Source organism: Agelaius phoeniceus, chromosome 2, assembly GCF_051311805.1.
Source record: "Agelaius phoeniceus isolate bAgePho1 chromosome 2, bAgePho1.hap1, whole genome shotgun sequence".
NCBI lineage: Eukaryota > Metazoa > Chordata > Aves > Passeriformes > Icteridae > Agelaius > Agelaius phoeniceus.
Genome location: NC_135266.1, coordinates 38,321,725 through 38,392,848, shown reverse-complemented (window position 1 = coordinate 38,392,848; position 71,124 = coordinate 38,321,725). Strand labels below are relative to the sequence as shown.

The window sequence follows — 71,124 nt, the reverse complement described above, 5'->3', positions numbered from 1 at the left end:
ACCCTAACCCTAGGCAGAACCCTAAAATGAACCCTAGGCAGGTAAATCAGCCTAGGGTTAGGGATGGTCCCAAGGAAAAAGCTGTGGAGGCAGCCATGTTGTGGCACTTTTGCACTCCCCTTGGGATGCCTTTTGCATCTGCAGTGTGCCTGGAGCTCAGGGCTTTCTGGTTTAAAAAACCCTAACCCTAGGCAGAACCCTAAAATGAACCCTAGGCAGGTCAATCAGCCTAGGGTTAGGGATGGTCCCAAGGAAAAAGCTGTGGAGGCAGCCATGTTGTGGCACTTTTGCACTCCCCTTGGGATGCCATTTCTGGCAGTAGGGTTCCTGGAGTTTAGGACTTTCTGGTTTAAAAAACCCTAACCCTAGGCAGAACCCTAAAATGAACCCTAGGCAGGTAAATCAGCCTAGGGTTAGGGATGGTCCCAAGGAAAAAGCTGTGGAGGCAGCCATGTTGTGGCACTTTTGCACTCCCCTTGGGATGCCATTTCTGGCAGTAGGGTGCCTGGAGCTCAGGGCTTTCTGGTTTAAAAAACCCTAACCCTAGGCAGAACCCTAAAATGAACCCTAGGCAGGTAAATCAGCCTAGGGTTAGGGATGGTCCCAAGGAAAAAGCTGTGGAGGCAGCCATGTTGTGGCACTTTTGCACTCCCCTTGGGATGCCATTTCTGGCAGTAGGGTGCCTGGAGCTCAGGGCTTTTTCGTTTAAAAAACCCTAACCCTAGGCAGAACCCTAAAATGAACCCTAGGCAGGTAAATCAGCCTAGGGTTAGGGATGGTCCCAAGGAAAAAGCTATGGAGGCAGCCATGTTGTGGCACTTTTGCACTCCCCTTGGGATGCCTTTTGCATCTGCAGTGTGCCTGGAGCTCAGGGCTTTCTGGTTTAAAAAACCCTAACCCTAGGCAGAACCCTAAAATGAACCCTAGGCAGGTAAATCAGCCTAGGGTTAGGGATGGTCCCAAGGAAAAAGCTGTGGAGGCAGCCATGTTGTGGCACTTTTGCACTCCCCTTGGGATGCCTTTTGCATCTGCAGTGTGCCTGGAGCTCAGGACTTTCTGGTTTAAAAAACCCTAACCCTAGGCAGAACCCTAAAATGAACCCTAGGCAGGTAAATCAGCCTAGGGTTAGGGATGGTCCCAAGGAAAAAGCTGTGGAGGCAGCCATGTTGTGGCACTTTTGCACTCCCCTTGGGATGCCTTTTGCATCTGCAGTGTGCCTGGAGCTCAGGGCTTTCTGGTTTAAAAAACCCTAACCCTAGGCAGAACCCTAAAATGAACCCTAGGCAGGTAAATCAGCCTAGGGTTAGGGATGGTCCCAAGGAAAAAGCTGTGGAGGCAGCCATGTTGTGGCACTTTTGCACTCCCCTTGGGATGCCTTTTGCATCTGCAGTGTGCTTGGAGCTCAGGGCTTTCTGGTTTAAAAAACCCTAACCCTAGGCAGAACCCTAAAATGAACCCTAGGCAGGTAAATCAGCCTAGGGTTAGGGATGGTCCCAAGGAAAAAGCTGTGGAGGCAGCCATGTTGTGGCACTTTTGCACTCCCCTTGGGATGCCATTTCTGGCAATAGGGGCCCTGGAGCTCAGGGCTTTCTGGTTTAAAAAACCCTAACCCTAGGCAGAACCCTAAAATGAACCCTAGGCAGGTAAATCAGCCTAGGGTTAGGGATGGTCCCAAGGAAAAAGCTGTGGAGGCAGCCATGTTGTGGCACTTTTGCACTCCCCTTGGGATGCCTTTTGCATCTGCAGTGTGCCTGGAGCTCAGGGCTTTCTGGTTTAAAAAACCCTAACCCTAGGCAGAACCCTAAAATGAACCCTAGGCAGGTAAATCAGCCTAGGGTTAGGGATGGTCCCAAGGAAAAAGCTGTGGAGGCAGCCATGTTGTGGCACTTTTGCACTCCCCTTGGGATGCCATTTCTGGCAGTAGGGTGCCTGGAGCTCAGGGCTTTCTGGTTTAAAAAACCCTAACCCTAGGCAGAACCCTAAAATGAACCCTAGGCAGGTAAATCAGCCTAGGGTTAGGGATGGTCCCAAGGAAAAAGCTGTGGAGGCAGCCATGTTGTGGCACTTTTGCACTCCCCTTGGGATGCCTTTTGCATCTGCAGTGTGCCTGGAGCTCAGGGCTTTCTGGTTTAAAAAACCCTAACCCTAGGCAGAACCCTAAAATGAACCCTAGGCAGGTAAATCAGCCTAGGGTTAGGGATGGTCCCAAGGAAAAAGCTGTGGAGGCAGCCATGTTGTGGCACTTTTGCACTCCCCTTGGGATGCCTTTTGCATCTGCAGTGTGCCTGGAGCTCAGGGCTTTCTGGTTTAAAAAACCCTAACCCTAGGCAGAACCCTAAAATGAAGCCTAGGCAGGTAAATCAGCCTAGGGTTAGGGATGGTCCCAAGGAAAAAGCTGTGGAGGCAGCCATGTTGTGGCACTTTTGCACTCCCCTTGGGATGCCTTTTGCATCTGCAGTGTGCTTGGAGCTCAGGGCTTTCTGGTTTAAAAAACCCTAACCCTAGGCAGAACCCTAAAATGAACCCTAGGCAGGTAAATCAGCCTAGGGTTAGGGATGGTCCCAAGGAAAAAGCTGTGGAGGCAGCCATGTTGTGGCACTTTTGCACTCCCCTTGGGCTGCCATTTCTGGCAGTAGGGTGCCTGGAGCTCAGGGCTTTCTGGTTTAAAAAACCCTAACCCTAGGCAGAACCCTAAAATGAAGCCTAGGCAGGTAAATCAGCCTAGGGTTAGGGATGGTCCCAAGGAAAAAGCTGTGGAGGCAGCCATGTTGTGGCACTTTTGCACTCCCCTTGGGATGCCTTTTGCATCTGCAGTGTGCCTGGAGCTCAGGGCTTTCTGGTTTAAAAAACCCTAACCCTAGGCAGAACCCTAAAATGAACCCTAGGCAGGTAAATCAGCCTAGGGTTAGGGATGGTCCCAAGGAAAAAGCTGTGGAGGCAGCCATGTTGTGGCACTTTTGCACTCCCCTTGGGATGCCATTTCTGGCAGTAGGGTGCCTGGAGCTCAGGGCTTTCTGGTTTAAAAAACCCTAACCCTAGGCAGAACCCTAAAATGAACCCTAGGCAGGTAAATCAGCCTAGGGTTAGGGATGGTCCCAAGGAAAAAGCTGTGGAGGCAGCCATGTTGTGGCACTTTTGCACTCCCCTTGGGATGCTTTTTGCATCTGCAGTGTGCCTGGAGCTCAGGGCTTTCTGGTTTAAAAAACCCTAACCCTAGGCAGAACCCTAAAATGAACCCTAGGCAGGTAAATCAGCCTAGGGTTAGGGATGGTCCCAAGGAAAAAGCTGTGGAGGCAGCCATGTTGTGGCACTTTTGCACTCCCCTTGGGATGCCTTTTGCATCTGCAGTGTGCTTGGAGCTCAGGGCTTTCTGGTTTAAAAAACCCTAACCCTAGGCAGAACCCTAAAATGAACCCTAGGCAGGTAAATCAGCCTAGGGTTAGGGATGGTCCCAAGGAAAAAGCTGTGGAGGCAGCCATGTTGTGGCACTTTTGCACTCCCCTTGGGATGCCTTTTGCATCTGCAGTGTGCCTGGAGCTCAGGGCTTTCTGGTTTAAAAAACCCTAACCCTAGGCAGAACCCTAAAATGAACCCTAGGCAGGTAAATCAGCCTAGGGTTAGGGATGGTCCCAAGGAAAAAGCTGTGGAGGCAGCCATGTTGTGGCACTTTTGCACTCCCCTTGGGATGCCTTTTGCATCTGCAGTGTGCCTGGAGCTCAGGGCTTTCTGGTTTAAAAAACCCTAACCCTAGGCAGAACCCTAAAATGAAGCCTAGGCAGGTAAATCAGCCTAGGGTTAGGGATGGTCCCAAGGAAAAAGCTGTGGAGGCAGCCATGTTGTGGCACTTTTGCACTCCCCTTGGGATGCCTTTTGCATCTGCAGTGTGCCTGGAGCTCAGGGCTTTCTGGTTTAAAAAACCCTAACCCTAGGCAGAACCCTAAAATGAACCCTAGGCAGGTAAATCAGCCTAGGGTTAGGGATGGTCCCAAGGAAAAAGCTGTGGAGGCAGCCATGTTGTGGCACTTTTGCACTCCCCTTGGGATGCCATTTCTGGCAGTAGGGTGCCTGGAGCTCAGGGCTTTCTGGTTTAAAAAACCCTAACCCTAGGCAGAACCCTAAAATGAACCCTAGGCAGGTAAATCAGCCTAGGGTTAGGGATGGTCCCAAGGAAAAAGCTGTGGAGGCAGCCATGTTGTGGCACTTTTGCACTCCCCTTGGGATGCCTTTTGCATCTACAGTGTGCCTGGAGCTCAGGGCTTTCTGGTTTAAAAAACCCTAACCCTAGGCAGAACCCTAAAATGAACCCTAGGCAGGTAAATCAGCCTAGGGTTAGGGATGGTCCCAAGGAAAAAGCTGTGGAGGCAGCCATGTTGTGGCACTTTTGCACTCCCCTTGGGATGCCTTTTGCATCTGCAGTGTGCCTGGAGCTCAGGGCTTTCTGGTTTAAAAAACCCTAACCCTAGGCAGAACCCTAAAATGAAGCCTAGGCAGGTAAATCAGCCTAGGGTTAGGGATGGTCCCAAGGAAAAAGCTGTGGAGGCAGCCATGTTGTGGCACTTTTGCACTCCCCTTGGGATGCCTTTTGCATCTGCAGTGTGCCTGGAGCTCAGGGCTTTCTGGTTTAAAAAACCCTAACCCTAGGCAGAACCCTAAAATGAACCCTAGGCAGGTAAATCAGCCTAGGGTTAGGGATGGTCCCAAGGAAAAAGCTGTGGAGGCAGCCATGTTGTGGCACTTTTGCACTCCCCTTGGGATGCCATTTCTGGCAGTAGGGTGCCTGGAGCTCAGGGCTTTCTGGTTTAAAAAACCCTAACCCTAGGCAGAACCCTAAAATGAACCCTAGGCAGGTCAATCAGCCTAGGGTTAGGGATGGTCCCAAGGAAAAAGCTGTGGAGGCAGCCATGTTGTGGCACTTTTGCACTCCCCTTGGGATGCCTTTTGCATCTGCAGTGTGCCTGGAGCTCAGGGCTTTCTGGTTTAAAAAACCCTAACCCTAGGCAGAACCCTAAAATGAACCCTAGGCAGGTCAATCAGCCTAGGGTTAGGGATGGTCCCAAGGAAAAAGCTGTGGAGGCAGCCATGTTGTGGCACTTTTGCACTCCCCTTGGGATGCCTTTTGCATCTGCAGTGTGCCTGGAGCTCAGGGCTTTCTGGTTTAAAAAACCCTAACCCTAGGCAGAACCCTAAAATGAACCCTAGGCAGGTAAATCAGCCTAGGGTTAGGGATGGTCCCAAGGAAAAAGCTGTGGAGGCAGCCATGTTGTGGCACTTTTGCACTCCCCTTGGGATGCCTTTTGCATCTACAGTGTGCCTGGAGCTCAGGGCTTTCTGGTTTAAAAAACCCTAACCCTAGGCAGAACCCTAAAATGAACCCTAGGCAGGTAAATCAGCCTAGGGTTAGGGATGGTCCCAAGGAAAAAGCTGTGGAGGCAGCCATGTTGTGGCACTTTTGCACTCCCCTTGGGATGCCTTTTGCATCTGCAGTGTGCCTGGAGCTCAGGGCTTTCTGGTTTAAAAAACCCTAACCCTAGGCAGAACCCTAAAATGAACCCTAGGCAGGTAAATCAGCCTAGGGTTAGGGATGGTCCCAAGGAAAAAGCTGTGGAGGCAGCCATGTTGTGGCACTTTTGCACTCCCCTTGGGATGCCTTTTGCATCTGCAGTGTGCCTGGAGCTCAGGACTTTCTGGTTTAAAAAACCCTAACCCTAGGCAGAACCCTAAAATGAACCCTAGGCAGGTAAATCAGCCTAGGGTTAGGGATGGTCCCAAGGAAAAAGCTGTGGAGGCAGCCATGTTGTGGCACTTTTGCACTCCCCTTGGGATGCCTTTTGCATCTGCAGTGTGCCTGGAGCTCAGGGCTTTCTGGTTTAAAAAACCCTAACCCTAGGCAGAACCCTAAAATGAACCCTAGGCAGGTAAATCAGCCTAGGGTTAGGGATGGTCCCAAGGAAAAAGCTGTGGAGGCAGCCATGTTGTGGCACTTTTGCACTCCCCTTGGGATGCCTTTTGCATCTACAGTGTGCCTGGAGCTCAGGGCTTTCTGGTTTAAAAAACCCTAACCCTAGGCAGAACCCTAAAATGAACCCTAGGCAGGTAAATCAGCCTAGGGTTAGGGATGGTCCCAAGGAAAAAGCTGTGGAGGCAGCCATGTTGTGGCACTTTTGCACTCCCCTTGGGATGCCATTTCTGGCAGTAGGGTGCCTGGAGCTCAGGGCTTTCTGGTTTAAAAAACCCTAACCCTAGGCAGAACCCTAAAATGAACCCTAGGCAGGTAAATCAGCCTAGGGTTAGGGATGGTCCCAAGGAAAAAGCTGTGGAGGCAGCCATGTTGTGGCACTTTTGCACTCCCCTTGGGATGCCATTTCTGGCAGTAGGGTGACTGGAGCTCAGGACTTTCTGGTTTAAAAAACCCTAACCCTAGGCAGAACCCTAAAATGAACCCTAGGCAGGTAAATCAGCCTAGGGTTAGGGATGGTCCCAAGGAAAAAGCTGTGGAGGCAGCCATGTTGTGGCACTTTTGCACTCCCCTTGGGATGCCTTTTGCATCTGCAGTGTGCCTGGAGCTCAGGGCTTTCTGGTTTAAAAAACCCTAACCCTAGGCAGAACCCTAAAATGAACCCTAGGCAGGTAAATCAGCCTAGGGTTAGGGATGGTCCCAAGGAAAAAGCTGTGGAGGCAGCCATGTTGTGGCACTTTTGCACTCCCCTTGGGATGCCTTTTGCATCTGCAGTGTGCCTGGAGCTCAGGGCTTTCTGGTTTAAAAAACCCTAAGCCTAGGCAGAACCCTAAAATGAACCCTAGGCAGGTAAATCAGCCTAGGGTTAGGGATGGTCCCAAGGAAAAAGCTGTGGAGGCAGCCATGTTGTGGCACTTTTGCACTCCCCTTGGGATGCCATTTCTGGCAGTAGGGTGCCTGGAGCTCAGGGCTTTCTGGTTTAAAAAACCCTAACCCTAGGCAGAACCCTAAAATGAACCCTAGGCAGGTAAATCAGCCTAGGGTTAGGGATGGTCCCAAGGAAAAAGCTGTGGAGGCAGCCATGTTGTGGCACTTTTGCACTCCCCTTGGGATGCCTTTTGCATCTGCAGTGTGCCTGGAGCTCAGGGCTTTCTGGTTTAAAAAACCCTAACCCTAGGCAGAACCCTAAAATGAACCCTAGGCAGGTCAATCAGCCTAGGGTTAGGGATGGTCCCAAGGAAAAAGCTGTGGAGGCAGCCATGTTGTGGCACTTTTGCACTCCCCTTGGGATGCCATTTCTGGCAGTAGGGTTCCTGGAGCTCAGGACTTTCTGGTTTAAAAAACCCTAACCCTAGGCAGAACCCTAAAATGAACCCTAGGCAGGTAAATCAGCCTAGGGTTAGGGATGGTCCCAAGGAAAAAGCTGTGGAGGCAGCCATGTTGTGGCACTTTTGCACTCCCCTTGGGATGCCTTTTGCATCTGCAGTGTGCCTGGAGCTCAGGGCTTTCTGGTTTAGAAAACCCTAACCCTAGGCAGAACCCTAAAATGAACCCTAGGCAGGTCAATCAGCCTAGGGTTAGGGATGGTCCCAAGGAAAAAGCTGTGGAGGCAGCCATGTTGTGGCACTTTTGCACTCCCCTTGGGATGCCATTTCTGGCAGTAGGGTGCCTGGAGCTCAGGGCTTTCTGGTTTAAAAAACCCTAACCCTAGGCAGAACCCTAAAATGAACCCTAGGCAGGTAAATCAGCCTAGGGTTAGGGATGGTCCCAAGGAAAAAGCTGTGGAGGCAGCCATGTTGTGGCACTTTTGCACTCCCCTTGGGATGCCTTTTGCATCTGCACTGTGCCTGGAGGTCAGGGCTTTCTGGTTTAAAAAACCCTAACCCTAGGCAGAACCCTAAAATGAACCCTAGGCAGGTAAATCAGCCTAGGGTTAGGGATGGTCCCAAGGAAAAAGCTGTGGAGGCAGCCAGGTTGTGGGAGTTTTGCACTCCCCTTGGGATGCCTTTTGCATCTGCAGTGTGCCTGGTTCTCTGGGCTTTGTTTTTCTCAGAACCCTAACCCTAGGCTCAACACTAACCTTTACCCTAGGCAGTCAAAGCATCCTGGGGCTAATGTTTTTTCCAAGGAAAAATCTGTGGAGGCAGCCGTGTCGTGGCAGTCTTGTGTTTCTCTTGGGATGCCATTTGTGCCTGCAATGTGCCTGGAGCTCAGGGCTTTCTGGTTTAAAAAACCCTAACCCTAGGCATCACCCTAACCCTTACCCTAGGCAGGTAAATCAGCCTAGGGTTAGGGATGTTTTCAAGGAAATAGCTGTGGAGGCAGGCATGTCATGGCAGTTTTTCGCTGCCCTTTGTAATGCCTTTTGCAGCTGCAGAGTGCCTGGAGCTCTGGGCTTTGTGCTTTTCAGAATTCTAACCCTAGTTTAATCCTAGCCCTAACACTAGCCCTAACCCTAGCTCCAAATCTACTCGCAACCCTAGCCCTTACACTAGCCTAAGAAGGCTGCGTTTATTGCTTATTTCCAATTATTAAACGCAGCCTTGTCTACAGCTGGCTCCAAGGAAAAAGCTCTGGAGGAAGCCGTGTCGTGGCAGTTTTGCCTTCTCCTTGTGATGCCTTTTGCAGCCTCATTGTGTCTGGAGATCTTGTCTTTGTGCTTTTCAAAACCCTAACCCCTGGCAAATTATCACTGTTGATAACACAAGGAGATATGAATTGCTGCTCAGCGGTGGTTACATAGCGTCACGCCTTTTTTGGGGTGATTGTCCTGTGCAGGGTCAGAAGCTGGACTTGATTGTTGTGGATTCCATCCAACTCAGGAGATTCTGTGAGTCTATAATGCCTTTTCTGCCTCTCACCTCACCAGTGGGCAGCCTGGGGGTGCACAAGAAGCTGGGAGGGGACACAGCCAGGACAGCTGATCCAACCAACCACAGGGATATCCATAGTGTTTGGTGTCTTGCTCTGCATACAAAGCCTGGGAAGAAGGAGGAAGGGGGAGACATTTAGAGTGATGGTGTTTGTTTTCCCAAGTCCTTGTTGTGTGTGATGCCTGCTTTCACCTGCCTGCCCATGGGAAGTGGCAAATGATGCCTTGTTCTGCTTTGCTTGTGTGCATGGCTTTTGTTTTACCTATTAAACTGTTTTTATCTCAACACACAAGTTTTCTCAATTTTACCTCTCTGATTCTTTCCTCTACCCCAGCAGTGAGGAGTGAGAGGGAGTCTGCATATGGCTTAGCTGTCAGCTGGGGTTAAACAACAACATAATATTGTCTTCATAAGTGTATTTGTATGTCATAAATTTAAAAAGAAATGCAGTTGTGGTGTCTTACAAAATCCAAAAAATTAAAAGCCCAAAAACTCCAAAATGACTTTCACACAACAGAATAGCACTTGAAATACCAACTGCTTTGGCAATCACCCTATTAGTACAGTATTCCTGACACTGCAAAAATTTAAAACAACAACAATCAGTGTGAAACCAGCTGGAGGAAGAAGATGCTACCTATATCAAACAAAACCAATCTGGATGGTTTATATTCATTATCTCATAGATTGTTCTCCTGCATTCTTGTGTTAGTTGCACCAAGATGTGTGTGTCTCAGTGGTCTGGCCAACTTCACTTATACATGACACAGGGGCAAGGGACATTACCTATCACCTTCTAATTAAATCTCTGTTATTTTTCTTGCTGACAATGGGGTTTACACATAGTTTTAATTCACTTTGTGACTTAGCCACTATGGCATAAACCTGTGCTTCAGGATCTTGTTTAAAGATTCCTCCATATACTTTTTGGAAGACTGATACTTATGGACTGTGTATCATCATTTGGGCGTTTTTGTGGCTGCAACCTTACTGTCATCCTCCTGTTAGCAGAGTTCGAGTCTTCTACTGAAGTGTTGTCATGCTGTGGCCCCATGAAAACTCAGGCCTTCTGATCTTGCTGTAAACAATGGATTCCTTGTTGTTCACCCCTTTGACTGATGTTAACTGTGTCCTTGGTTATCAGCATATGATGTTCTTAACCTTTGTTTGATATTGTTTCTTTTATATACATACAATGCCATCCATAATTCATTCTACTAATCTTTATATTTCTAACACTAATCTCTGCAAGCTACACAAGGCCAAGTCTGGGAAAAAGATGGAACTCTGTTTTAAACTTCAGAGAAACATGAAAAATGAATATGCATGCTCAGCTCTAGAAATAACAAGTATACATTTATAGTCAGTAATTTCTTTGCTCATTTCTGCAGCACAGTTAAAGGAGTGACTCTGTTCTCATAGAAATATGTTTTTAAAATGCAACCATACTAACAACTTTGCCACAGAAGACCACTAAATATTTGAGGCTCAATTGGTACTGAACTGCAGCTGCAACTTTTTGCTGAGGCCAGAGCTAAATGGATCCTGACTTCTTGAATTTTCAGCACTAATAATTTCTTTGAGCAGCATTATTGAGAAAGTATTTAAAGCAATATATGAACTTATGATTATATCTTCTTATTATATCCTGTCCATATGGATATAATTTCAGACAATTTTAAACAAGTTTGTAAATGAAAGCACACCCTAAATACATTAGCTAGGCCACAAGAGTCTGTGACAGAGAACAATAAGAATTCATTCTGGTAACTGAGAGACATATTTGAAATATGATTATGTTGGAGAGTAACAACAGCTGTTGTTCACTAATGACCTCATAATTTTATATGTATGCAGTGATATTTTTATTTGATATTCATCAAGGGAAGGCCAAATTGACCCAACCAAGTAAATAACTTCCTGAGGACAAAGCTAAAGATACATTGTCCATTAAGGAAGGTTAGATATCAAAACTAAAATATGAGTAAATGTTTTCCTCTCTGTGAAGAAAGAGCATTGAAAGGTTCACTCTGCAAATTTGGTACCCTAGTCCATGCTGAACTGTTCAGTAGTAAATATAGGAAAAAGAACTGGGATGTGGCCTTCTATGAAAATCTTTATTAGATACACACAAAAAAAATTTACACAGGCTTGTTGCTATGCAGGCACTTTGCAGAAGACTCAGTATAGCACCTGGTAAAAAAACCCCCAAAAACCCAAATCCTGTAAACCCAGTTTCCCTGACAGAGTGTGCAGTAGCCAAGTTCCCTCATGTAGTGCCTTAGTTCCATGGTGTGTTTAACTGAGGAGTACTGTGCTGGATCATCTCTACTCTGCACCAGTATAAGCATGGTAGAGGTGGTACAGGAGCCTGCCTCAGGTACCAGCTCCCAACCACTTATGTGGGATAGTTTTCAGCCAGATTTATTCCTTTATTGGTTCCATCAAGAAGCCACAACAGCACAAGTGACTGAGGGAGCAGAAGAACGAGAGTGAATGGCCAAACATCAGGCTGGGAAGGAGTGGAAAACTGCTTTTTCTGGAGGATTTGTGTTGTTTTATGCTTACACAGCAATAGCAAAAGCCAGTGGGAAAGGAAGGGAGACAGAGACAATGGAAGGAATTAAGTCACATCCACCTCATTCAAAGATCATCTATTCCCAATATTCCCTGAAGCCAGTCCTCCCTCATAAAGGGGGAATAAGGAAGAGTCTCTACTGAGCCCCTAATGACCTCACTCAGAACACTGAAGTGCCTGCCTTGCCTAATACAATTTGATCAAACACATCCTCTCACGGTCTAACTGGTAGGATGATTCCTCCTCTCCACATGTTGTAACTAAGGCAGGGCTGAAAGAAGGAGTGGGTGAAATCTAAAACATAGTGACTAAGGTAATTGCTGCAACTGAAATTTAAAGAGTTCGTGCGCAACTCTAATTCATATTTTGAATAGAATAATTTAACATTAATTAGAGAAAGAACAAACAGCCCAGTACTTCTACATTCATGTCAATGCCTGTACTAGAAAGATATTAGGTCATGTTGTTTCGGGTTCACTTTGGGATGTTTCCATGCAAAACAGAACTGCCTGACTCAGAGAGAACCCCGCAGCAGCTGGAGCATTTAATTTACAGAAAGATGCATGCTCAGACAGAAAAGAGATTTGAAGCCCAGAATGGGACTTCTGCGTGTCATCGTCAGGCAGAAGATGTAGCAGGTGTTCTCTGCCTTCTTATCCACAGTGCATTAGGCTGCACATGAAATCAAAGGTGATCTCTGGCAGCTCCACATCCTGACAGGCCTGACACGTGAGCAATATGAGGAACCACTCAGGCTGTCAAGACTGCAAAAGCTTTGTCAGGTTTCAGATGCAGACCTAGAAGCACATCCATATTGGGAGCATTCAGAGCAGAATATGTTGGAGCACAACATGCCCATGCAAATCTAGCTAACTGGTCAAATGTTCATGGAGTCATAGAATGGTTTGGGTTGGAAGAGACCTTGAAAGGCCATCTAGTCCAATCTCCCTGCAATGAGCAGGGACATCTTTAACTAGATCAGGCTGCTCAGAGCCCCATCCAATCTAACCTTCAATGTTTGCACCAGTGGGGCATCCACACCTCTTGTGGGAGAGATGTCACAGTGTTCCCCCACTCTCATTGTAAAACAAACTTTTCCTTATAGCTAGTCTGAACAGACCCTCTTTTAGTTGCCCTGTTGCTACAGGTCCTGACAAAAAGTTTTTCCCCATCTAGAACAGGCTGCCCATGATGGAAGGGATTGAGTCACTATTACTGGAAGTATTTGAATAGATTAAGATGTGGTGCTTAAAGACATGATTTAGTGGAGGACTTGGGAGTGTTAGTCCAACCGTTAACCTAGCACACTAAATATAAGGAACCTGAGAAGAGCAGGATTAAATTTAAATTTCCAAAATTCTCAATATGCTCAGGATCTGCAGAGTCTCAGTAAGATACACAACTTTATTCTTAAGCTCATGTCCTAACACTACAGTTGTAATCATACAATTAACAAAATAGCTACTTTTTGAAGACTGTCACCGAAATTAGGTTTTTTTTCTTTTCGTGGTATCACTTTCAAGTCTGTTAAACGTTGATTGGCACACCTTCCTCAAATCCTGGGTTTTCCTGCAGAACCTGCCCTGCTACTTGGCAGTGCACATAATTTATACACACCTGAACAATATGTACCTGCTAATTAGATGAGTTGTTTGTGGCACTTTGAGACCAAGGCAAACTGAACCGGGAAGAAATTCTCAGGGCTAGTAATAAATGTTTCAAAATTATAACATACAGCTTTTTCATTGAAGGGGATGTGAAATATATTGAGAATTTTTTGTAGCCTAATGTCTCAAAGTATACTAGGAATAGGACATATGAGACTTCTGTTCATGTCAACATGCTGCCAGAAATACAAGCTTCTCCCACTGATATGCACTAGCAATGAAAAACAGAAGGAAAACTAAACTCAAATGAACAGTGAATTAGATATTAAACAAGTGAACAACCATCCTGTCAGAATAATTCTCTCCACTGTAATAAGATCAGTCAAAGTTTTATGTAATTAAAAAAAAATCTGATTATGGCAGTCAGACACCATCAGCATTCTAAAAAAATTAAGCACATGGTATCTAGACATCAAAATGTAAAATTTTGACTTATGATTGAAAACCAAAGTGGGAAGCAGACTGAGTTACATGCTATGTTCATACAGTACAGCTTTCACTTTTTTAATACTGTGTACTTTTAAGGCAGTGCTCTCAGATTTATTTTAGTACTTGCATAAAAATCACATGGATCTCTAAAGCCATTAGTGAGCTGGAAGACAATGCTGATGGTAGCTGAAAAAATGGGGAAAAAAATGAAGTACCCCTATTTGCTAGCAACCCTCTCCCACTTCTTCTAGAGAAGAAACAAATGCCAGCTCCACTTCAATGAAGATTAATGTCTGACAAATGTTCAATAATAATCTCATCAGACCTGTGAAACAAAAAATACACAAACAGAAGAACTCTCAGAAGTCAAAATCTCCATTGCTTTACAGTGAACTCACAAACACCTTTGTCTGCCAAGGTGACTCTAAATAGAAACTTGCCTGAAGAAAGCAAAGTGATACCCCAGAAATCAACCAGGTTTACACTTATTACCAGCTAAAATGGCTGAAGGAGCACATGTCAGACACTACAAACAAGGCATTTTTCCAAAACACATTCTGTGTGTGTTTCTGGTACTCCATAGTTCAGGTTCTTTTGCAAATTTGTTTGTGAGTATAAAAGCTAGAAAAATACCTTTGAAACCTCTGATCTCTGTTCAAAGTTGAGATTTTCCCTTAACAACTTCAGCAAAACTTTTATTTTAGCCTTTAGGTCGTCTTTTCGGTTTGATGGGTTTTTTTCCCCTTTATGTAGTCTTTTGTGTTTGTTTGTTTGTTGTTGTTGTTGGAGTTGTTTGTTTTGTTGGGATTTTTGTGGGTTTCCTTGATTTGTTTGTTTGTTTTTATGTGGTTGGGGGGTTAGTTTGGGGTTTTTTGGTTGGTTGGTTTTTGGTTTTGGGTTTTTTTTCTGCTCTTTGCTAAACAGTTGCACTGGTACTGCCACCGTGGGACCTATTTATGCTGAACAATGAATCAGCAGAAAAAGAAGAAAAAAACCCATCACTAAGTAAATGTTTGCACATCCGGTATTTGAGTAAAGGAGGCTCAGAGGAGACCTCACTGCTCTCTACAACCACCTGACAGGAGGGTGCAGCCAGGTGGGAGTTGGCCTCTTCTCCCAGGCAGCAAGTGACTGCCTGAGAGGAAATGGCCTCAAGACGTGTGCCAGAGGTTCAGTTTGGACACCAGGGAGAAATTCGTCAGAGAAAGCGTGATTAGATATTGGAATGGGCTGCCCGGAGAGATGGTGGAGTCACCGTCCCTGGAGGTGTTTAAGGACAGGCTGGACTTGGCACTCAGTACCATGGTCTGGTTGACACTCAGTTGACACGGCGTTCGGTCACAGCTTGAACCTAATGATTTCAGCTGTCTTTTCCAAGCTAAGTGATTCCGTGATTCCGTTTTCGATTAGGAGGACGCCGGGCACCCTCGCACAGCCGCGGGCAGGGCCCGAGGCCGCAGCCTGCAGCCGGTCGGGAGCCCCGGGGCGGGGCGGGGCGGCGCGGGTCGGGCTCCGCCCGCGGGCCCGGCGACCGAAGGTGCCCTCGGCTCCCGCCGCCGCCGTACGTGGCCGCCACAGCCCCGGCGCGTGGAACGCGTCCCTCCCGTGATTGGCTGCCTGCGCAGCAGACCCCGCCTGCCTCGGCGTCCTATTGGTCAGTTTAGCTCCGGTGCCGCTCGCGCCGCGGGCCGCCAGGGGGTGCGTGTTCCCGCGGGCCGGTGGGGCGGCACCGCGCATGCGCCGCCCTCCCGTGGCCTCTCGCAGCTTGTCCCCACCGGCCCCGCGCCCCGGTCTCGCGCCATGGCGGCCGCCGCCGAGGAGCCGTTCCCGTTCCACGGGCTCCTGCCCAAGAAGGAGACCGGCGCCGCTGCCTTCCTCGCCCGCTTCCCCGACTTCGACGGGCGGGGGGTGCTGCTGGCCGTGCTGGACACCGGCGTGGACCCCGGAGCGCCGGGCATGCAGGTAGAGCAGGGCGGCGGCGGCCCTGAGTCACGGCCGCGGCTCGCAAGGAGCTCCCGGGTCCCACCGGAGCGAACCCGGGAGGACGGGGACGAGTACGGGGCCGGCCATGGCCCGAGGCAGCGTTGGCGAGAGCGGGGGAGGCCCCGGAGGGCTGTCCCGGGGACTGTCCCTGTGGCGGGGACTGTCCCTATCCCGGGGACTCGTGGCTTGTGTTCGCTCTCGGTTCCCGCCCCGCACGCGTGAGCGGGGCTCGGGTGCGGGAGGGCGGGGAGATGCCGTGGCCGGGGATCCGCACCGGTGCTGCTGCTGTGAGGATCCTGCTCCTTCCCCAGCCGTCCGCAGGCGTGTTACGGCACTTAAATCTCTTGGGCTGCCTTCTCTCGCGCAGAGCTCATTATAAAAGAACGCTTTGTGTTTTTGTTAAACCTTAGCGTTACTTCGGCAGTAGGTAGCTCGAGGCTACACACAGCCGCCTAGGTGTTTTACATGAAAAGTGTATTTATGGCACAATTTGCATACCCGTCTTTCTCTTTATATTTCTCGGGCGTTTTATTGCAATAGCAGTCTGTATCGAATTTGATTCTGCCACCTTTGTTTTTTGATCTGCCAACTTTATGTCTCCATGTCGGTTTTGTAAATTTCTGTGTGCGATGTCAGTTTGGGCATTTCCCAGCACTTATTTCTTATAACCTTTGTCTCTTAACATTTCTTTATCTTGTAAGTTTGCATGCGGCTCTTTGTGTCACTGCTGCTTTTGATTTTTTGTCAACATGTTATGTCTGAGTGATGGCATAAGAGTCCGTGGAAGAATGATTCGGAGTTGTGTGCAACTCACTTGGACGCTGAATCCTTTGTTTTGTTTTGTTTTGACTGAGCAGGGCTTGTGTTGGTTTCCATCCTTTCTTTGGTGTGGAATTAACTCCTAAGTGACCTCATTCAAGGACCTGACCCTGGCAGATCATTAGTTCTGTGTTCTGAAATGACTCCTTATGGGATGCGGTTAGACTAGAGGATGAGTTGTGAGGACAGGTTGGATGGAGGGAAGGAGTGGCCAGGTGTAACTTCGATTGATTTAAGCTGAAATGAAGCTGGTGCTTTTGGTAAGAAGTTCTGGGTAAGTGGAAGAGTAATTGGAAATCTTAATGAAAGCTAGTCAAAAGGAAAATATGATAATACCATGGGCAGAGCAGAAAGTAATGGAAGACAATCAGGAAGGTGTGAATATAAATTGAATGATGTGCATGGTTCTGAAGTTTCACATATAAAAGCAAAAACCCCTAAGTTTTTAGAGGTTATGAATGAGTAGTGGTCAACAACAACAACAAAACCCCAGTATGAATTTATTGGCAGTAGTGGGAAGCTTTGTTCTGATATAGGTAACCCAAGGCTCATAAGGGCTATTTATGAAGCAGCATGATCTCTGTGTTGACCATATCATTTTTTTCCAACATACTTTCTTTAGGCACAGGATAAAATTTTGAGTACCACAGTAAAAGATTTGTAGAAGAAGTAAAAGATTTGAAGAGCAGGATGTGTAATTCACATTGCAGTGGGTGAGAGTAAATTTGCAGGGTTGTTAGAAAAACATGTAAAGAAGTTGTGTGATCTTTTCACACTGCCCACTTAGTAGACCTAGCTTAAGGGGCTTGCTAAAGTACAGCCAGGGGAGACTTACTGCACAGGCAGTTATAAAGGAAGCATAGGCAGCACTCAGTCTAGAATAGCTTTGAAGGTGTTTCTTCAGCAAAGGAATGTTCTCACTCTCTGGAGCATTTGCCAGTTTACATTTTGGCTCAGTGCAATGAATCAGTGTCCTGGGCATAGGCAGTGACACAGCATAGCTGTACTGCAAGAAGTAGTTTCTAACCTTGGGACAATTTTTAGAATTTTTTTTTATACCCGTCTTTCCTGCTGCTGCTTTTTCTTACTGTCAGTCTTCTTGTCAGTTCCTGGCCTGGCACAGAGTTAGATCTATAAGATGTTGAATCAGTTGCTAACCTGTAGCAAGGTTAATTGGTATTACAACTTTGAGTTCTGGTTAATGACAATGATTATTACAAGCTAAAATGAGCTACTATGATTTGGATATAGTGGAGTTCTTAGTCAAAACAAAACAGTTAATTTCTTAGCTGCTCCATAGTGTTTCATTCCTGGGTAGGGTTCTTTGCTTGTTGATTCTGTGACTTGGTTTGTAAACATTGATAGCAGTGTTTGTTTTCTTTTTGAGGGACAGAAAGATCTGGGGACAGAGTTTAACAGGGAAATATCATTATGTTTCTGTTCTTTCCTGGACGCTTGCTGCTATAGAGAGAATAGTTAACAAAACCTTCTTAGACAAAACCTTCTTAACAAAACCTGTTGTCTGTTGATTGGCTTTCTTTGATAGATAAAACATTATTCTAGCTTGTACTTACTTTCCTTTTCTTTATGAATCTTGGGAACCAGTGCCTTCTAGGGAATTCCTTTCACCTCCTCTTCCATTGCTTTTCCACCAGTTGACACCAACTGAAAGGTTTAGTTTGTCTGCTTCTTTCATGTGAGTTTTGCCCTCTTTCAGTCCTCTTGGTAGAATGTATTTCCTGCTGTCTGCCAAGTCATTGTTTGTAATTCCTCATTAAGGCACAGTGACTGATGAAATTTTAGGTGCGTTTAATGGCGTGTTGTGGTTGTATAGGTATAGCCTTTGCTCAGCCCCACCCTGTCCTTTTCCTGTTCCTATTGTGGCTTCTTATGTTTCATGATAGGTAAGTCAGTTCATTTTGCTTCTTGCAAATTTATTTTTTTTGTGAAGTGGCATTTGGAATTATTATTTACTAACATTAACTTGTGCTTTTATGTGATAGCTTTTTAGCAGTAGCAGCTAGTTTTGTTTTACTTGCTTTTCAGCACTGAGTTTAAAAAAATTGCTTGGAAATGATTTTGTTTGTGATGATGATGATCAGCTGTCCCATGACCAAAGTGCTGAAGAACTTGTTCATCTCTTGTGGCTGCAGTTGCTGTCAGTTGGAGTCAATGATTGTATGAGCTAGTAAAAACATGCTAAAATACATCTGGCTTTCCTTTTTCTTGTGTTGTGATTGTCAAAGATACTAGTGCTCCTTTACTTCTATTGTAACCTGTATCAGTTGCCAGGATTATGCACACAGATTAATTTTAGTGTTCTCAGTTTACTGCTTTACAAAGAACTAACATGTAAGTCGGATTTTAAAACTTCAAGCAGAAATGTATAAACAGCAAAGTAGTTTTCAGTTTTGAACTACTGATTTGTTTTTTAAATGCCTATAGGCAAGCCATAATAATTAAGGCAGGATTGGGGATTTTTTTTCTAAACACAGTATAAAATATTTTTAATTGTATAAAAATTATTTTTTTTAAATTTTAATGCAAAAGTTACTAGAATGTACCTTCTGTCTGTGATCAATTAATTACTTCAAGACTCTTCTGTTCGCATAAGAGAATTGATCAAGGTCACTTGATTATTTTTATTATAATTTTAAACTCAGAATGACAAGATTTGCAAAAGCCAAGTGAGCTGAACTCTTGAGTTTCACTCTGGCATTGCTGCTGGTGGGCAGTGTGCCGAAGAGCAGCTCATGGTAGCAGGAGCCGCCGTATCAGTTACTTGCACTAAATTACTGTGAACCTGTCTGGATTGCGGCTGATAGGAATTGAGCCTTAGACCAGCTGAAACTCTGAGTTTCTTGTGTCTGACTGAAAGACTCTGATTTCTTGGTTCTGACAGTACAAACTCAAGTGCATGTGTGGGCCTGCTAGGTTTCAGCTAGGAGGCAGAGAGCCATAGAGTGTAGGAGTTGCACCTCGTTTTTCGGGCTAGGAAACAACTCCCAAAACTACCCAAGCTTGCTGCTGCATAAATCTGTGTTCTGGCCACCTGTTGCTGTATAACTTGCCTCCTTCAAGCAAGTCACCTTGGATTACATTTTCATTCTTATTTTCTTGTACTGTGATCATTGAATAGTTGACTTTGAGTAGAGGCATATTGAAAAGTGTGCAGTGCTACTAATGTCAGGATTGGCTTGAAGTTGTTTTAGTATTGGAGCAGCTCTTGACTTTTGTGTGAATTGTGGCCAGCATTGAAGACATTAATTAGAAATGCTTGAAAAGTGTATGGTTTAGTGCCTACACACTGTTCCCCGAATAAATTTTCACTACTGTGTAACTATGGTTTGGTCGATGTTTTACCAGGTTAAGATGCTCTTAAGATTTTCTCTAGTGAAGTTGAATTTCTGTGAACAGAGTAGAGTGTTGGTTTCTGTCATGAAACTTCTTCCCTAGCTAGCCTATTCAAAAGCAGTATTTATTACCTTCTGGGAAATTAAATTGATGCTGTTTTTATGGTTGCTATGGGTTTGGAATATTTGGGGTTGATTATTTTTTTAAGCTGTTTAAGTCCGTTTTCTTTGGTGGTGTTGCTTGTTACTTGTCTGGGTTGGTTTTTGTTGAGTTTCTAAGAGATTGTTTTTTGGATTGTATGAGTTTTGGTTGGGTTTTACTTGTTTTTTTTTAAGCCATGAATTTGAGACCATGGAAGTATCTATCCTTGTTTGCTGACATGTGATAAGAACCTGACTCTTGTCCTTTTGGCAGCAGCAGAGTGACTTTTATGAAACAGTTTGAATGTGTCGGTAGCTTCCAGTAGCTGAATTCACAATTCTAGAGCATTATTGGAACAAAACAACCTTCCATATATTATATCTAACATCAAAATTATTGATAGAGAATAAAGGCAAAAATACCATATATTTAAATGTAGAAAACAACAAATGTTGCTGCTTTTCTAAATATGAAGCTCTTTTCACTTTCAGTGTAGTTAACGTATAGGAAATACTAGGAAGATGATTGATATCTTCTTTTGTGAATCAGTCTTTGATACAGAACTGTAAAAATATGTATGTATGATCAATTCATAGAATCATAGAATGGTTTGGGTTGGAAGGGACCTTGAAAGGCTGTCTAGTCCGACCTCCCTTCAAGGAGCAGGGACATCTTCAACTAGATCAGATTGCTCAGAACCTCATCCAACCTCACCTTGAATGTTTCCAGGGATGGGGCATCCAACACCTCTCTGGGCAACTTGTTCCAGTGTTTCACTGTTCTTACAGTGAAAAATTTCTTCCTTATAACTGGTCCTACAGTCTCCTTTAGTTTAAAGCCATTCTTCCTTGTCCTATCACTGCCTGTGCCATGTAAAAAATTGCTTTCATGTTTCTTATAGGCCCTCCTTAGGTCCTGGGAGGCTGCTATAGCATCTTTCCAAACTCCTTATAGAAGTGTTAGGTGTATATAGCTGTAGCTGCTAACAGTGCAAATGGATTAAAACACAAAGCAGAATCTTTGAAAGAGGAAAAATAAGGTAATAGTAACTTGTGTCCCTTTCAGGTTTCTTTAAGCTCAGTTAAGAGATTCCAGTTTGTGAGAGCTTGTACTTCAGCACCTGTCATTTTCTTACTTGTGCATTCATTACTATAAAATTTGTCCAGAATGAAGGGTCACACGCAACACAGCAAATGATATGAAAACAAATAGTAATTCTTGCAAATAGGTTTTTTGCAAATTTAGGCTTGGTTTTAAATTGAGGCTGCCTGAGCTTTGTTGATAGAGTGTTTTTCCTTTTTTCTCTTCTAAATCCTTATTAGAAATAAGTGGATTTGTATGAACCAGAAATAGGGACATGTTGGTCTTAGTTATTTGAAAATTTATCTTGAGTTCAGGTTGGTTTTATGTCCTTCAATTAAAGGTTGGGTGCCTGAAAAAGCTAGTTGATATTTTTAACAGCAAAACTTTCCTGGTTTGTGTGCTAAAGTACTAATCAAGTACATTTTCCAATTTTTCTGTGCTCATATTTTCAGGTTACAACTGATGGGAAACCGAAGATAATTGATATCATTGACACTACGGGCAGTGGTGATGTAACTACATGTACCATTGCAGAACCTAAAGATGGAGAGATTACTGGTCTTTCTGGAAGAACTTTAAAGGTGAGTATTTGGTGGTACAGAGACGCCACTGGACGTCATCTTCTTTGGTTAACAGCAAATTTAGCACCTGCTTTGGTTTTTACAAAACTTGCTTCCTTTTAACCAGATGTTGTGGTTTAAATCTGGCTTGCAGCTAAGCACTATAGAGCTGCTCACTCAGCCTTCCCCAGGCAATGTGGGGAGAAGAGAATCACAAGGGTGAAATTGAAAAAACTTACGTGTTGAGATAAAAACAAAAGCCTTGCACGCGAGCAAAGGAAAACAAGGGGTCCATTCACCACTTCCCATAGGCAGGCAGGTGTTCAGCCATCTCCAGGAAAACTGGGCTCCACACAAATGGTGACTTGAATATAAATGCCATCACTTGTAATGACTCCCCTTCTTCCTTCTTTTCCTGGCTTTATATGCTGATCATGATGCTGTATCATATGGAATATATCTGTGGTCAAGTTGGGATCAGTTGTCCCAGCTATGTCCCCTCCCAAATCCTTGTGCATCTCCAACCTGCTCACTGTTTGGGATGGGTGAGAGAAAAACCCTTGACTCTGTGCAAGCAGTGTCCAACAGCAGCTAAAACATCCCTGAGTTATTAAGAGTGGTCAGCACAAATCCAAAACAGCCCCATATCAACTACTGTAAAAAAAATCAACCTTAGCCCAGCTGAAACCAGCTAACCAGATCTTACCCAAACCTAATGCTGCATTTGCTCTTCATGTAGATTGCTTAGTGTTTTTTACACTTTTTATATGTCTTTATTTCTAATTTATTCTGTAGCTGAATAGGGGTGTGTACAGGGCTTTTTGTGGGGCCTGATAATAATTTAATTATTTGTTCAAAAGACTATCTGATACAGCTTTGGAAATTGGCTGAAGAAAATGTGCTAATATGTTTTTAAAATATCAGACACAGTAGTGTCTTTAAGAGTGCTACTATTTTCCACATTTGCATGAGCTACAAGAGGAATTATGTTAAGCTCGTGGTGAATAGATTTAGAGACTGAAAAATCTCTGAGGACCTAGTTGTAGACTCACTGAATTCTCACTATGCATAGCAGAAATGCTGTAGGGTTTCCAGAAAGGACACAAAATCTTGTAGAGGTCTTGAGTACACAGAACTGATGTTGCTAACGTTTTCTTGATTTCCTGATTGGATTGATGATGTGATATGGGGGCATCACATCTTTGGATCTCTCCATACTGTCAGCTTTTTTCCTAATTTTGCACAGAAGATGATTGTAAGGCTAAGTCTGTTGCTCTTTTACTTTTGTTACTAGGATGAGCAGATCCTGATATACAGAGTCTAAATTGCATGAAGTTGTGAAATGAGATATTCAGATGTTTGTCATGGCTTCCAACCATACTTGCTCATGTTAGGTTTCACTTATAGTACTGTTATTTCCCCAGACCTCTGCCCAGCAAATTCAGTAAAGCTGGGGCTTTGTGTTTTAAAAGTAGACTATCAGAGCAACTAATGCTTAAAGATGTTCAATGGCAGTGTCACATGAACTGATACTGATTTTTTGGGAGCTGGATTTAAAATTCCATGTCATGTTGTTGGAACGGTGCAGTAGTTACTGTTACGGAGACAGAGAATTAAATTGGCAGTATTTGCAGGCTTGTTCTGCTAAGCTCTCTTACAAAGTGTTGGGCTTTTTTGTTTGAGAAGTTCTTTTAATGCCATTAGTTAACCTATTTCTAAATGTACTTTTCTGTAGATTCCAGCAAACTGGGTAAATCCTTCAGGCAAATATCACATTGGCATAAAAAATGGCTATGATATCTATCCTAAAGCTCTTAAGGAGAGGATTCAGGTAAGGATGAATTATCTTTTCTTTCTGGTATATAGTCATATTTTACAGTTCAGTTTCTTAATTTTGTTAGAACACTACAGCATGTGATTTGCTAACATACTTGTATCGCTAACCAGCACGAAAATGCTATTCTCTCTGATTTTTATTGATTCCATTTCTTCTGTGATTTTTTCAGAGCAACAGGGGGGTGGCATGGAAATCCTCCTCACAGTGGTCCATTGAGGCGAGACGTACAGAAATTACTGATAGCCCCTTTTTTTAAAATTGTATGGCAATTTATGCTTATTTATACTATTGTATGGAAGCTTTTTAGCCATTGTCTCAAATCAGAATTTTCAAATGATCTTTATAGACTTCATACTTTGACATACATTTCTTAGCATGTGGAGGAACCTCTGTTTTTATTTTGCAGAAAGAGCGCAAGGAAAAGCTCTGGGATCCTGTTCACAGGCTGGCTTTAGCAGAGGCCTGTAGGAAACAAGAAGAATTTGATGCAGCTCATAGCTCTCCCTCACAGGTTTGCATGAAACCTAATTTTATGAACTTGTTCTTTGCAACAATTTGTTACTGGTTGACAGGATTAAAATGTTTCATTAGATGAGTGAAAGAAAGATACTTGTGAGTATTTTGGCAGATAATTTGCCAGTGTATCCTCTGATTAATTTTATAAGTCTTTGTATGCGTGGTTGTTCAGTTTGCTTAGTGTTCTTTACTTTTGAGAGTTGGTGTCAAATATGAAAACAGGATTACTTCAAAAAAATTGTTGGATATTTTCAGTAAGTTTTGTTGTTAATCTAATGTGCAATGTTTTGAGGCCACCATCCTTGCTGTGTTCGAAGTTGGAATTTTCTAAACATATTCTTTCTTGTGTAAACTGTGTACTATTTTAATGAAGTACCAGAAATGCCTCAGATGCTACTTTATCATCTAATAGTCTTCAAGAAAATAATGGCTTTAAATGTTACGTTTACAGAAATTAGAAGTAGTTGTACATAATAGGCCAAAAATAAATAGTGCACTGTTGAAAGCCATTGAACTTCCAGATTTTTGTGACTCCTAGGATAGTCTAACATTGCTGGGAAAGTAATGGAAAAAATGTATAGCACTAGAAAAGAATGTAGGATTACCCATCTTGTAATAGTTTTGGAAATATTCTAATTTAATTTTGTTTGCCATATTAGGTAAATAAGCTAATAAAGGAAGAACTTCAAAATCAAGTGGAATTGTTGAATTCTTTTGAGAAAAAATACAGTGATCCTGGCCCAGTGTATGATTGTGTAGTGTGGTATGATGGTGAGACCTGGAGGTAAATGACTAAACTTGTCTAAAATATCTTGTTCTTTACATAAAACAATAGCTTGCATCGAGGACTTGTTATCTTTTATATCTGCCCTCTTTATAGAGGTTTTAAGTATTTTTTGCTTTAAAAATAGTCCTGCTGTACCAGTTGAGTTTCTTGACAAAATTCTGGTCCCAAATGAAGATCGGATAGAATAAAGTCTTATTGAAGACAGTGAGATATGAGTGTAAGCTTATGGGGTTTTTCTTCTGAAGCAGAATAAAACTGTTTTGACTATCCATTGGTGATGTGAAATAAGATGAAACAGGTGTCTGTGCAGAGATGTAACAGGGCACATTTCTTTACTGATAAGGTTCTTCATACAAAACAGTAAAACTTCGAATGTTTGTGTACCAGCACTGAACATCTATCTTTAGTAAAATTTCTTCCTTGAACTTGCCTAAATTTTCATACTCTTGCTTTTCAAATACAGATTTATTTGAATTTAACAGTGTTTTGAAAATCAGTTTATTTAGATAACTTCGTAGTTTCTGAATCTTAAGTATAAACAACCAAGTTTTAAAGTAGTTGCTCAAAGAACTATTTAAAGAAACCATAAACACAGAACCAAACTTCTTGAAATCTTTTTGCTATGCTCAGCTGGAGAGGGTAGGTGACCAAAAGTTTGCAGCAGCTGGGACATTTCCTTCTTTTGTTTGTTTGTTTTTTATCAACAGAGCCTGCATAGATACAAGTGAGAGTGGTGACTTAGCTAACTGTACAGTGCTGAGAACCTACAAAGAGGCTCAGGAATATGGATCTTTTGGAACATCTGAGATGTTGAATTATTCAGTGAATATATATGATGATGGAAACCTCCTTTCTATTGTGACAAGTGGAGGTAAATGAAAATAATCTTAAAAACATTTTGCTGCTAAGTAGGTATGATGAGAAGCAGTAATTTGTATTGGGTCTTGTTTCTGATACTTGGGATGGCTTGAAGCAGCTGTTGTAGTACAGCAGTTGTTATTATGACTTTTAAGATCAATACTCATATTTCCTGAACTAAATTCTATAATGATAGCTCATTACAAAACTTGCCTTCATTTTTGTATGAAATATTGTCAACTTTTATGTACATAAGCATGTATACATAGAACGTGCATACTTAGGTATTCTTTAATGTGTACAGACATCTTAAAAGCTAAACTAAAGAGAACCTTCTGTCAAAAAACCTTTTTTGTTATGTTTGTTAAATATAGAGTGATGATTGATTTTAGTTGCTTCCCTTTGTACTTGTATACTTTAAGAATCTTAAATATAGTACCCATGAACAAAATGGGTATTGATCTTAATTTAGGTTTATGCAAACTTTTTTGTTATGTCAGATGTCACTATAACTGTAGCTCCAACCACTCTGAACCTGTTTTAGAGTATTGTTTAAGTAATCATGGTTTGTTTTGGAAGCAAGCTGAGTGGTTGGGATGGTATGGATGCATTTGCTTTGAAAAATGCTCTTTATTCCCCATGAAACTATCCCATCTCAATAGAGCTACATAAGCAGTTCAGATTTCTAAATAGATGGTAACTTATTTGAGATGTTCCTTTCTGTGTTTCTGTGTAGTTTTGTTTTCTATTCTTAATGCCTGCTACCTGAGTTGTCTCAGATGTAGCATTCATAACTTTGAGTAGGAAGTGTGGAGCCTTCAAAGTAACTTTTGTTAGTGGAATTAAGTTATTACTTTGTTCCTCTCTTCCTGCTGCCTCCTTTCTCTCCTTAAAAAGCTGTTTCCTTTGTTGAACCTCATACAATTAGCCTCAGCCTATTGATCCAGCCTGTCCTTTGTAGAGTCTTCCTATCCTCCCAGCACTCCTGCCCAGCCTGTTGTTGTCTGCATGGTGACTGAGGATACTCTCAATCCCCTTGTCCAGACCATCAAAAATACTGAACAGGGCTGGCTCCACTGCTGAGTCCTGGTGAACACTGTCACCCTTTTGGTACCAGCAACACTGGTGACTGGCCACTGACTGGATTTATGTGCTTACAGCTCAATAAGCGAAAATTAATTGAGCTGTAGCATATTGAATTCCAGCAAATGAATTCCACTAAAAATATGTACTTTTCCTTTGCACAGGAGCACATGGGACACATGTGGCTAGTATTGCAGCTGGATACTTTCCAGAAGAACCAGAGAGGAATGGTGTGGCTCCTGGAGCTCAGATTCTTGCAATCAAGATTGGTGATACGAGACTGAGTACAATGGAAACTGGCACTGGTCTAATAAGAGCTGTGGGTATTTCACTGAATAAATTACTAATCTCAGCAGTGTGATTTAAGTGTAGAATATTGTGGAACTTCATGCCCTACTTGTTTATAGGCTTTGTTTCTGTGGTTCTACAGTATTTCCAACAAAAATACCAAAAATAAAAAAACAACCAAGCCACCCCCACAAAAAAAGCAAACCCTCAAGCAATAAATAACACAGCCAAAACCCCTAAAACCAACTAAACCAACCAGAATGTATTTTAAAGCATATTGTAAGACTAGTTTTTTAATATAAAACAAGACTTCTGTTGCATAGAGCTCTTAGAGTTTCTCCAGGCTAACAGACTTGCAGTGTCTGACTAGCTTGATGCATGAGAGCAGTTACTTGCATACTTAAAAAAGTTCTTTATGTTGTCAGTGTATCTTTTATAGTTACTCAGATCTAGAATAAATCTAGAATAGAGGCAAGTATCTACCTATGTTGCTGTATTTGTGTTAACTCTTTTTCCTAAGAGTGAGGAAAAACAGCATTCCTTTTAGTGATGAAAGATCCAAGAGCTTTTCTGTATAATGAGTTGATAAGGAAAAATTTTACCCAAGGAAAGGATATGAAACGACTATATTGTGGTCCATGGGATATTTTGATATAGCAACACGAACAATAACTTTTTTGCAACTTTTTGTACTTCAATCAAACTGCACAGGAAAGGAGAATTTTATGTTCTTGAGACAACACTAGTGCTGTCTGCAGTTTTCGCTTAGGGTAATGCCTTGATTTATAGCTGGGAACATGGCAAAAATAAGGCTTTTCAGGGTTTAGGTTTTTTAATTTTAATAGGTTTTTTAATTTTCTTAGTTCTTTGGGAAAATAGCACTTATCTGGCTGCAGTAAATTCAAGAGATTCAAGAGATTGATCTTTCTGAGATATGTAGCAAATCAATTTAAGCAGATGTTTTCTGTCGTTCCTGAAGTCACTTTCATTCTTTGACTAGCACATATTTTGACTTCCATTTTTACTTTATCAGATGATAGAAACAATAAAATACAAATGTGATCTTGTCAACTACAGCTATGGAGAAGCAACACACTGGCCAAATTCTGGGTGAGTAGTGCTGTGGTTAAAGCATTTTAATTTCACAGAGGTGGAATTGTATTTGTTGAGTTTTCTGTAAGTCAGCTAGTGGCTTAAGAGTGAACCATCCAAGCTCACGTGATTCATAAGTTAGAAACTTTGCAGTGTAAGTTTTAAACTGGCTTTGAAAGAAGTAAACCCATTGAAAAAGGTTTTCATTTATATATCATACACATACTTATAACACATATACAAATAATATTTTAGCATAATAAAGAACTTTAATAGTTGCAACACCACATGATGTGTGGGGTATTATTTGAAGACCTAGGATCACTACATAATTTTCACTCCTTTTTGAAACCAGAAGATGGTTTTGTGGTCAGCTTCTGTACTGGAACCGCCTCTGCTAGGTGTGGGAAGCAGGCTGCATAAGCTTCCTTGTTTGGTGAATGGTCAAAGGTTGTCCTAGAAATGAGAGCTTTGTCCTGTGGAAGAAAGCAATATTGTTGAGTAAATGATTCATTTCTTTCTCTTACTTTAGGAGAATTTGTGAAGTGATTAATGAAGCAGTGTGGAAACACAATGTAATCTATGTTTCAAGTGCAGGAAATAATGGTCCTTGCCTTTCTACAGTTGGATGTCCTGGTGGAACTACATCTAGTGTAATAGGTAAATAATTAATATAGACAAATTTTTTGACAGTATTCAGCTTCTGTCTTTTCAAACTTTGTACTTTTGTTACATGTTTGATTGCTGAACTAAAATCTAAAAAATTGCCTGCTGTGCTACAAGGTTAATTCTGAGAGAAGCACTTGCTCTATGCTTAGGTATACAAATTTAGATTGTTATCTTCTTAAAATTCAAGACCTTACATATGTAGAAAAGAGATGAGAGGCAAATGATCTTGATTTAATGTGGTTTTGTATAAAATTTGCAAAAGAAATGTTTGGTCTGACTTACTTGAATATTTCAGGATTACTTTTTCAACTGTAACTGTCTAAGCACACCACTTTGCTCCAACCCATAGCTGCTGGTAAATGCAACTTATGAAAATATGATTCTAAGTTGGATTCTAATTAGTCTTCTGCAAAGTATTGCAATGCATTTTGAATTCTAAAAACTACAGTTTTCGATCATGTCTTCATCAGATACTCTAATTTTTATTTTTAGTGGAACAGATGGTTTTAATTTGGATAGAAAATAATCCCATGCTAGGATCTAGACAAGTCCTTGTAGGGGAGGAATTTTTCCAGCTGCAGTGCCACTGCTGTGCTAGTCTATTACTGTCATTAAAATTCTTTTTCTGATAGGCTAATGTATGGTTTTGATACTTTAGGAAAAGATGGAAGTATAGGATTCAGCAAAATGTCTTGCATTCAGGGGTAACTTGCTTAGTCTTAATTTTTAAATAAATCCTTTATTGTCTCACTGCTGCATTACACAAGATGCTTTTTAAGTGTCACAATTCCTGTGCAAGGAGACCAGTATGTAAGGAGACTAGCATGAAGCCTTGGAAGCTGGAGAGCTGCTATTCCAGGGCCGCTAGTAGAATTAATGCTGATTACTTTCTGGAAGTTAATCTGCTATTAATTCTCTACTGAGACTGGGGGTTGGAGCTGGAACTAACAAGCTCTTTTCAGGTCTGCACTGGCTTTGCTCTTACAGTGCATCTACTCTGTCAATTCAGCTTAGTTGTATCACTCCAGAGACAGCATGATAATTCACTCTGCATGCCAAGTAGTTTGCTCCTGTCCTCCATCTGGAGTGAACCAGATAGAGTTTTTGTTTTTTGAGGATAAAGCAAAATACAGCTGACAGGTTGGCTTAGTTCACACAGAGACAGCCTTGCCAAATTTGTCAGCTTGGTATGGTAGTTTTGTACCACCATGGTAGTGCTTGTGCTGTAAACAAAATCATAGTTGCAGTGTGCATCCTTGGCATTCTCTTCTACAATTGCTACTTTATCAGGCTTTGATGTAGTTGTTTACATATTCTCTGTACTTGGAACTGATACCCAGTAGAGACTGTCTCCTGAGTGAGATGTGTGGATATGGCCATTTGCTCCAGGGGGTGTAGCTGGGAGCCACGTGAACATGAACCAATTCACATGGATTGCTCTGACGTGCAGTTGTTGCAGCTTGTGGCAGAGCAGTGTAAACAGAGAAAAGAGAGGCAGGAGAGGGAGAAGAAATGTACAAATTAGCTGTTGAGAAAGAAGTGTAGAAGGTTATATTCCAGCTGAATAAAAGTGAAACTTGGAACTTTGCATGATACTTTACTATTATACAGTGTGCCCATCAGCATTGTTACTGCATAGCATGATGGTTTACACTTGCCTTGCAAAAATATCTGGATTTAATGAGATGGCTAATATATGTTTCCATTTTAAATGTCAAGCAAGAATTCTTCTCATAAAGAACTAAAATCACAGAAGAATTTTAAGAATTTTACTTTTAATTCTTAATAAAAATTTGTATTACATCTAAAACGCTTGAATGTTTTTTTACAGGTGTTGGTGCCTATGTGTCACCTGACATGATGGTTGCTGAATACTCTTTGAGAGAAAAACTGCCAGCAAATCAGTACACTTGGTCATCCAGAGGGCCTAGGTAGGTTATATTCCAAGAACAATTGATTACTTTGGGGTTCAGGTGATATAAGTCAAAATCTAAACTAGGTCACTAATACCAAAATGAAAGTATTTCTTCCCTGTGGAAAGAGCATAACTAGCCTGCTCTTCTGGTAACACTTGTATATTGGGATCTAGAGCTCCTGGAGGAGAGGGAATAGCATGGAACTGCCTCAGCACAGCCTGTATTTTCCAGAAAAGTATTTGGGTGCAGATCTATTCAAGGATAATCAAAGTTACTGAAAGGTTGTTTGGAAATTTGTTTGCATTTTTTAAATTACTTTTTTTCTATAGCATTTATTTCATTAGGTTAGTGTGGTGAAGTTAAATGTACTATAAGTGATGAAGATTAAAATAAATACTGTTACTGCAGTGGTGTTAGTTCTGTGACAGTGACATTGCTGTGATGGCATAATTTACTTAAGGGTTTTGTTTGAGTTCAGTAGAGGTGTGACTAGGCAGAAAAAATTGCTTTCTGCCTTACACTACAGAAAATTTTCTGAAGTGTGTGAAAGAAATTTTAAGGGCAATGTAAACTCCAGTTTTTATTTAATTTCTCAGAAGCATCTGATAGTAATGTGGTAGACAAACAAAAAAAAAATAGTAACATCTTTTCTTGAGTTCTTGCTTGTGTTTAGACTTTGGAATTGTTTCTAGCTGTTCTAGTGTTTATATTTACAGGCAAGTATATTGTTTCAAGAATCTTACTATGAAGGATTGTCATGTTTTGTGTAGGGAAAAGAGAAATGTGCTCTCTGCCTTCAGCTGAGAAAGGGAAATTGATTTGTAATTGATTTTGATAGACACATACACACACACATACACATATAGATCACTTCTTGTGTGCTTAGTCACTGTGCCCTGTAAAACAGTCAGCTGAAAGGCCAAGTCTGGCCAAAGGAGGATTCTCTTTGTTCAGGGTGCAGTATGCAGATGACTGAAGAGTTCCTGAAGTTTGCTAGAGCAGTCTTGATGCAGGGATCAGTCTGTCCCAGTAAGCAGTAGAGGCTTTCAGGCAGATGTGCTGTGCACTGCTTGTCCCAAGGTGTTGGGATGCAGAACCTTTTTATGGGTTTATATACATCTGTCCTAAAATATGTCCAAACGCCACATTGCTGTTTCATACTTGGAATATTCTGATTTCAGATGGATTTTAGACATATGAAGCTGTTAGTGTGGGATATAAGTACCCTAAAATATCCTGCCTCTCTACAGAACTAAATAGCTCAGGCACAGGGCTGTCCTTATTCAAGCAGTGCAATTTTTGTCTATCCAGAGCAAAAAAGATGGAGCATATCTGGCTCACAAAACTAGATGCTATTCTAACTGTGCCATAGGCACACAGTTGCTCTGTTCTTAAATATGCATGTGAAAGAAGAAGTGGTGTTTAGGGATCAGGCCCAGCTGATCCTGACCTATGTCTTGACATTACGTTTTATGTGTTCTCCCCTTGCGCTCTTGTCTCAGGCTTTTAAATTCAAAACTTAACCTGGCAGTGAACTGTCAGCATGCAAAATTAGAAGTCTAAGTTTTGGGTCTTTTCTAGCCTTCCTCCTCCTTCTTTTACTATTTTTCTTTAGAAGTAATAACCATTGAATAGGCTATGTGGAATATGAATTTATTTATTGAAGTGTTTAATAGGTTGGTTAGTGTGCATTTTGTAATTCAAATCCCAGAAAGTATCCTGCTGGCTAAACTCAAGCCTGGTGGAGAATATTGAAGGAGTGGAAAATTTAGAAACCTCTCACTGTGAAACAGGCACAGCTGATGATTAACATGACATTTTAAATTGTTGGTTGGTGGCATGCTTTTTCTTGGGTTTAATGGGTTAATGGATTTAGTGAAGTAAAATGCAGTGAGTATTCTCTAAAGCAAACTTTTTCTTTTAAATGTATTGACAACTTTATCTTAAATTGTGCAAAAAAAAAAATCAGTGTTTTAACCATTGCTTTTTAATGCTAGCACTGATGGAGCCCTTGGAGTAAGCATCAGTGCCCCAGGAGGTGCTATTGCTTCAGTTCCAAACTGGACTCTGCGAGGAACACAGCTCATGAATGGCACATCCATGTCTTCTCCCAATGCATGTGGAGGCATTGCGTTAGTATTGTCAGGTAACGTGCTACAATGTTAAACACAGATGTATCATCTAAAAGTGGTTAGATAGTTTTTCCTCTTAAAAGCATGCTGTCACTTTCAAATATTTTGTTGTATCCAATAACACTCTTATTTTTAATTTCAGGACTCAAAGCTAATAATGTTCATTACACTGTTCATTCTGTCAGAAGAGCATTAGAAAATACTGCAGTGAAAGCTGAAAACATAGAAGTATTTGCACAAGGACATGGTATTATTCAGGTATTTGAAAGCAAAAAAAACCCAGTATAATATAAATAACTGCTGGTGAAAAACTAACCCATAAAACAGCCAGAACAACTTTTGAGGTGATCTCACTCAGTTTGTTCCATGCTACTTGATTCTCAAATCTCACTGGGGGAGAGGAAGGAATGAGAAGGTTCTTCCAGTTTCAGCATGCAGTTACTGTAAAATAAATGTGATAACTGGACACATTCTTAGGCTCATCAAAAAGATACATGGACATAAAAGTGGCATGTAGGTTTTCGTCACCCACATGTGGATTTAGGTGCCACATGGGCACCTAGATTCTGTCCTAATGTCCAAAAATGTTTTTAAGTATTGTCAGAGACAGCTGAACTTGTTCTGTCCAGACAAAAGGTGGGACTGTAAGTTCTGGGCAGTGAAAACAGATACCCACGCTGGTTCACAGAGAAGTACAGCTGCAGTTGTACAGTGACTTTGCTGCAGGCAGTCTGAGTGCTCATCATTTCCTGTGGGCTTCAGAGTAGTTTGGAAATCTGTGATATGATCCTGTGTATGGTAAAGGCATACTGTCTCCCTTTGCAATAGCTTATGTTCTTACAGAGCTAGGCCTGGTTATTGCCTACAGTCACTCCTGTCCTAGTATAATAGAAGTACTAAGATTTTTCTCTTGTGCTTCAAAATGCCAGCTATTAAATGCTTAGTCCAAAATTCAAGTTCAGGAGATGCTAGAACCTAGTAGGTAATGCCTGTTAAGTGCATCTGTAATGCTGAGTTTGATACAGAAGGCAGCAGTGGGGGTAGCCATATCAAATAAAAAATAAAATGCACCAATCATACTTGCTGTTTTAGCAGCCTGTGATTAAATCATGTGTTAAAATGTGACTAGAATTGATCTTGGAGACGAGGTGTTGTATGTCCACTTGTCTCAAAGGAGAGTGCCCTAATCTTCACTGATGAAGGTACCTTGCTGTCAAGTAGAAGAGAACTTAAGATTTTTGTAGTCAGTAAAATAGCAAGTGAGGTGGAAAGGTATCTTTTTAAAACAGGAAGATTAATTTTTTATGTGAGTTGATTGTGACATCTCATGTACTTAAACCCAGAGCTGGATTTCATGACCTGATTCTTTTACTTCATATCAATATATAAGACTTGCATGGGTATTCCATTGTCTTTTTTTTTTAATTGCTCAGCTTCTTATAGTATAAAAGTTTTCAATACTTTAACTAGTGTTGCTCCACCTATGAAAAAGTCACCTATATTAGAATAGTAGGTTTGGGCCTTGAATCCTCTTTTTCAGTGTAATCTCTGAATAGGAATCTTTTTGTGTGTTTGTGGCAGAGGAGACTTGGCCTTGTTTGTTTTTTCAAATGTTCTTGGCTTTCTGGCTCTCTGTGGCCATTGCAGACTGCGAAAATTGCCTCATTTTCTGTACTGGGTATCGTGCAGTCGCACGTTGCTCAGATAGCATGTGAGGTACTTCACTGTTTCTTACTGTGCTTGCTAAACATTTCATATTGTAGAGAATATGCATAAATTGCTATTAAGTTGAAATTTGTTAATTTAGAACTTGCTCTTTCTAACAGGTTGATAAAGCCTATGACTACCTCATTCAGAATTCATCATTCACAAGTAACATCGGCTTCACAGTTACTGTCGGCAGCAACCGTGGAATCTACCTCAGAGATCCAGCCCAGATAGTGGCACCATCTGATCATGGGGTTGGCATAGAACCTGTCTTTCCTGAGAATACAGGTAGGAAAGAGCTTTAGTAGGTGGAGGTGCAGAGAAATACAAATGTCAACTTGACACAAAAAGCCATGATATGATGAGTGATAGGAATCTGTACTGTAAAAGGAGTCAGTGTAACGATAAGTTTCATGGTTAAGGAAGATGTGCAAAATAAACAACTTTTCCTTTTCAATCTCAGACTTACATGCAGGGCTTTCATGTTGTCTGGGGAGACTTGCTTTAATGCTTCCTCTCACTGAAAAAAAGAGATCTCTTTGTTCTGTAGAAACTTAAAGTCAAGTTGGGGAGGCTTTGGAGAAACAGAAAGAGTAACCATAGATCCCTGATGTTTCATGAAATTACAGAACTTCAGGGTTTGTGTTGTAAATCACTTTTGGCAGAGGTTGATGATTGTTCTAAAGATGAAAGCACTTACCCAGAAATTAGTTTCTCAGTTATTTAAAGACTATAAATTCTAGATTTAGAATTTAGAAGGGCAACACGGGAATTTCTATGGATTAGATTTAGAAGGGCAGTACAGGAATTTATATGGTTTTTATTACTAAAAGGGTAAAAATAACTTGTGCAGATGAAAATAAGGTTTAACCTTTTTTTCTGCAAACCCTTTTGCCCTGCTTTATTTAATAAAAATTGGAACTCACTGAGAGACTGAATTATGTTGTATTTGGAAAGGGAGCTGTGTGAGAGCTTGTTAATGAGTTTATTCCTTTAATGAAACCAGTGGTCATCAAGAAGGTTGGCATATGACAAAGAGATGAGTTTATTTAGGGGCAGAAAGGGTATGAATTAGGGCAGGTTACTGACTCTGAATAACTTAATTGCTTGGCAGCTTACATTGCAGTCAGTGCATTTTAAATTTAACGTGGCACAAAATAATTGTTCACTAGACTTCTGCAGGAAATAAGCAATCTAAAAACAGGCATTTACAATGAATGACTGGTAATGGTGCATAGCTGTTGTTTCCCTAGTTTTCCCTGGTACCTGTTTTCCCTAGTTATTTCTGTGATGTGTCTGGTGTCTTCAACAAGACTGAGTTTGAGAAACTGTAAATAAGAGTTTAGGGAGGCTGATGGCTCAGTTTGTCTGTTGAAGCTCTCTTCAAGCTTTTATTGCTTCTGCTGTACTTATAATAGAGTGTTCTTTTCTCTACTTAATCTAGATATGATGAAATGTCTGAAAATTAAGATAAGCTTAATTAGGACTAAAACAGAAAAAAAAATTGCAAAGTGTCATTAATTTTTTGAGCGGGAGGAAGCTCCTAATAACTAAAACATTTCAACATTTCAACTGTTCTGGATGCTTTTCTGGAAGCTGTGCCTTAATGCATAGCGTTTTTGGCATAAAAGCTAATTTGCAGAATCTGCCAGACTGTTTGCAGAATCTGACTAGATTATCATAGTAATTTTAATAGACTTTACCTCTTACTTAGTATGCTTTATAATGTAGTTTGGTAATTAGCATAGCATTCAGAATCAATGTGATTGCTTTTTATTGTATTTCTCTGCATTAGGCAACACTTTATCTGTAGAAGGAAGTTTATACCTGCTTGCAGACTATGTTGTGGGTAACTGAAGCCTTGCTTAGCAGCCTACCTTTGGCTTTGTCAGGGTTCACTGTTTCAGGGGAGAGGAATTTCAAAGCTAGATACCACCTTTCTTTTACTGCCTACTGTTGCTATTCTTTTTTTGTCAAGTTAAAAGAAGTAATATAGAATGCTCGCTTTGTGCAGAATCAGAGATCCAGGGGCTCTAAGGAATTGGTTCCTATTACATTTTACCAATGTGTGTATTTTAATGGCAAATACGGTTACAGTGGACTCTGTGCACATGTTTGTGTTACTGAATTGATTTTATAATTTGTTTCCTGACAGAAAACACAGAAAGAATATCTCTCCAGCTTCATTTAGCTTTAACTTCAAATGCCCCATGGGTCCAGTGTCCTAGTCATTTAGAACTCATGAACCAGTGTCGACACATAAATATTCGTGTGGATCCACGTGGCCTGAGTGGAGGAGTACATTATACAGAGGTATGGAAGTACTGGTGTTCTGAGCAAGACTTTGTGCCCTTGTGTGTCCTTATGGGGTCTCTGTCAACTTTTTATGGAAATAACATTTAAGGAAATAAAATCTTTGAGTTTACAGAACAGAAAGTAGTGCCACAATGTATTTCAGTCTATACAAACTGAAGCCAGGGTTCAGGAATAGTTGGGCTATACAATGTTGTATAGCATATGCCTGTAGAACTTTGAGTATCTGTTTGAAAAATAAGAGCATATAGAAAACATAAGCCAAATAAATAACTATTGCTTAAGGTTTTTCCCTCTGGTGGAATGAGTCAAAATGGGAAAAATCTTTTTTTTCCTCAGTGATTGTTGGTGTTTTACTGTTTCTGGGGTGACAGTGCTCAAATGACATCTTCTCCTCAGTGACAACTACAAAGATTCAAAATACTCTGCAACTGGTTTAAGTTGAATGTTGTCTTCTATAGTTTGATTTTGACCAAAGATTTTGAGTTGCTATATTTTATTTTGTTAGGTGTGTGGATATGATACAGCAATGCCTAATGCAGGCCCTTTGTTCAGAGTTCCAATCACTGTTGTTATACCAACAAGGTGAGTAAATCCAGAACTCTTGAGAGTTCCCTTTCTACAAAAACCTGAAAAGATACTTACAACAGGCTTATGCAGTTGTGACATTTTTTGATAGTTTGGTCATGACAGCAGTGTGTTCTGCTGGGCTGAGCCACAGTGGCAGCAGCTTCCTTTTCTATCAGCATACAGACGCCTTCTGGCTTGTTGACCAAATTATCAATCAATGTACTGTTCATATGTGTAGGTCAGCTGGAGTTTGGTTTTTCATTTCTGCCTGGGAACTAGAGTACATAGAGCCAGAGGGCATTATTTGGCCATTGTATACATTGGGATAGTCTTTGATCATGACTTCAATACAGTGAGTTTAGAGTTACTATTGTGCCCATCATTGGGTTAAAAATAAGACTTAAGTGATGTTGATAAAGAAGGAGAATATTTTATTAAACATGTTTGATTTAATAAACAGGTTTATTTATTAGGGGAAAGACAAAGTAACTGTTTTCTAATTCATTCATGGAAATACTGCTACTTCCATACCTTAGCTCACTTCAGTGGCAATTCACTCAGCCAGGAAAAGCAGATCCACTGAAAATGAGGATTTTGTGATATTTCTGTTTAGTCACTTTAATTTTCAGGAGGGTATTTACATAGTGTGGTGGAGCTGACATTTTAAATCTTTTTGATACATGGTACTGTCAGATTCTGTATTAGTAGGATTAATATAATTGGTGTTAAAGACTAAATATCCTCATTGTACACATTTTTAGAGTATTTTTGCATTTAAAAATCCTACAAAAATTGGCTTCACAGCTTGTTTGACTACTATTTGTGTTTTCCTTTTGACATACAGAGTAGATGAATCATCAAGCTATGACCTGACATACACAGATGTTCATTTTAAACCTGGTCAGATCCGAAGGCACTTCATCGATGTTCCCCAGGGAGCTACATGGGCTGGTAAGGAAAATGACCACATTACCTAAATAAAAAATTGCATTTGTCAGACTTGATAAAGTTGGTTTTAAATAATTTTGAGTTCTGCCTGAATAAATACTGAAGATTTTGGCCCATGAATATGTAAATTTTTGTTTGATTTTTAAGCTCTTAGATGAGTAATTTTGAGTTATTTCATGGTTTTTGGTATAGTAGGATCTTGATTCTAAGTCTTAAAGAAACTGGCCAATAACATTCTAAAGTGGTTGCCTATACCTGGAGGAATGGCCTGTGTTTATGGAAAAGTATCACTGTCTGAGGCTTACCTAATTTTTAAGGTATATGGATGTAGTGTTGAAAGAAGTCATAACTGAAGAAAATGTAATCTTCACAATGGGTAAAAAGCTCACAATTTTGCAAGAAGGAAAGGAAGGGACTGTTTTCCTTGTCTTTCTTTGTGAAATTACTAAACAATAGTCCTTTCAAAAATCTTTCATTTAGACTGAAGTTAGTGATAGGACTCTTATTTTGCAATTCATCAGTCTGTACTATGCAGATGATACATCTGTACTATCTGATTAATTTTCACCATTTAATTAAGACATGTTTCTCTTTAACCATCCTCCAAATTTAGCTGTTTTTTTTTAACCTGAAAGAGCTTTTGAAACTAACTGATGTATAAGTATTTTTCATATGTGGAGCCACTTTGGGTACTGCATAACTTCTTAAATTACAAATTGCTTGTGAAAGTAATGTTTCTATGCTTTTCTTCTGAAATTCTTGTGTCTTCAGACTAAATTTCTTTTTCTTTAATGTAGAAGTGACAGTGTGTTCATGTTCAGCTGATGTGACTGCCAAGTTTGTGCTTCATGCTGTTCAACTTGTGAAGCAGAAAGCATACAGAAGTCATGAGTTCTACAAATTTTCATCCTTACCAGAAAAAGGCTCAGTGATTGAAGCATTTCCTGTCTTAGTAAGTTACCCTAGAGTGGGGTAAATAAAATAATGTACCAGTACAGTATAACATTACTTATTTGGGATTTTTTGTCCTAAGAAAAACTCCAAACCCAAGACTTTGTGTGTTTGTTACAGTAGTCAATGCATCTGATTTTCAGTTTTGAAAAGATCTCTATCAGCTTGCTAATGTTTCTGAGCTATTTAGTAATATAATACATGTTAATCTCTGCAATTTGCTTGTGCTTTTTTATGCAGAGCAGTTTGTTTCCCTTTCAAATAGGAGCTATGCCTTGTTGGATAATTCAGCATATTTTGCCTTTAGTGGTTAATGTGGTAGTCTGGGACGTCTTCATCTTGAAGCCAGGGGTAACTGACTGGCTCACATTCATACATCCTAGTACAGGAGTCTTAGCTTGAATAATGCTAGCTCAAAGAGTCCAAAACAGTCAGGGAATGAGCTAGCAGTTCAGGGGTTTAGGTTTAGTTGTATAGCTCTAATGCCAAAGAGTAGTTACAATTTCTCTGCAGTTCAGTCCCTTACCCTCTGTGGAAATATCAGGTGGAGGACCATAAGCTATGTTGGTCCCATTGACACATTATTTTGTCATGTTATTTAAAAACCGAAACAAGAAAAACCCAGAAGACCCCACCAACCAGGCAAAACCAAAACTAACTCAAACATCTCGAGTTTTGTGTCATCTTACTTAGAGAGTGAGTGAGATTTCTTTTTTTAATGCATGTTTTTTAGGGAACACACATGAAACTGATCTATGAACTAACCTGTCTGCCTAGTTTGAGGGATAAGAATAGAAGACAGAACATTTAAAAGCAGTACCTTCCTCTGTAGGGTGTACCCTGGTACTCCTTGTTTTGAAGCATTTTTCAGTCATGCTGTTTTGTTGGAATTGTCATGTTTTCTGAACAAGTATAATGTCTTGTTACTCTACAAGTCTGTACAATTGGAGTAAACTGGACATAAGAAGTCTTTTTTGAGTTGTACTGTCTTTTTTGTTTTGGTTGGGTTTTGGGAGGCTGGGATCACTAGAAGAGGAAGATGGGAGCTGGAGTCTAACTTTGTGCTTTTGTTACCCAGGCTGGAAAAACCATTGAATTTTGTGTTGCTCGGTGGTGGGCAAGCCTTAGTGATGTTAGCATTAATTACACAATTTCTTTCCATGGTGTGCTTTGTGGTGCTCCTCAGCTAAACATGGTAAGTTTTCCAGAGTGCTTATATTGAATTACTGTGAAATCCTATGGTTTCTCAGAAAAAAAAAACAGCTTTTCTTCTTTCTTGCCTGATTTTAGAAACAGTGAAAGTATTTTTGTACATGAGAATTTCATGTTCTCTCTTAAAAGTTGGTAAGTTGGAGTTCAGTCCCAGAGAAACGCCAGTTACTATTATTTATGATTTTTTCTATGCCTTTTCATTATAAACCACTAGTGGAAAAAGAAAGGAAAAACAAAACCAAACCAAAAATCTAAACTCAACATCAGTACATAAAACATACTAAAAGGTTGAAAATATAAATATGCTTACAGTACCAAGTGTTTTATGTAAATAAACTTTGCTGGGGCTACAGTTCTTGTACATAAATATCTAGACTACCATTGCTAAAACAACAGCACTCTGTATACCATATTCAGAGTAAAATTTCCTTAAAATTTATTTTCTATTCAGTGTTCTGTTGAGATGTGGGGATTGGCTTGAGTCATCATTTAGGGTAGTTGAAGGTACAGTGGGTGGGGCTGTGTCATGATTCTTAATGGTCTGTAATACTAAGGGATTGAAAAAGTTGCTTAAAAAAGTTTGTGTGATATCTACAGTACTTTGTCTTGGTCCTGTGTTCTTTGCTGTCCTATGCAGCTTTGGCTTGGCACTGCCTCCCTCATAGGAGAGAGCTCTTTGAGAGCTGGTACCTGCATGAAGCAGCAGCATGCCAATCTGTCTTGGCTTCTGCCTTTCTTTCAGCTAAAGGCCAGAGCAAATTGTAGCTCTCCTGTGGGTGAATTTGGATGTATTCAGGCTCTAAGAGCTGAATAAACTGAGGAAGAAAGAGTGGGTAGTGTGTTAAGGTATCAGGTCTTGAACTGGTAGAACAGAAAAAGAAAAAGCTGTTGGTGATGGTGTGCACAGAAGCTGCCCCCAGCCCAGCAGGATTGTACCAAAAGAATAATGGACACAGAAAAATAAGAGAATACAAATAGTCTTGCTGTTTCTTTTTGAGCACCAGTAACTTCCATAAAATAAATTTCAATTGTGTTCATATCCTAGTGTCTTTGTCATGGGATACTGCTAGAAATAAACTTTTTGAATTATTTTGCCCATAACCAAGTCTATGTATGCAGTATTGTTTGTCTTTTTCAGAGTTAATCTATTCTGTAATAATAGTCCTAGGAAGCACCACAAAATACTTGTTTTAATATTCTATATTGTATACATTGAATTACATATTTAAGGTAAATCATCCTAAATGCACAAACAATTGCAGTCCTGCCTGTAGTATGACTTACTAGTTCTGTACAAAGTATTTAAATTAGGAAGTGAAAAGATGAGAGCAACTGGAACTTAAGTTTTATTTATATAAGTTTTGCAAGTCCCAGTATTATCTGCTGTTGTAAAATAGAGATGCACTTGTGACGCTTTCAAAATTACACAGTATTACTTGCTAAAGTATAAATAACTACAGCTTATGTTGTATTTTTGAGGATCATAATAGGTGGTCCTCATCTGCTGTTGTAAGTGCACAGAAACATAATTGTTCTGTACTCTTCTTCTAGCACGCTTCAGAAGGCATTGTACGGTTTGATGTTCAGTCCCTGTTGAAATACGAAGATATCGCTCCATGCATAAATCTGAAAAGCTGGGTTCAAACACTCAGGTAGAGTTTCTGGGGAACTGTTTTGGGAGACTGGGAAAACTGCTCATACGTAGAGTTTAGAAAGTAACACATTAGCAGTGAAATTCAGGATTGCAAAAATATTCTTGTCAAATTCAAAGTAGCTTTGGAAGCATCAATTAATTTGTCAGCATCAGATAATTCGTCAGCATTCTCTTCTTTGTGGTGACTTTTTCAAGACAAATTACTTTCCTTAAACAAATTTGAAAGAAGAAAAATTTACAAAAATATTCCACTGCTTCCAGACACTTAGACGTAAAAGGTACTTTAATATCTAAAAAAAAAAATTTGTAGAGGTATTTGAGTTATTATGTGCTACTATTTGTTGTTTTGGTTTTTTCATTTTGTTTTGTTGGGGGTTTTTTTGGCCTGTTGTTTTTTTTTTTTTTTCCTAAACAGCTGCTTGGGATCCTGCCAAATTTTGGCCTGGGAAAACCATCGTCTCTCTCTTGCTTGATTTAAACTATTTTTGTAGAATATGGTGGAGATTTTTTGGGGAAAGCTGTGTTTACCTTGTTAGTTTAACACATGCTGATTTAGGGAAAAAACTTTACTGGAAAATTTCTAGACAGTGCAGCAGTGATTAAAGCTGGTCACTTCAGAAGGATAAAGTGGTACTTTTGAGATAATTTCACAGTGGTCAGTAATCCAAAGTTTTCCATTATTTGGGCCTGTGAGTGGAGACTTTTAGCTCTGTCTGGGGCTTTTGGGTACTTGTAACTGGAATTGACTAATTGGAATTGCCAGGAGTTTAATGAACGTATCACCTAATGTTAGATTCAGAAATAATCCATTTGATGTGCTGTAAATGAGGTAATAAAACAGTGCCTTAATATTTGCCTTATTGTTGGTTGGAAAAATGGACGTGCTCTTTACTCCCTCATCTGACAGTAAATGAACTGCAATTAAGTAAACTATGGATAAATACTTATGTATTTAAATCAAGGCAGGAATAGTATCTCTTGAATGAACTAATGAGTCATGACAGAGAGAATTACTGAATGGCTTTTCATTCTGTCTCTTGTTTCAAATGCTTCGAGGCAGGGTGAATGTTAGGGAGACATATCATGTCATATGTGGTATTACTCAGTTCTTAAGACTTCTGTCAGCAGTCTATCCAGTGTCTGCCAGACTAGGAAACCTGGGTTAAGCAGACTTGTGGTCTGACCCAGCACCATATCTTACTGGGTGACTAGTTTGTGCCCTTCTTGGACAGTGAAAGAGCTGGCAGAACCTTAGAGACAAATTCTCATCATGTAGTTAGAGGTTATCTGATTTAATAAATGAAAGGTAAACTTAAATGATGCCAGACCACCCTGATTCTGCTATTTTTTATCTCTGAAGCTTAGATTTTTCCTATATCATTATTATTTTGTTTACATTTTTTGATGTTTAAGGTCTAAAATGTTTGGCTACCCTGAACTTCGACTGCTTTTCCCAAGTGTGTCTGACTTAATATACACACTCTGTAGTGTACTTTTTTCTGTGTTACTACTCAGGTTACTGTGAGGCTTCTTACATTCTCTGAAGACACAACCTTCTATAAAAAGGAATTATCAATTGTTCTGTCTTCTAATTGCAGTGCCGTTAATCAGTTATGAAGACAAGTATTGATTTCAGCATGGATACTAGAAATGTAACCTGATTTTTTTTCTCTTAAACTTAATGGCCTTTAATTTTGAGCATTTAGACATGCCTACTACATTGTTTTCCTTTTGTTTTTGGCAGTGTCTGTAGTGTCACTAAACCTTGTTTTTTGGACTGACAATAATTTTAACTGAGGAATTAATGCTGCTTGGATAGTTACAATATATGAAATATTATGGCATGTGCTGAATTCAGTTGTATCTCAGAACATGCTTCTACTTAAGCAAGACAAATTTTGATAGAGGATACATGTTTCTCAAGAGAACCTTTTGTTGTTTAACTGCAGACCAGTGAGTGCAAAAATAAAACCTTTGGGATCCAGAGATATTTTACCAAATAATCGTCAACTGTATGAGATGATTTTGACCTATAACTTCCATCAGGTAAGGGTTATGTTAGTTGGGTTTTTTTAAAGTTATTAAACACATCATGTTTTCTTTAATCAGGTCTTAATTTTAACTAGCTTTCTCTCAGAAAGGAGGTCTGGAGTCACACTCTAGGCTCCCTACAGTCAAAATTCTGATTTGGTCCGCTTTAAAAGCTACTGTTGTTTGAAACATGCTACAGTTCATGCTACTGTTGTTTGAAACATGCTACAGTTATCTTTTTGAATATGTATCTAAGGATTGTATTTGTTTTTTTCTGTAGTAGTTTAAATGCTTTTACCTTTCTTTTAATAGCCTAAGAGTGGAGAAGTAACTCCAAGCTGTCCACTTCTTTGTGAATTGTTGTATGAATCTGAATTTGATAGTCAGCTCTGGATTATTTTTGACCAGAACAAAAGACAGATGGGTTCAGGAGATGCCTATCCACACCAGGTACAGAGTAATGTATTTATTTTACCTTCTTTTTGCTGAAGACTCTAAAAAGGTTCATTTTTTTTACCTTCAAGGCCTCCTGTTAGCTCTTTACATTTCCTGATGCATAATTCTAATGTTCTTATGTAGTCACAAGAAGTCATACAAGGTTCAGTGATGATGTATTTGTATCCAAAAAACGTAAGTGTCCATGAAATAGAACATTATTTTTTTCTTTTCTCTCCTGCAGAAGGAGAAAGAGGAAAAGCTGTTAACTTCTGATTTCTTGTGATTTTGTCTGGTGCTTTTCAAGAAATGAGTTCAAAATCATGTTGTTCTTTGTTTTGTTTTTTTACAAAGACAGTACCTTAAACTTTTCTATGCAGGGTGGAAAGGTCTGACTTGTGTGCTGATAGAGCAGGGGCTTCTGTATTCATGAGCACTGTCCTCTGTGCTGTTGATATCTTCAGACAGCCTTTTTAGTACTTCAGCTTTGTTTGCTTCCCGTTGCCATCCTTGAAAGAGAAGTTTTTAGCACAACCCTTGTAGATACTCTACCCTCTGCGGGAATGTCTTTCTGCCTTAACAGACTGTGTGCCTGGATCATGGGAGAAGTAGGGAGAAATAAAAAAAAAAACATTTAAAAAAGGAAAAAAAGTTGTAAAATAAACATTATTCATAATTTTTTGTTTGAAACTACATTTTACCAATATAAAATCACAGTGGAACATCATCAATGTAATGGTAATTTTGATAGATTGATTATTCTGGAAGTGTACAAAAGATAGTTTCAAGAGACATGCCTTACAGTTTATAAATTATTTTTGGAAATTGCATTGTGTAAGCTTCTGTTCCTTAACCTGAATTGTTAAGATAATATAAAATTTAAGCATCACCCTAGTGCTTTGTTATTTAGACCTGGTGGACTATCATGCTGTAAATCTCTGGTGTTGTGCATCATAGGATGATTCTAAAACAACTCTAAATTATTTAATCCAGAAAAAATACCAACAGGAAGCATCACTCCCTAGCCAGGAAGAGGGATATTCTAGGAGCAGGGTAGTTCTGAGTTGTTCCTTTCTACTTGGGGCTGCTTTCTGTTTTAGTGTAGCAGTATCAGAAAGGAGACTTAGCATACTGTTGCTGGAATGTGTGCAGACATGTGTTGCCCTGTCAGCTTGCTAAAAATTAAAGAATGCTTTCAAAACATGACAGTCTTATTTCTGGGGTTTGGAAGCTTTTTTTATTAATGGTAAAATATTGAATCTTGGCATTTATGAGAACTTCTTTCTTTCAGTATTCTGTGAAACTGGAAAAAGGAGATTACACTATTCGGTTACAAATTCGTCATGAGCAGAACAGTGAGCTGGATCGCATCAAAGACCTGCCATTCATTGTTTCTCATAGGCTCTCTAGTACCTTGAGCTTAGATATTTATGAAAACCATAGCCTTGCTCTCTTAGGGAAGAAGAAATCCAACAGTTTGACATTACCACCGAAACACAGTCAGCCATTCTTTGTTACATCCCTGCCTGATGACAAGTAAGTTACAAAGTGTTGATTTTCTCATCTGTATCTAGGCAGCTGCCTCTGCACCTCCCTAAAATGATACTTTAATAGTGTCTGCCTGTCCAGGCTTGGTTATTCCTCGTGTTCCTCTTTCCCTGTTAGGTGTCTTTATTGAGTTTCCATGGAACCTTAGTGAACCTGGTTTTAACACTGGACTTACTTTCTTTGAACAGAATACCTAAAGGAGCAGGACCAGGATGTTATCTTGCAGGAAGTCTTACTCTGTCTAAAACAGAACTTGGAAAGAAAGCTGTGAGTATATGGAATGGATGACGGGGGTTTTTTCTGAATTTTTTTTCTAGCAAGCAAATTGCATGCCAGGAAGTGCTGTAATGTATGGGATTAGTACTTTAAAGAGCATTAGGTTTGGTAACATAATACATTTTAGAAGCAGTTGTTTCATTCTAAAGTCAGCATAACTTCTAAGTAGTTCTATTATTGTTTTCATCTTCTAATTCAAATTTAATTGCATTTTCTAAATTTTGAGTTTTAATTGTTTTGCTCTAAAATCTTTTATTTCTAGAAGCAACTGCTTTCTTGTTGGTGTGGAGGCTTTAAAATTGACCTTATGTAACTCCCTAGCTTAATGTAATTTTTGAATGAAAAATACATGCATATATTGTTATGTGCTTGTTGGTTCTGTAATACTCTTTGTTGCATGCATGCAATATTCAGCAGAAACATGTGCTTTCTAAACACATATATGTTACTGTTACCAAGTAATAGGAATTTTGCTGACTCAAATGCATAAACAGATTTTCTTACCTGCTACACACTGTTGTTGTCAACCACTGGTATGATTGTATGCTTCAACAGAATGGTATAAGATCTCTGTGTGTGAGGCTAATAAAAAAATGAAAGATTTTTTTTGCTCATAACACAGCACCCTGTGAAAAATATTTTTTAACTTGTATGACTCTGTGATGCAACAGTGATTATAGTAACTGTCACTTTTCTGTGTATCTGGTGCTACAGTGCTTAGAAGATGCCCTTAGCTGTTTTTAAACAGATGGTAAGCCTGAGACTAAATTTTAGTCAATCCTGATGATTGTTAGTACTCAGTGATAGTTGATCTATGTGCATATACCACTAGATGTGGCTGAACAACATGTATAAAACTAGAGTATGTCTTCATAGAAAATAAGTTTCTGAGAGTAGGTTGGCATGTACCTTTAGATATTGTTAAGCATAAAAGTTAAGTTAATTCAATCTAAATGGTTGTACTTTTGGGGCAGATTGTATGTAACTGCAGATGATAATGTATTACGAGAATTTATTTATCAGTGAGGAAAAACCCAGTAACTAGGAGCTCTAAAATACCTAGTTTAATATTTTTGTGATACCTGCAAGGTTGCAAGTGTGCTTTTATGAAATCCATGATAATTTAGTTTCCCTAGCTAGAATTGTGCACTTCCTTGAACTATTGGTTGCAATCTTGCATATTTTATTTTAAAACCAGACTAAGTGGCTATATACAGTGGTTTCTGGGATAGGAAGCAGGAGATAGGTAGATACAGCCTGTCAAATTTCATATGATAGAGAATACTTAAGACCTTACACAGGAAGAAATTCCAGCTGAGATGTTCCTCATGTCATAGCCAAAGGCATTATTGTTATGGTCATATTTCAATGGAAAAAGGATGGTATCAAATAGCAATTGATACTTTCTGCTGCCTTTAGTGAACCTCAATATGTACCAGGAGACAAAAAAGGAGGACTAGGCAGCAAAGTTGTCTCTAAGTCAGTGAGTGGATGCAAGGTAAGGGAAAATGTATCTAATTTGTCTGTATTTACTATGAAAGAGAACAATGCCACTGAACAGTCTAAAATCTAAAATTCTGAGGCTGAATTTCTGTAATTTATTTATTGAAGCTAAGTGGTTAACAACACTTGCTTATATTGCAGGAGTAATGGATCGTATATACAGTGATGCATTGGTTTATTGATTATAAAAACCTGAAAGAGCATGCTTTAAGAGCATGTTTGATCATACATGTGAATCTCTAAAAGTTGGAAATCTGTAGGTTGGAAGTATAACTGTAATTGTACAGAGAAGGTGTCTCCATCCTGTGTGGTGTGTGCATGTTTTCTTACAGTATGTTATTCTAACTCCCAGGGGCAGTCTGCAGCAAAGCGACAAGGAAAATTTAAAAAGGTACTGAATGTTAGTTTTTGAAAAAGATATACTGAAGTCTTTTTGCATATGACTTAAAGAATTTGTCTACCAGTCTTGGTTTTTAATTTGTCTCCTTCATCTACCTGCTTAGACCTCAGTTATTTACTTCAGCACCTTAAGTATGTTTACTGGTAGAATGACAAAACACTACTGTAACACATAGCTGAGAGGCACGTGAGCATCTGTATACTTCTGCCATAAGTGCTGGAAAAATGCATGTGCTGTTAGTGATCTGCAATTTTTCTTGTTCTTAAATACTCAGGAATGTTCACTGTTTGTGGTCAAGATTTTTTGTGGCAAGTGTTTCTGCCTATTCTGTCTGCAGATTGAGAATCAAATATGAACTTCAAATTGAATAATTAAATCTCTAACTGTATTCCCAGTCTACTAAATTGATAGTTGTCTTCTTTACAGTCATAAAAAACATACAAGGAAGCTAGAGTTTATACAGTCACGTAGCAGGTAGTAGTTTTCACAGAATGAATTTTGGAACATGTACCAGATAGTTTAGAGAGGGGTTGACTTTTAGTGTAACAGTGTTTAGTATTGTTCCTTCTTGTATTGTCACGTCAGATAATACAATATTTTACCAGCAGTCAGTGTAAACCAGTTTGTTTAAAAAAATGCAAAAATATATTTCACTAAGCTACCTACTTACGGTTACTGGGTTTTTTCTTGTTCTTAAGTTGTAAAGGTATTTACTTTCTGTTGATTTCAAAGTACTTTGTTCTGGAGTGACATGCAGATTAGCCAGGATTCTTGTTGAGAACAACTGTGAATAACATAGTTTATAGTCATACTCCGTTATTCTGTGAATAGTAAGCTGCTAACTTAGTCTCATTTTGGTGTAATAACCTGGAAGGAATGAGATTAGGCTTTCCAAGAAGGATTTTAGTGTATGTTGCTGAGTTTTATTTTCATACCTGAAAATCCCACAAATCGCTTTCAGAAAGATAATTTAAAATTCCATGTGAGTGCATGACTTCCCGATAAATAGGGTATAAGATCTTCACTAAGTGAATCTCTAACAAGGGAATTAAACTATAATAATAATAGAATTTGAATAACAAAACCTATTAAACAGATTCAAGAGGTTGTGGTTTTTTGGGTTTTTTTTTTTTCATTGATTTTTTTCATCTTTGGTTCTAGAACAGAGATTTGTTTTCAGATCTGAGCCCTAACACCACCCAAGCCAAAATAAAAGCGGTCCTTCTTGTTATTTCCATCTGTTACTCATCAGTGTACTAGCAGCAGATAAACTAGTGGATTTCTTCAGGGCTCCATCTTCAGCCCTGTGCTCTTCAGCACCTTCATAACAAGTTGGACACAGGACTGGAAGGGATACTCAGCAAGTCCGCAGACAATGCTAAATTGGGAGGAGCTGTTAAAGGCAGGGAGGCCCTGCAGAGAGACCTTGACAAAATCTGGAGCTGGGCAATCACAGCCCATAGGAAATTCAGGAAGGGAAAGTTCTGGATTCTGCACTTGGGCTGGGCCAACCCTGGATGTACAGTACAGACTGGGGAATGAGAGGCTGGAAAGCAGTGCCATGGAAAGGGGCCTGGACATCCTGGTTGATGGGAAATTGAATGTGAGTCAGCAGTGCCCTGGCAGCCAGGAGGGCCAAAGCGTGTCCTGAGGAGCATCAGGCACAGCAGCACCAGTGGGACTGTCCTGCTCTGCTCTGCTCTGCTCTGCACTGGGGTGGTCTCACCTTGAATATTCTGTGCAGTTTTGGGTGCCCCAACGTCAGAAAGATTTTAAACTATTAGAAAATCTCCAGAGGAGGGTAATGAGGATTGTGAAGGGCCTTGAGGGGAAGCTGTATGAGGAGTGGCTGAGGTCACTTGGACTGTTCAGCCTGGAGGAGACTGAGGGGAGACTTCATTGCAGTCTGCAACTTCCTCATGAGGGGAAGTGGGGCCACAGGCACTGGTCTCTTCTCTGTGGTGACCAGTGACAGGACCTGAAGTGGCCTGAAGCTGTGTCAGGGGAGATTTAGGTTGGATATTAGAAGAAGGTTCCTCACCCACAGGGTGGTTGGACATTGGAACAGGCTCCCCAGAGAAGTCACAGCATCAACCTGACAAAGTTGAAGAAGTGTTTGGACAATACTCTTGGGCACATGGTGTGACTCTTGGGGATGGTGCTGTGTGTGCAGGGCCAGAAGTTGGACTTGATGATCCTTTGGTCCCTTCCAACTTGGCATATTCTGAGAAATAAAACACAGTGTAGTTCAGGGCATTGTTCTGTAAGAGCTCCAATAATTAATGCATTTTGCTGAGAATGCAGCTCGAAGGCCTTCCTAGTTTAAAAATTTTGGTATTTACCCTGCCCTGTCATAGATTTACATGCAGTTAAGATGTTTTCCAGCACAGAAAACTTGTTTATATATTTCTGCAGCGATGGAGTCAGTCAAAAAAATATGTGTAGATTTTTCATATTTTTCAAAGATAGGTCCAGGCCCTCTTCTAAGATTAGTAGCCCTCTTTGCTACAAGGGCACACTGCTGTTTGATGTTCAGCCTGGTGTCCACCAGGATGCCAAGCTGCTTTCCTACTGGATGGCCCCCAGCATGTAGTGTGCCTGGATTTATTCTTTTCCAGTTCTTGCAATTATCTTTGTTGAACTTCATGAGGCTCCTGTTGAGCCCATTTCTGCAGCCTTTTGAGGTCCCTCTGGATGGCAGCAGACTCCTTGGCATCTCAGCCACTCCTCCCACTTTGGTGTCACTAGCAAATGTGCTGAGGGTGCCTTCTGCCTCCATCATCCAGGTAACTAATGATGACATCAGACAGGGTTCAATCCAGAATTGACCCCTAGGGCACAAAATTAGTTACTGACCTCCAGCTGTGTGTCACTGACCACCCTCTGGGCCCGGATGTTCAGCAGGTGTCAATCCACCTGACTGCATCTCTGTTTTGCATAAAAGCAGTTTGTGGTTATGCTAGCAAATAGCCTAGGTTTCCAAAGATAGTTAATTCTTTTATACTGTACAAAAATGTCAAGGGGCTCTTGCCACATAATAAACAGGTGTCTTTGTTTTCATTTGTAACACGGTTGCAATCTGATTACTTTTTCTCCTTGTCTCCAAACTTTGTCCAGAACGAAGTTAGAATGAAAAACATATCATTGACTTTTTTGGTCTGTAAGAATGATTTTTTTGTTGGTTTACATAATGCAGCTTTTGAACAGCAGTATGTAACAATTAGCCAAGGGTATGAAAGTTTCTACACCATTTTCCCTATTCTGCTATCCTTTCTTCCAGTTTAAAGCATGAAATGTATTATGCAAATATTGATAAGTAGTAGTGGAAGACTAATAAATACCACTGTGAAGTCAGATAAAAGGGTGACTTCCTTTGAGCATTAAGATACTATCCCTGTTTAACCATGAGGCATTCAAAAATAGGATTAAGTGTGTGTCTGATAAAATTTTGTGTAAGCCTGCCTGGTGGCTCCAAGAAGCTTTATTAATTTTCCACTAAATGAGAGTTGCCACAAAAATAAGGAACACTGCACAAATTGTATGAATCTTAACAGATTCAAACAGATTCAAATTCCATATGTATATTCATCTGTATGTGCAAATAGGCATTAATTTGAAGATACTTATTAAATGGAAAATGAGACCTGGGATGTGTTCCTAGAGGGAGCTTTTTTTCCTGTGGTTAGCTTTGCTATGAAAGCTTTGAAGTACAAATAACAATAGTTCTATACGTGTTTTACATATAAAGTACTAGGTGGTAGAACACCAGACAGAAATCTAAATTGAAATCTTGAAGCCAAATTAACTGTTAATTAAGCTCTTTAAGAGGTGTTTTGATGGCACTGTGCTTGTTTATGTGTGTAGTTTGTAGTTCAGTTAAAAGTTAACCCAGTGAGGCTTACAAGACTCCACAGAGTACACTGACCAAAATGCATATCCTGTATGCATCACAATTTCTCAATGCTGCATATCTTTATAGAGGATAAATTTGAAAGTTTCCCTAAATTTTTTCAGTGGATAATCTGTCTTTCTCTGTCTATAGCTCTCTGTCTTTTTATAGGTATATATAAAATGAAATCCAGTACACTACTCTAGGAATTCTGTTCCTGTCAGAGAGAAATTCGAATAAGAAAACAGATTGGAGTGTTGATTTGTGAAAAGCTGCCTTTGTTCTCCTTATTCTCTAATGATGAATGTTTCTGTAATGGCAATGACAGTGCCATTCTGAGATCTTCTATACCTAGGGAGTTGCCAAGTGTTATAAATGATCCTAGTGTTTGAAGATAAAATAAATATGCCTTCAGTCCCTCTTAATGCCCTCTAATAGTTAGTTAAATGTGATAATAACCTAAACTTTATTTATCCCATGAAATAATTTTGAGGTCTGTAGTGAAGTCTGTTCTGTAAGCTCTTTTGAGAGGAGGGTGCCTGGGTCTGAAGCTCATTGTTTTCCTTTCAGTGGTCATAGCTTGTAAGGCTTGCAGAACCTCATGAGACCAAAAGTACCTATGTGAGAAAACAGGGAGATGACTTTTTACTGTTGATGGTTTAGCTATACAGGGTTAGTTTCTCAAAATGCAAGTGTTCATCCATGTAAGTGAGATTTTGTTAATCCAATTATATTTGGTTTGAAACAAACCAGAGTTGTAGAGCCTTCTCATATAGACAAGGCTTGAGAATGCAGAGGTCATCTACATATATAACTCCAAAAATACACTGCCAAGTGAAATGAAAATGGACTTTCAAAAAGGAAGTTCCCAACTCTTGGAAGAATATTTCTTAGGCAGGTTTCTTTCTTAGGAAAATACTAGTCTCGATAGAAGACATCTTTTAGAAGATACTGTAAATTAAGATTTTTGTGCTGAACTTGCTTCTTAGACTTCTTAAAATGTTTTGTTTGATTAGTGAACTATATTGTTGCTTTCTACTGTTCTAATTACCTTAGTGAACCCCACACCATGTTCCTGACCTCTGTATTTTTCTGTATGTACTTACTTCCATGACCTGTTATGTTATGCTCTGGCCTAGGTCTTACTGGAGGCTCATTTAGATGTATTCACTGGTTGTTCACTTCATACTTGCAATGCATGTGTGCAGGATAGTTCCTTAATGCAGATTAGTTATCTGAACTAGGTCTCAAAAAAAATTATTTAAATGTCCATGTTGTGATTCTGTGATTTCATATTAAGTAGCTGGAAATTTTTTTTTAAGGGAATATTAAAGTCACTTTTACCAATATTGTGTTCAGTAACCCACAGCAGGATGCTGGTCTGTTTGAACTTTAGGTTCAAATAAAATTTTTCTGCAGTATGTTTTTTTAATATTTCAGAAGTGTAGAGTTGAAGTCCAATTCTGTCACCATTTTACTTGCTATTTCAGTAACTTTAACTCCATTTTGTACACAAGGGTTCATTTTACTACACAACACTGACCTGGTTTATGGGAAGCATTCCCACAAATGTATTCTGGAATAATTGGTAAGAATAATTAAATTGCCATAGTAATTGAGCATGCAGCTCAAATATTGCACCATGTTGCAACAGAGTAGTGGTATCTGGAGGACTTAAACTTACATGATCTTCTCTGTGAAGTATCCTGTATGTAAAGTAATGGGACATGTGCCCTTGCTGTTCAGGGAAAGGCTTGTGTCAAGATTGCAGCATTAAAACCAAAACAAGCAAATGGCCTCACCCAGCAGTTTGATGTTTTAGAAGCAGTGGATAGAATCTAATGCTATCTTATTTGCAAACTTATATGTAAATTGTCAGGAAATGGACTTCAAGAACATGGTCTGAGTTAGGATTTTCCTTTTAAATATCTGTAATTGTTTTTCTCATGGTGGTTATTGACTAGTGTAGCATGAACTCAAACTATAGTCATATTTCTATGCTATCATTTAAGGGTTAAAAAAAAATCTTGCTATTGTATCTACTTAATTAGAACTGAGATATAGGTGAAACTGGAAAGTCTGCAGCAGCAAACTGGAAATCAGTTGACTTTGGATGTATCAGCTAATTCAGTATGAACATGAAAGAAATAGTCTCTTGGGAGTAATAAACATATCCTGTGACATGTTTCATGTTTATCCTACAATGGTACTATTTTTTAGAATTCAGCCATCTTTATTCATTTGTTTATTGCCAGATTTGTAGGATAGGATCTCTGTCTTTTTTCCCTTATCCTTTTAACCAAGTTATTTGCTTTTTTATCAACAAACAAACAGAAAACTACTTACCTTATTCCCTAACTAATATTATGTAAAATTATGTGAATGTAAAAATGTCAAATTAGCTAAATTTTAGGCTTTATCGTCTTACACCTAGTGTGCTGTTTTAATATTTACATTTGCATTGCTTAGAATAAAAACTTAAAGCAATTCCTGAATTTTTACTGTCTAATATCTTTGCTCTCAGAACCCTTACTCACTGTATGTGTAGCTCAGAGTAGTTGCTGGCTATGATTAGCTTTCTTATGACATCAAAAAAAGTGTACTGTATCCCTCTGAGTATGTGTCTCTTTTCCCACCTCCAGGATGTCCTTACTGTTCATTATCATCTGATACCATCACCATCGAAGAGTAAAAATGGCAGCAAAGAGAAAGAAAAAGAACAGGAAAAAGAAAAAGATGCAAAAGAAGAATTTGCTGAAGCTCTAAGAGACCTAAAAATACAGTGGATGACCAAGTATGTCTGCTGTCATTACTACACAAGCTTGAAGCAGGTTGAAGTTCACAAAAATACTCTGAATCTGTACTTTAATGCTATATCCTCCTCTCTTCTAGGCTGGATACCACTGACATGTATAGTGAGTTGAAAGAAGCATTTCCTAATCATCTTCCTCTGTATGTTGCAAGACTTCATCAGCTGGATTCTGAAAAGGTCATTTAACACTTCTTAAGCTTGATTTGTCTCAATACACCCTAACAACTCTTCCTTTGTGCACATTTGAACTTGAAGTGACTGTATGCAGTATTAAAAAGCAGAAATTTCTAATTAGGTAACAGGTACCTCCCTTGACTGTGATTTACTTAATTCCATGGCAGAATAAAAGAAACTATGCCTAACCAAAGTGTGTTTGTTCATCAAGTTATGCCTTGTTCAGTTAAACACATTTTAAGTTTTCATGCTTATGTAGTCTACAACAGTTTTCTTCTGAATGGTGCCTACTGAGACAAACACACATCCTATTCTGTTTCTCTTCTGGTCTGGTAATTTCTCCTAGCAGCATGACTCAGACAGCTGAGGACAGTAACCCCCTAAAGTGACACAGCTAAATCTAGTTTCCATTACTGTCCTCAAAAATGGGAGCTGTCAACAGAAGAGTTTGCATGTGGTTTTTTTTTCATCTTGAGAACAAACACCTTTGTGCATATGCCACTAGCTTGAATATTTTTCTTTTTATTTCAGTCTGATTTTATATTTATTTCTGAATTGAGTAACTGCTACATTTTACAAAAGTACTCTTTGTACTGAAAGGTGATTTTCTTTCTGTAAACTCTGCATTTTGCATATTCCAACCTCCAACCATATTTCACAGTTTGTTTTCAGTGAAATAGACTAAGTATGCAGGAAATCTTGAAGACTTTCCAGGGTGTTTTGAGCAAAATTTGAACGAAATGGAGAGAAGAACATATTGAATGATCAAATGTTATTTTTGCATAGCTTTGCAATCACCCTAATTTTAGTAGAATCAACAATGAAGCAATTTTATGGTGCTGAACATCTTTATATTCTTCTTTTAGGAACGAATGAAAAGACTTGATGAAATTGTTGAAGCTGCAAATACAGTAATCTCTCATATTGATCAAACAGCATTAGCAGTATATTTTGCCATGAAGACCGATCCCAGGCCTGATGCAACTACTATAAAAAAGTACCTACCCAGTAAATAATTTTCCTGCATCCTATTTCTGTAGTCTATGTACTTTGTCTCTGCATGCAAGAAATGGAATGACTGCGATTTTTTTGATAACTTGTATTATTTTTTTTTGTGGCTCACACACAATTTCAAATATGACGACACAATTGTTGTGTTCTCTTCTTATATTTCCAGAATGCAGGGACACTGAAACTTCCATTTTTTTATTTATTCAATAAAATAAACAAGGATTCTTTCAGGATTTAAATATATCAGAAAAATGGGATTTTAAATTGTTGTATCAAGCTTTGTCTAAGCTCAGAGGGACCACTGGAGTATTAGTAGAAATATGTGTTTTGAATGCTACTTGCCTTTTCTTTATATTTTGCAACCTTTCCTATCTGTATTTGAAGACAAAATTTGTATCAGACGAGGAAATAACTGCTTGCTTGCAAGAGATTTCATTTGTGAAAAACATGATGACCATGCTGCAGAGTATTTGAGACCCATTGTTCTTTAGTTTCAAATTGTTCCTCTGTACTATTACCATGTATATCCTTAGGAAGATAATGTTTTGAAGGTGACACCTTAGTCTGGAGAATAAGTGATGGATTTTGCTGTGTGTAGCATGGTGCTGTTTTAGTAACAGAACAGCAGCTCTGAATATTAGGCCCTTAAAATGGGAGATGCATCTTTGTGGATTATCTATAAAATATCAGATTTCAGTTGTAAAGCTAGTCCATATGTTCTAGCTATCCTGAATCCAGATTTTTGTGTAATTCTAGAATTGGTGATATAAAAGCAAAGCCTTGACATAATAAACTTAATTCTAAACATTTCTTGGTAAGTTGATCCATTAGGTCATGTGTTTTGAATATAACATCTGAAATTGAACGCCAAATTCAATGGTGCTTTAAATGGATGCAATTCCTTTGAAGTCAGCAGAATTATATCTGCTTATATTAGTGGTGGATTTGACTCTGTTTATAATGCCAGGAACTATAAAGTTGTATTTCTAGATGCTGACATACTTTTGGAATCCTGAGTTGCCCTTGCCTTAAGTCATCTAAGGCATTTCATACTTAGAAGAATGATTGAGTATCTTTAATGCATAGGTGTCTTTGGGTAATCTTTTATGGTTAGTTTAATTTATAGTAAATAGCCTTGTGTGTACTCATGACTGTAAACTTTTTTAGCTTAAACTGAGTCAGTACTGTTTCTGTTCTTAAGGCAGCATCTACAAAAGATTCTAAATGTTTTTCACACTGTTTTTTTTTCCTCCCTAGTGAAATGGAAAAACAGAAGAGTACTTTAGTGGATGCACTTTGTCGAAAGGGAAGTGCGTTGGCTGACCAACTTCTTCATCTGCAGACCCAAGAAGGGGCTGCTTCCAGTGATGCAGAAGGCAAAGATGAGGATCATGAAAGCTGCTCAGAAGCTTTGACAGAGACATTCTGGGAAACAACAAAATGGACTGACCTTTCTGACAGCAAGGTAAGAGACCAGAGCAGGTTTTTTTTCATTTGCATGTTGGGTTTTCTGATGGTTTCTTCTGGAATGATGCACTGCCTTTGTGTGCACAGCCTTGTACATTCCTCTCTTCTACTTTGCCATGATGTCTCCCCTGTGCATTGTGCTTCCTTTATGACCTTTTTCCACAGAGATTTTGCCAAGCCTGTCAAATCCGTGGTAAGCCCATCTCTGTTCAAGTGAATGTAGAGGTTAAGGGAAGGGTGTAAGACAGTACCAGATTTCCACAAAAAAGCTGCTTCCTTTATTGAATTGCTTCTTTCTGTACTTTCCAGGGAATATTTTCGATTAACCTCTGCGCTCTTGTAGCTGTACACACAGAGGTGTGCAGCACTCCACCCTGTTCAGTCCTGCATGCTGTAGCCTCTTCCACACTATGGACAAGAGAAGTTTTGTGTTTTGCTGTCAGTAATGTCTGTAGAGGTAAAGGAAGAAACCCTTGGAAATAACGACACTTACATATATATTAGCACAGACTTCCCTGTCATTTTAGAGTTCCTGATCCCAAGACCTGAATTTTTTTTCTCCTTCATTCAACACAGCAATTCCAGAAGGGGAAAAAAAATCCATTGTAGGTGATTAATTATGTAGCTTTTAATTTAGAGAGGTTATGACTTTGTATTTTTAACTTTTGAGCTATTGATGTTAATTAGTTTCTGAACTTAGCTGTCACATTTGGCTGTGTTTTAGTGGAAGATGGAGTGACCAGGGTATTTGTTGATAATTATGTAAAATTATCAAAGTGCTTCAGATAGTTACGAAAGCAGAACTTACAAGAGTAGAAAAAAAAACCAAAATAAAGCATTTAACTTCCTTGACAGTAGATAAACTTCCTGTAAGAACTTGTGCTTTAGGTGGAGGCCTGGTCAGGAAGGTTGATGGTGCTTACCCTCCTCACTTTAATGTATATGTCCTTGTACACATACATCTTTTCAGCATATTTCCTCTAATCATTAACTGATGATAATATCATGTGGTAGCAGATTTTGTGCTTCAATCATATTGTTTGGCACGTGATTTTCTTGCTGTCTGTTTATAAATGCAGTACTTTGCTCCAGTATAATAACCCCTGGTTTATTTCTGTCTCCTGCTCTTTATTTTTTTAAAGCTGATGGAAATAATTTCAGTGGAAGAATGTCAATATAGACATTTTGTTGGGAGTTTCACTCTTTGGCTTTTATTTCAAGACAGATAGCATTGCTGAGCTCTGTGCTTTGAGCCTGGAATAAGTAACTCTGATTTGAGTTCTATGGATTAGGAACCTCTCTCTTTGACTGTCTTATCCATGGATTCATGAAAGTGTATATTTCAGTTTTACTCTGAAAATTGATTCTTGTGTATTGTTAAATTGGTACTAAAAGATCAAAACTTCTCTAGATTTTTGTAGTATTTAATATGGAAATAACTTCCATCCTATTTATGTAGTATGTTTGTCTTCTTTTTCCTACTTTTTTGAGTTTTATTACTCAAATTGAAGTCTAAACTGATTGACTGTTATGAGACCTACAGAGCTACTTGTAGGGTGCAAAAACAGTTAGTAAAACAAAAGCCTTCCACACAAGCAAAATGAAACAAGGAATTCATTCACCACTTCCCATGGGCTGGCAGGTGTTCAGCCATCTCCAGGAAAGCCAGGCTTCATTGGATGCAGCCATGATTTGGGAAGACAAACACCATTACTCTAAAGCTCCCCCCTTTCTCCTTCTTACCCAGCTTTATATGCTGAGTATGGTGCCATACGGTGTGGGATATCCCTTTGGTCAGTTGGGGTCAGCTGTCCTGGCTGTATCTGCTCCAACTCCTTGTGCACCACCAGCCTTCCCACTGGTGCGGTGGGATGAGATACAGAAAAGGTCTGGACTCTGCAAGCACTGCTCAGCAACAGCTAAAACATTTCTCAGTTATCAACACTGTTTGCAGCACAAATAAAAAACAAAGCCCCATACCAGCTGCTGTGAAGAAAATTAATTAGCCCATCCTAAACCAGCACAGATTGAAAGTGGAGCAGCCAAGTCAGATATAGTGGATAGACCTTGTGTGAATGTCCTTCAAAGGAGAATTGTTAAGAGACAGCCAGCTTATTCTGAAGCAGTGTGTTGGATATGAAAATGTGGAGCTCTTCTTTTATGTAGATATGTCTGTGTAATACTGGCACTCAAAAGATGGAACATCTGGTTGAGAAAGGGTGGAAATCAGGCATTTAAGTACTGCACTAATTTTTTATATATATATATGGGTCTGGGTCCTAGCACACGTAGTATTCCAGGCCATTAGCTTGGGGAATAAAGTATCTTAACAGTGATTTTTTTTTTTCCCCCCAGTATCCTATGCATTGCCTTTTCTCAATACCCTTTTATTGCTCTTTCTACAATTTCTGGCCCAAATTGCTTTTGTGCAAAAGCTGGCCTTCATTATATTCATTATATAATTTATTATTTCATTATATAGTTCTGAAGTAATATCAAATACTTTGAAGTCATTACTATTCTTTCATCTAACAATTTGGTTATGGATACAGCAAATAGGTTTATTTGATGGTTTTATACATTCAGATAGCAGCTGTTTTCTCTGTTATATCCTAATAGTGCTCCAGTTTACATTTTCCTTACACATATCAAGGAATCATAACCTTTACTTCTGTGATCTTATAAAGCTTGCAGTATTTTATCTATAAGGCTTAATTTGGCCAATATATGTACAAGTTGTAAAGTACTATTTCTTATCCAACATCTTTTGTTTGTAAACAAATTCTGATTTTTAAGCAACTTATGCATTGTTCATAACTTCTGAAGTACTAATGAATTTTTAGTAGTTTTGCTGAACTTGTATGCAGTTGATTGGGGTTTTTTTTTCCAAACACTAGACAGAAATGACTGTCTTATGTAAGGAGCTCTTGGAGCATTGCTTTAAATCTTTTGGTTCAGCAAAGAACCTTTTTCTCCTTTAGAAATACCCAACCTTGTATTTGGCCAGAGCAAGGGTATTTCGTAAAATGCTTTGTTTTCTTGCCACAAAAACTCTAGGAAGCCCTGTTACGAAAGAAATGCTGTCAAGTGGCTTTCCTCCTGCCTTTATCACTGATGTTCAATAACCATTCAAAACTTACAGGGTCAGGTAAGAGCTTTCTTCATAGAGCAGTGACATTATTTCTGGTTAGCCTCAGAAATGTTATATTTGCTGAGAGCTCCAATGCATTTTTCATTTGATTTTTTTGTTTGTTTTTTTGTTTTGTGGTTCTATCATCTTTTCCAGAAGAGAATTTTTTTTTAAGTTTAGTTTAGCCAACTAAGTCTGCTAATAGATCCACTGAGCAGTTATTCAGAAATGTTTGCTAATGTGTTTTGCTTTAGGAAAATATCCAAAATAATTGGATGGAGAATGCAGCATGCAGATTATTTTTCCAATAGCAATATTTGGAAAATTGTATATGTGAAAGGTGCTGTATGCTCATCGTTGCATATATGTGTGTGTTGTAAGCTACAACAGCTTAAGTGAATATTTCAACACAGCAAAATAAGTATTTGAAGACAGAAGAAGAATGAGCAACTCTTGAATACTTTGGCATAGTATCTTGAAGCTTTAAAATTACACCTTGACTTGCTTGATAATTAAGTTTATTTCTTTTTTACATTTTAACTATTTATTGATCCTGCAAAGACTTGTGCATGTAATTAAGTGGAAGTGTTCAGGCTGCTAAAACTAGATAGGTTCTTCACTCCTTGTAAGATTCAGATCTCTGGTTCCTTAATGTTTATATTCTAGAGACATATTTAATTTTTTTCTGTAATGCAAAAAATGTTTCTTAACATCCTTGAAGGGTTTCTGTTAGCTTTTTTTAATGGGATATTTTAAGTGGGAAATCTTCAACCTTTATTGTGGAGTCAGAGCAAAGGAAAAATGTTGTAGTGAATGAGGGGAAATGAATAGCAAGCTCTAATAAAAGATTTCATAAAACACTGCCAACAACAGACACACCAACATATTCACTAACTTTACTGCTATGTCACTCTTCAGTAAAAAATAAAAAATACCTTGTTTGCTGTGAGTGTTCCAAAGGGAATGTATGAAAGTGTCTTGATTGCTCTAATTCTTAGTGCTGCAACTGGTGAAATGGTTTGAACCATGTTGCAACACCCTGAGTGCTGTCAGTGGTCGGGTGTTAAGAACGTAAAATTATTTTTCATTAGGTCTTAGGTAGACACATTCATTTGCTCACATGAACTACTGCATTGGTAAGGACTGTAAGCTGGCTTTTTAGAAATAATATTATCAAGAAGGAGCTTTTTTATCATCTCTTCTTAAAAAGTTACCAATAGTGAGGAGCTGACCTAAAACCTGAGGCTTGTCTTCATGCTTACATGTCTTCATTGCTTGTTTATAATTATTTACATTTCTCTGTCTTTGTCTGTATATATCATTCACTGTGTACATTCATACTTGTTTCTGCAGTAAGTTTGTGACTACCTAGGAATTAAAATTCTCAATTGGGTTTTTGCTTCTCTGAGTCAAAAATATACCTGCCTGGTTGGTGTTTTAATTATCTTTTTAATATGCCTTACAGTTGCCTGTAGAGAATGAAAATCCAAAGAAGCTAGAAATGTGATAAAAAATTAAAATACTGACATCTGTGTTACATAAGTTCCAAAGTCAAATATGTTTGTGAAGTCAGAAATAGTCTCTAGGAAGTTCATGTTTATGACTACTACTGTGAATCATCTGTTATGCTGCAAATATCTCGTGTAAATGTTTTGCTTTGAATCACTTCTGCTACCTGAACAGAATTTGATCTCACTTGTTAAACCTTGTAAGATATTAAAATACCTAATTTGCTTTGTTTTTTTTAATTTGTATTGTAGGTTTTGACTTTTGCCTATAAGCATGCATTGGTAAATAAAATGTATGGAAGAGGGCTCAAGTTTGCCACAAAACTTGCAGAAGAAAAGCCAACAAAGGACAACTTAAAAAACTGCATTCAGGTAAGGAGTGTTTGGCCAAGTAATGGGGCTGTGTTCATGCTGTGTAAGCTTTCAGAAGTAAGATACAAGTCTTCTGGATTTTTTTTTGTACTCTTCTCATTTTAGAAAGCACTAAATGTAATAACTTTATCCAGATTTTGTAACTCAACTTTAGTTTGAAACAGTGAATTTTTTTCCTTCCTTGTTCTAGAATAGCTTGTTTGTGAGTAACTGTTGTTTTTAGCAGATTTACTTTTTGGAACTTACTTTGGGGCATAAAAGAAGTAGAGACAACTTAGTCCAAGATATCTGCATAAAAATCCCCTTATGTTGCTGTTTTACCACTGGGTGTTTTTTTACTATTCTTACTCTTAATTACTGTTCATAGAACTTAATGGAGAATTAATGGGAATTTCTAAGATTAAATTCTTGTGCATTATGTTGAAAGAATGTGGATCATATAGAAGGGGGAGGAGGGGTCCCTCTTTCAGGACTGAGGAAGTCAAAACTTACCAGATCTCCAATCTGTTGTCTTTCTGATTATAGACATTTTTAGTAAAGTGTTGATATCAGTGCAGTGTTTGTTTAGATTTAGAGGTTAAAAAGAGTAAGACTCATTTTTTTTAATGTGTGCTTTTTTTCTTCAGCTAATGAAGTTGCTTGGATGGACTCATTGTGCAACTTTCACTGCAAATTGGCTTCCTGTCATGTATCCACCTGATTATTGTGTATTCTAGAGAATCAACAATTGTAAAATTAAAATGATTTTATATGGGACAGGATAGGAAAAGAGAAGTTTGACTTTTTATTCGGACGCATGTTTTCATTACTGAATGCTGATTATTAAATTGTGTGTATTTATCAGTAAGGGCACCTGGGTATGGCTTAATACCTGTTAACCTAACTCCTGTCATCAGGGAGTTTCCTTATTGTGCATCCCATTGCTGGCAATGGATGTGCCAGAACTGCCAACATCAAGGATTTGGAATTAGTTTGGAAGGAATTACTGCATGCATATTACGTTCTGAATTGTTACTTTGAACTGCAAACCTGTAAAAGTTCTGTATTTTTTATGGCACACTGAATTTTAACATGTTTGATCTTAATTTCAATTGTATGAAGGCCTTAAAGCTACTTCAAGAGTAGCTGAAATCTTACTTATTAGATGAAAATAATGGACACCTGTATTGTTTGCAAGAGTTTACATTTAATGTTTTTGAGAAAAATTCAACCTCTCAAATGGTTACAATGTTTCTCAGAATTGCTGATGCATAGGTACTCTTGTAAATTTTCAAAACTCTTCATTTTGGAGTGATTTCAGGCAAATTCAGAAATCCTGGTGAAGCTGAGTATCAGGACAGGCTGATACATGTATAAAAGTGCCAGACAGTTACATGTTGATCAGATATTGTAAAGCTATACATAGATGTTTATTAATGTTAAAAATACAAAACACAGCAGAATAAATGTGCAAAGTTGAAGATCAAAATACCACCATGTTCACTCTGATACTTTAAAAGATTTTTTATAATGAATAAAAATACTGAAGCTAAAATTTGTATTGGTTTCTGGATGAGTACCTAAATAAAACTTGCTGAAAGAAAGCAGCTTACAAACAGCAGAGGTTCAGTGCAGCCCAGAAGGTCAATGCTTTTTGTTAAAACCTTCTTACTAACACTGTTCCTTCAGTGGAGGGGAGTTGGTCAGTTTGAACAGGTCATATTTATCAACCAGAGACAAACTGCTATATCTTTTGCCTTGCTGGGTTTTTTTCTACTTGCAATGCAAAACTTCGATGCAACTGCAACTTTACAACCATAAATGCACAGATGGTGCAACATAATCTTGGAAAGCATTCCAATTTTTGAGGTGCTGCCACTAAATCAAGATCAGTAGTAGTTTTCTCTTTAATTCTTTCTAACTGTGGCTTTAAGCAGCTTGACATTTGATTCTGGAAATTCTGCTAGAATGGTTGTGTTAAATATATTGCAAACTTTTTCCAAAAATTCGTAGTCTGTACTGAATCTGAATTTATTTGCCCATAGTAATACTGTTCCTGGCTTACAAAAGTACACCATTGTTGCTAGCAGGGGGTCCAGAGCTCCATGATGGTATACAACATCAGTTGCCAGTATGAAATCATAATGGTAAGTTGATACAGGAAAGTCTTCATTGAGGCCTTCTCCCCATACCAGTTTTCTCACTTCAGGTTTGTGCATATTCAAGTTCTGTGTATTTCTTGAAATATTATATGAGAGATTTTCAAGAACTTCAGGCAAATCAGTAGCTGTAACATGAGCCCCTAAAGAAAACACGAGTTTGTTAATTCACAGAATCACTAAGGTTGGAAGAGACCTTCAAGATCATCTGTCCAACCATGAACCCAGCACTACCATAATCGCCCCTAAACCATATCCCCAAGTCCCACATCCAGATGCCTCTTGGTTACTTCCAGAGACAGTGACTCCACCACCTCCCTGGCCAACTTATTCTAAGGATATCTAACCACCCTTTCTGTAAAATAAAAAAAAGTTTCTAATATAAAATCTGAACTCTCTGGCACAACTTAGGGCTGTTTCCTCTCATCCTTTCACTTGAGACAGGGCAAAATTCATAGTATGTAGTTGAACATGTATGAAGCTTTATCTACATAACTGGTCCAGCCTCCTGCATAACTAGGGTAATTTAGTTAACAGAACAGCATTTTACAATGATTTTCATTTAAAAAAGCAACAACAACAACAACAAAAAAATTAAAAAAAAAACCAAACCAAAACAAAAAAAAACCCAGTGACAAAGTTTCCTTCAACTATTGTTTCATTGCCTTAAAGTGACAATGGCAGAGCTAGATCATCGTTCACTAGAAATTGAAAAGTAAATACAAATTTACCAACCTAAGATACAGGCCACAATGGAAAGCAAGCCTGTTCCAGCACCAATTTCCAAAACTTTTTTGTCTTTGAGGTTGAATTGTTCTTGATTTGCTTCCAGATACTGAGATAAAGCCAGTGCCTAAAATGGTTAACACATATCCATAAAAGGTAAGAGCTAAGTTGCACAAAAATTCATTAGATGTTTTTATACAAGGGTGTTGTGTTTTTTTAGTGTAATGAGAAACACTGAAGGGTGTAACAAAAATGTAAGATGGGAAGAATTGTGATGTATCCAGTTTTTTTATTATTAAAAAAAACTAAAGCAGTTTATTTTTAGTTTTAAGTTTATGTGATACTGATTTAGTACACACTTCTACATGAGTCCTCTGACAGCTCAAGACAGAATCATAGAATAAGCTGAGTTGGAAGGGACCCACAAGGATAGGCAGTGTTAAGATGTGAAACATACAGTCAGAGCAGCAAAGTTTAACAATATGTAAGTAATGTTCTGGTTTATTATGTATGTTATGCTATACTATCACTATCATACAGTAACTTTAGGCTTCAGCAGAGATTTTTGAAAAACTTTTTTTTTTGTTTCAATTTTTTTAGCAAAGAAAATATTGAAAATTGGTTATTTACAAACTTGATGCTTGTTTATTGATAATAGTATAACCTTTGGAAAAAAACAAAAACAGCACTGTATTAAAATATTAGGCCTTTGTAAAGATTTTGTCAGCAGAATATAAGTGGGCTGTTTATTAACAAGATAAACTGATGCCAAAGAAACTGTCTTCCCCCTTTTACTTCTCTTCTTTAGAATTGTGTTACTGTTTTAACTCTTGTGCTTTTCATAATGCAACACTGTCTACCTGCTCTGGGAAAGCTGACAGCTAATAAATCACCAGTCCAATTTGTGCAACCTCTCAATTTTCTTGGAGAGTTTTACCATCTGCATTCTGACACTTGATTAATGTGCGAATTGATGATCTGACATTTCAGAATAAGATCCTGTTTCACCCACCCATATGCTCTCTATTGTTTTGAAATTGTCTGCCATTTTCTTGTGAGCTTTTTAAATAAATGTGGATCTGAACAATTTTGAAATCCTGATTTTCTTGTCTTTATCAGTTGACTCTCTCTTCCCTCAAAGGCGGTTTTCTTAGTCTGCATAAAATTCTGTTTCTAAGAGTAGGAGAGGCAGAGACTGAAGAACTGCTTACAAGTATGATTTTCCATACTGTAATGAAACTGTTCTAGCCTTTTCTTTAAAAGAAGCATATTTAGTCATTTTAACATCCTTTATTTATTCAATCTCTCACAGTTTTCATTTTCAGCCTCCTTTTAGTACTGCTGATTACTTACTTACCAGCAGTGACTGGTTGGAAGCATGGAGGAAGCTGAATGTTTCTTCCTAAGTTCCCTTACTAAATTTTTTCAATCCCTACATTTGATGTACAAATGCTTTGGTGCCATAGTCCTTTTGGCATGAACTGGCAAATGAAGTCCTTCAGCAGAAAGCTCTGCCTTAGGGTAGAGGCAGAGCTTTCTGCTGAAGGACTTCATTCTGCATAGGGAAACTTCCATTGTCAGAAGTGTCATCTAAGAAAGCTTCCTTAATATTTGTGTGCTGCTGTGCTGGTTTGCTCTTGTGTCCCGTGAGCTTTCTGCATGTGGTCTTGTGTACTTACCCCTGGCCATACCACAGCTCCAAAGTGTTCTATGGACTCCTGAATGACAATCTGGTGGCCAACATATGTATAGTGCTCCTTATCAAAGTAGTGTGAAACTCTAGGAACCCAGTTCTGCAGTATTTTAAGAGTTACTGGTGAGCCTGTGAGAGAAAAGTTGAAATTTCATGGGTGTATGTGAAACTTGTTAAAGAGTAAAAAGTATTTACAAAAACAGTGTGTGAGCACGTGGACTAGAAGAGCTCTCAGGACATTGGTCTTGAATCATCAAATTGTTAAGGTTGGGAAAGATCTGGAAGATCATTAATCATGGCATTAACCAAACCAGCACTATGTTCATTGCTAAAACCTCCCCAAATGCCACATCTACAGATCTTTTGAGCTCTTCTGTGGGTGGTGATCCCTGAGCACCCTGTTCCAATGCCTGACCACCCCTTCAGTGAAGAGTAGTTGCTGTCCAAAACCAGACAGTCTGGGTGGCCAGGGGGTGAAAGGAGCAATGGTCATTTCCTCCCATTCTAGGTATTCACATGAGCAATTTAGAGATAGAAATGAACCTTTTAGGAAAACCTACCATTTCAATATAAAACTCTACTAATGATAGCTAAAAGACTTTCAGGACCAAGGTAGCTTGTATTTTGGTGTTTGTGCTGAAGATTTCATTTGTGAGGCCAGCAGCTCTAGAACAGCAAGCTGCTTTTTACATTAGGATCTACATCCTACGTTGAAGAAAACCTGACTCTTTCTTAGTGGTTGTTTTTTAAGCATCCTCCCACAGAAGGAGGGTTGTAAGATGCTTTGTATATTGGCATACACAATGTAGTTCAGCAAGTCAGTGCTACAGTTGTCCTTGGGTGTCTCATCATGGCAAGGAGGCTCAGATCTGTGCTGAGGCTGTTCCATCTGATCTCACTGAAAACAAGGACACTGTTCTGAATGGCTGGACTTTTGTTGCAAGGATATCCATAGAATTAACTGCCAGGGGAAAATTTACTCTGGATTGCAGGGATTTTTAACTGATGCCTGCCTAGAATCCTTAGTAGCTGTTGGAGCAGTTTAGCCTGTTAAAATCTGTAATAACATGGCTTCAACAGTGCCAGCCCAATTAATGCATATTATAAACATATCTCTTTTGTAAGAGATTTTAACTGAGAAATAATTCTTAGATGTCTAAATAAAATCAAGAGACCCTTTAAAATATATTTCTTAATTATGGAGATAGAGGGGTATTTCTTGTAGGTTTGATCTGATAATATATGCAAGCATAAGGGGACATAATGGGGGAAATTAAAGGTATATAAAGATATAAAGGGATATATATATAAAGATATAAAGGGATATCAAAGGAAAAGTTGCATGATAATATCTGCTATTTGAAGACTGACAAAAATCAAAGTATGATATGCTAGCATGCCATAGCAATTGCAGTATTTAAATTGGACTAAACCTCTTTCAGATTCTGCATGCTCAGAGCTGCAAGTGCAGTTTTCAGAGTCATACTGCTCTTCACATGTTTCTTCTTCCTTGGATTGGCAGTCCATTGTTCTTTGAATTTTGTTGGGAAATGGTGGCTGCTGTGCAGAGATCATGGCAAGAGAGCTGAAAGGGAAAAAGAAGGGAAAAAATAATGTTATAAAATCTTGCAGGCACTCTCTTCATATGGAATATATCTGGAAAAAGACAGTAAGTAGTTTAGGTGGCCTTTGGTGGCCTTTTGGAGTTTTTTTCAGTGACGGATTGAAGGAATGGGATTAGATGGGACATCTCCACTCCACTGGGTGGTACAAGCTGTTTCTGGGAATGTAGTAATGCTGTCAGAATTTTTCTTATCTCTCATTTATCATTTTTATCATTGTGTTTATTTTATCATTTATGCAGAAGCTTAGAATTATGTCACTGAATTGATACCTCTAGTCAGCCTGAAAATTGAGCTACTCTTATAAGTTGAAGCAATAGCTGAAGAAGATAACTGTCTTTTAATATCTGTGACTTTTTATCTGTGTAATTTGCTATTTTCAAAAAATTTGGGACTTAGGATTCCAGAGATAAAACTGTTTCATTTGCTTCAGTCAGTGCTCTTGATTTTGTCTCCTTGCATAGAGTTGCCTTCTTTTCCCTGTCTTTTCCTGTAGAACAGCTAACCCAATTACACTGAAATGCAATGAACTGCAGAATACCCAGATGGCAGTCAGGAAATCATTGCTGTGAGAAGATTGAATCCTTAAGGGTTTTTGATAACTCTCCCTGTGCATCCCCAGGGTACAGGGCAGCACCTAATCTAAGAAGGAATTGATTGATACCAGCCAGCGTTAATAAAAGCAAGAACAGAACTTAATATAGATTTGCTTGGAGAGACAGGTCAGTGAAATTCTTTGCTTGACTAGAGTTTTCTTCAGTAAAGAAATGCATGTATCTGTGAATGTGTGAAAATTAGATATAGAGATATAGATATAGGTTAGATCTAGATTAGATACAGAAATAGATATATACACAGACACATCTATATAACATGGTGGCTGGAGTGAGCTGTGTTTTTATCCATGATAAAAACATTTGTCCACTCTGCTCATTTTTGAGACTGCATATTTGCTCTCTCCAGCCACAGGCACTGCAAAGTGTTGTAGTTGCATCATACTGCAGGAAGCTGTTTTACATATCCTCACTGGAAGGGGTAAATCTCTAGCAGTGGCCAAGATGTTTAGCAATGCCTGCAGGTATTTTTTAAGGAGCAGTGTGACTGCTGACTTATGTGAGTGATTTAATTTGCACATGATATTGACACCATTGCAATTCTACTGATACCTGATATATTCCTTATTCCTGCTCTGTTTACTCACAAGGACAGGATTTCTGTTCTAATTCCTCTGACACTGTATTTGTTCCATCTTGGCAGTGATTTTGTACTGCAAGAGAAAAGAGTGTTTTAAAGTGCTTTAAATTGATTTCTGCACTTTTTTTTTTTTCTTCAGAGGGCCTCCATCTGGCTAGTAACAAGATCTGGCTTTCCCCTGTGATGTGTGATTTGAGGTAAGATGAAGGTAGGTAAGAGACTGAAGTTAATGGTGCAGTCACTGCATTCCCTGACATGAGGAAGTGCATCCATGTTCACTTTCCACATGTCACAGTGTGCCTCCTTCCAACAGCAGTGTTTTTTTCATTTAATCAAAAGTAGGCTTCTGGATTTGAGCACTGTCTCCTTTTCATGCCTTAAGCTAGAATAAAATCTGCTCATGTTTGAATGCTTTAGGAAATCTCTGTGAAAAATATTTTCAGACTTGTGCAATTGGGAGGGTACATAATGAAAAGAGAAGAATCTGTCAGAACTGGTGATGGCTACAGCCAGAAGACATTTGGTTGAAGACACAGTTTTCTGAACATTTTATGTTGAAACCTGGAGAGCAATACATTCTCATATGTGGGGATTTGGGGGTGAGTGTTTGTTTTGGTGGTGTTTGTAAGGCTCTTGTAGCCTTACAAAAATGATTTGTGCTATTTAAGTGAAAAAAACAATCCTGAAATTAAAAAGCAGGAGAAAACTTTACCTTGTCCAGTACTCTACTATGTATAAAACCAGAAGGCTTGTTTAATAATAAACTGTTAGTTTGGGTAGAAAGTGATCCCACTGTATTTTTTCCTTGCTTAAGCAACCTCTTACTACAACAGGCCAAAATTTCAGTTGGCTGTGGGTGGCAGTGAATTCCAGAAAATAGCTTGGAAGCATGTTTGATAAATACAAATTTGTTGATCAGCTATTAAGGACCTGCAGCAAATAAAATTCCATCTCTGATCCTGATATATATGTATACCTTATTTATCACTTATTCAGACTGAGCTCTAACTTGATTAGACATGTTACATTTTCAAAATAAAAATTGTTATGCTTTCCCTCACTTTGTTCTTTGAGTTCCCCTAAAATGGGAGTCTGCTTAAATATTTATAAAGAAACCTTGCTGGTTTTACTAAATTCATTAAAATGATCAGGAGGCCTAAAATCCACACTAGTGGTTACCCTGCTGCTGGTGTGGTCATTAAGTCCATAAGTTGCCTGA

At 39.2% G+C, this 71,124-nt stretch overlaps 2 protein-coding genes across 3 annotated transcripts; one reads left to right on the top strand and one right to left on the bottom strand.

Moving 5' to 3' along the window:
• Window positions 1-15,214: 15,214 nt before the first annotated feature.
• On the top strand, window positions 15,215-66,491 carry TPP2 (tripeptidyl peptidase 2). Of its 2 annotated transcripts, XM_054655087.2 has the most exons (30): window positions 15,215-15,465; window positions 21,336-21,464; window positions 23,179-23,274; window positions 23,687-23,791; window positions 24,456-24,580; window positions 25,291-25,454; window positions 26,689-26,843; window positions 27,846-27,922; window positions 28,437-28,564; window positions 30,405-30,504; window positions 32,487-32,635; window positions 32,764-32,879; window positions 34,448-34,616; window positions 36,484-36,641; window positions 37,150-37,226; window positions 38,056-38,162; window positions 38,957-39,111; window positions 40,189-40,305; window positions 41,874-41,974; window positions 43,926-44,022; window positions 44,320-44,457; window positions 45,734-45,978; window positions 46,179-46,257; window positions 48,122-48,160; window positions 54,701-54,852; window positions 54,951-55,047; window positions 55,911-56,041; window positions 57,313-57,520; window positions 62,413-62,532; window positions 63,159-66,491. In XM_054655087.2, exons 1-30 carry the CDS (start codon window positions 15,304-15,306, stop codon window positions 63,246-63,248), a joined length of 3,786 nt encoding a protein of 1,261 aa, XP_054511062.1. In that variant the 5' UTR covers window positions 15,215-15,303; the 3' UTR covers window positions 63,249-66,491. The 2 variants fall into 2 exon arrangements, with proteins under 2 accessions (XP_054511062.1, XP_077029626.1); XM_077173511.1 differs by lacking the exon at window positions 48,122-48,160.
• Window positions 64,419-68,664, bottom strand: METTL21C (methyltransferase 21C, AARS1 lysine). Its single transcript, XM_054654349.2, has 4 exons — window positions 68,523-68,664; window positions 67,076-67,218; window positions 65,406-65,523; window positions 64,419-64,813 (listed from the first exon to the last, which is right to left on the bottom strand). Exons 1-4 carry the CDS (start codon window positions 68,662-68,664, stop codon window positions 64,419-64,421), a joined length of 798 nt encoding a protein of 265 aa, XP_054510324.2.
• Between the last annotated feature and the right edge of the window lie 2,460 nt (window positions 68,665-71,124).

What these genes read in the sequence shown, in the direction of transcription:
- METTL21C (XM_054654349.2), bottom strand. Translation starts at nt 68,664, where the DNA reads ATGATCTCTGCACAGCAGCCACCATTTCCCAACAAAATTCAAAGAACA. An exon ending in GCATGCAGAATCTGAAAGAG is followed by an intron (nt 67,219 to 68,522) that starts GTTTAGTCCAAT and finishes TTTCTCTCACAG; the next exon opens with GCTCACCAGTAACTCTTAAA. An exon ending in GAGCTGTGGTATGGCCAGGG is followed by an intron (nt 65,524 to 67,075) that starts GTAAGTACACAA and finishes TAACCATTTTAG; the next exon opens with GCACTGGCTTTATCTCAGTA.
- TPP2 (XM_054655087.2), top strand. Translation starts at nt 15,304, where the DNA reads ATGGCGGCCGCCGCCGAGGAGCCGTTCCCGTTCCACGGGCTCCTGCCC. An exon ending in TTTCTGGAAGAACTTTAAAG is followed by an intron (nt 21,465 to 23,178) that starts GTGAGTATTTGG and finishes ACTTTTCTGTAG; the next exon opens with ATTCCAGCAAACTGGGTAAA. An exon ending in AGCTGGGTTCAAACACTCAG is followed by an intron (nt 41,975 to 43,925) that starts GTAGAGTTTCTG and finishes GTTTAACTGCAG; the next exon opens with ACCAGTGAGTGCAAAAATAA.